The sequence below is a fragment of the Hevea brasiliensis genome, chromosome 12, assembly GCF_030052815.1.
Source record: "Hevea brasiliensis isolate MT/VB/25A 57/8 chromosome 12, ASM3005281v1, whole genome shotgun sequence".
NCBI lineage: Eukaryota > Viridiplantae > Streptophyta > Magnoliopsida > Malpighiales > Euphorbiaceae > Hevea > Hevea brasiliensis.
Genome location: NC_079504.1, coordinates 23,513,769 through 23,575,977, shown reverse-complemented (window position 1 = coordinate 23,575,977; position 62,209 = coordinate 23,513,769). Strand labels below are relative to the sequence as shown.

The 62,209-nt window shown below is 31.7% G+C and overlaps 8 protein-coding genes and 1 non-coding gene across 14 annotated transcripts; 5 read left to right on the top strand and 4 right to left on the bottom strand.

Moving 5' to 3' along the window:
- The first annotated feature begins 1,829 nt into the window (after window positions 1-1,829).
- LOC110633781 (uncharacterized) lies at window positions 1,830-4,214 on the top strand. Its single transcript, XM_021782538.2, has one exon. The coding sequence runs from the start codon at window positions 2,555-2,557 to the stop codon at window positions 3,872-3,874; it is 1,320 nt and encodes a 439-aa protein (XP_021638230.2). The 5' UTR covers window positions 1,830-2,554; the 3' UTR covers window positions 3,875-4,214.
- A 6,180-nt stretch (window positions 4,215-10,394) lies between these two features.
- Window positions 10,395-14,086, top strand: LOC110633772 (uncharacterized). Of its 2 annotated transcripts, none has more exons than XM_021782520.2 (3): window positions 10,395-10,855; window positions 12,138-12,889; window positions 13,286-13,456. In XM_021782520.2, exons 1-3 carry the CDS (start codon window positions 10,568-10,570, stop codon window positions 13,296-13,298), a joined length of 1,053 nt encoding a protein of 350 aa, XP_021638212.2. In that variant the 5' UTR covers window positions 10,395-10,567; the 3' UTR covers window positions 13,299-13,456. The 2 variants fall into 2 exon arrangements, with proteins under 2 accessions (XP_021638212.2, XP_021638211.2); XM_021782519.2 differs by having other exon boundaries at window positions 10,398-10,855; window positions 13,272-14,086.
- A 70-nt stretch (window positions 14,087-14,156) lies between these two features.
- On the bottom strand, window positions 14,157-18,941 carry LOC110633777 (uncharacterized methyltransferase At1g78140, chloroplastic). Of its 2 annotated transcripts, none has more exons than XM_021782531.2 (8): window positions 18,702-18,941; window positions 18,499-18,602; window positions 18,204-18,341; window positions 17,427-17,508; window positions 16,762-16,928; window positions 16,470-16,581; window positions 15,293-15,400; window positions 14,157-14,452 (listed from the first exon to the last, which is right to left on the bottom strand). In XM_021782531.2, the coding sequence occupies exons 1-8, from the start codon at window positions 18,873-18,875 to the stop codon at window positions 14,315-14,317; spliced, it is 1,023 nt and encodes a 340-aa protein (XP_021638223.2). In that variant the 5' UTR covers window positions 18,876-18,941; the 3' UTR covers window positions 14,157-14,314. The 2 variants fall into 2 exon arrangements, with proteins under 2 accessions (XP_021638223.2, XP_021638222.2); XM_021782530.2 differs by having other exon boundaries at window positions 16,762-16,955; window positions 18,702-18,940.
- A 970-nt stretch (window positions 18,942-19,911) lies between these two features.
- Window positions 19,912-19,984, top strand: TRNAK-CUU (transfer RNA lysine (anticodon CUU)). The gene has a single exon. It is a non-coding gene; the product is annotated as a tRNA-Lys (tRNA).
- Window positions 19,985-22,203: 2,219 nt separating this feature from the next.
- On the top strand, window positions 22,204-26,151 carry LOC110633774 (uncharacterized). Of its 3 annotated transcripts, XM_058131297.1 has the most exons (6): window positions 22,204-22,601; window positions 22,705-22,863; window positions 22,957-23,030; window positions 24,432-24,564; window positions 24,675-24,992; window positions 25,626-26,151. In XM_058131297.1, the coding sequence occupies exons 2-6, from the start codon at window positions 22,735-22,737 to the stop codon at window positions 25,887-25,889; spliced, it is 918 nt and encodes a 305-aa protein (XP_057987280.1). In that variant the 5' UTR covers window positions 22,204-22,601; window positions 22,705-22,734; the 3' UTR covers window positions 25,890-26,151. The 3 variants fall into 3 exon arrangements, with proteins under 3 accessions (XP_057987280.1, XP_021638219.2, XP_057987281.1); XM_021782527.2 differs by having other exon boundaries at window positions 22,204-22,863; XM_058131298.1 differs by lacking the exons at window positions 22,204-22,601; window positions 22,705-22,863; window positions 22,957-23,030 and adding an exon at window positions 23,795-23,832.
- Window positions 26,152-28,270: 2,119 nt separating this feature from the next.
- Window positions 28,271-34,911, top strand: LOC110633767 (uncharacterized). The gene is made up of 6 exons (XM_058131295.1): window positions 28,271-30,993; window positions 31,098-31,260; window positions 32,725-32,888; window positions 33,941-34,196; window positions 34,427-34,543; window positions 34,611-34,911. The coding sequence occupies exons 1-5, from the start codon at window positions 29,219-29,221 to the stop codon at window positions 34,529-34,531; spliced, it is 2,463 nt and encodes an 820-aa protein (XP_057987278.1). The 5' UTR covers window positions 28,271-29,218; the 3' UTR covers window positions 34,532-34,543; window positions 34,611-34,911.
- A 467-nt stretch (window positions 34,912-35,378) lies between these two features.
- Window positions 35,379-37,714, bottom strand: LOC110633779 (annexin Gh1). Its single transcript, XM_058131296.1, has 5 exons — window positions 37,540-37,714; window positions 36,822-36,967; window positions 36,433-36,651; window positions 36,081-36,293; window positions 35,379-35,884 (listed from the first exon to the last, which is right to left on the bottom strand). Exons 1-5 carry the CDS (start codon window positions 37,613-37,615, stop codon window positions 35,588-35,590), a joined length of 951 nt encoding a protein of 316 aa, XP_057987279.1. The 5' UTR covers window positions 37,616-37,714; the 3' UTR covers window positions 35,379-35,587.
- A 1,954-nt stretch (window positions 37,715-39,668) lies between these two features.
- Window positions 39,669-43,230, bottom strand: LOC131171366 (MDIS1-interacting receptor like kinase 2-like). The gene is made up of 2 exons (XM_058131294.1): window positions 40,397-43,230; window positions 39,669-40,140 (listed from the first exon to the last, which is right to left on the bottom strand). The coding sequence occupies exons 1-2, from the start codon at window positions 43,200-43,202 to the stop codon at window positions 39,839-39,841; spliced, it is 3,108 nt and encodes a 1,035-aa protein (XP_057987277.1). The 5' UTR covers window positions 43,203-43,230; the 3' UTR covers window positions 39,669-39,838.
- An 8,053-nt stretch (window positions 43,231-51,283) lies between these two features.
- Window positions 51,284-55,390, bottom strand: LOC110633758 (MDIS1-interacting receptor like kinase 2-like). 2 transcript variants are annotated; one of them, XM_058131293.1, is made up of 3 exons: window positions 54,313-55,390; window positions 52,375-53,736; window positions 51,284-51,709 (listed from the first exon to the last, which is right to left on the bottom strand). In XM_058131293.1, exons 1-3 carry the CDS (start codon window positions 55,373-55,375, stop codon window positions 51,408-51,410), a joined length of 2,727 nt encoding a protein of 908 aa, XP_057987276.1. In that variant the 5' UTR covers window positions 55,376-55,390; the 3' UTR covers window positions 51,284-51,407. The 2 variants fall into 2 exon arrangements, with proteins under 2 accessions (XP_057987276.1, XP_021638188.2); XM_021782496.2 differs by having other exon boundaries at window positions 52,375-55,390.
- Window positions 55,391-62,209: the final 6,819 nt, after the last annotated feature.

Sequence of the window (62,209 nt, the reverse complement as noted above, 5' to 3'; positions counted from 1 at the left end):
TAAGAAAGACCCCTTACCTAGATAGCACACTTTTGGGTCTCCAATTAGGGATCTAAAGAACAAATTAGTGAAGTTAGGTGGAAAAATGAGAGAGAATATTTGAGAACATAAAGGAAAAAATTGATTTAATTCGAGCACTTAGAATCGCCACACAGATCACATTTGACTTATTCACTTGTTTTGATTTTTGTGTTGTCGTTCTCTTCGATTTCTTGTCTTTTTTAATAAATCTCTCTACTTATAAAAAATAGCTTTTTATGCTAATTGTATTAATTTAGGTTTAATTTATATAAATTTCATGAGTTTTTTTTTTTCTCTTGGTAGGATAAATCCAAACATTTGCATTAGTTAATAATTTTATCCAAACATTTTTGAATTTTAGAGAATTAAACCAAAGATTTCAAAATCAAAGAAATCTAACACCCAAATTAGAATTTGGTAAATTACGATTAAGTTCCAGAGGTTTGGCATTATAAATTAGTCCATATATTTTTAAAGCTAATCAATTTAATCTCTAAAATTTGACAAAACCTATAACTTAGTCTCTTACTTTAACCTTTTTATTCAAATAGTATAATAAATATATTATTCTTCTCAAAATTACTTCTTCTTCCTGTCGAGAATTTTTTAGAACTGTTTTGAAATTTTTCTTAAGCTTTCCAATATATTTTTTACATTTTAATCAGTAAATTTTTGATTTCTTGAAATAAAATAAAAAAAATTCTTGCATTGAAAAAATAAAGATTCGATCATGTTGGGTTTAAAGGTCATGACTTGACCCATGAGATCTTTTTTCTAAAGATTTGATCTTCACATTTTCAGTGACTATAGGTTTATTTAGGGACAGGCTAGTGGATAGAGATGAGTTCTGATTCAATCACAGTCCGTGACAACTAGATCGAGGCAGAGAAGCTTGTGGCTTCGCATTTTTTTCTCCCAAAAAATATATAAAGTTAGGTTATTTTGATCATTTTTGTTATAATTAATGATCAATTGGATAAATAAACTAAGTTGTAAGTTTTACTAAATTTCAAGAATTAAATTACTTGATTTTAAAATGTAAGAACTAAGTTATAGATTTTGTCTAATCTTAGGGACTAAATTATAATTTATTTATTAGAATATGGAGATAAATTTTGGATATCAAATAGAATTTTTTTAATTTTGAAAATTTTAATTTAATTATTTAAAATTAAAAAATTTAGATAAAATAATAATAAAAGTAAATTTTTTTCAGTCAATTGACTTTTTTTTAATAAAAAGTTTTAATATTTGTTAGGTCAAAAAATAAATTAAGTATTTAATAAATTAATTCTAAAAAATATGGGCATGCGAATATGCATTTGATCAATTTTACATAGTTAATTAAAGAAAAACAAAACCCACTAATCATAAAATTGTGAAAAAAAAAATTCTTTTTTTTGACAGAGAATACATACAAAAGATAAGGACAGTATACACATCTTAACAAAATCATATTTAAAAAAATTATGAAGAAAAAAGAATAAAAAATGAAAATGGAATACACCTCTTAATAAAACCATACACGTCAAAGTTGTATTCTTCCCTGCAAGAATCCATGAAATGTTTGTGTGCAAATGGTGGTTTTCTCTGAGAATGACAGTTAGTTCTCTCGGACAAAAGAATTATTCATTATATTTATAGTGTGAACCCAAAAGAGAATTTTGTGGCGGTGGAAATGAATTTGTTCATTTCTTTCTTGTATTTTTAGCCTGAGAGCACGCACACAACTTGCTAACTTTATACTCTTGCTTCTTTTTTTTTTTTTTAAAAAAAATTGCTGTATTTCTTGTTTTCTTTGGAATCTTTTTCCTGTATTTCCAAACTTTAGTTTTACATCATTTTCTTCCTTTCACATTCATAACCTATCATCCAACCCCCCTCATCTCTCTCTCTCTCTCATTCACTTTGAGTTTGACCCGTTGCCAGCCACCGCAAACTCTCTACTCCAATGGAGACCCCATCCTGCACTCTATCTAGAGGATCTTCTCAGTGGAAATATTTTTTCAGTCTTCTCTTTTGCAGCTAAAAGCTTAAATAACCTACCTTCTTCTTTCATTTCTCTTTTTCTTTCCTCAAAAACCCTAATCGAAGCCATACACTGGCTCTAAAGGAAGAAGAAGATAGACACAGAGAGAGAAGGGGCTCACATCTCACATATGCCCTTAGCCTTTTACGGTTCAACCTGCTTTTGTTTGGTTTTCTGTTTTTCTTTCTAGACATCATAATCAAGATCTGTGCGCAAATTTTCTTTTCTTTTCACAGAAACTTTTGTTGATAGTGCAAGGCAAGTAAGAGATTGTCTCACGTTCAGATCAGGCTTTAAAAGATATGGGAACTTTCTTTAAAGCTGATTTAGAAGACATATGCAAGACTAATTCTTCAGCCTTCATTTACTTATTGATGGGTTCTTCTGCAGCGTCCCCATAATTGCTCTTTCGAATTATCTTTTACGTCTGTGCAACTTGGCAACTATCACCATCTCCTTTTCAGGTTCCACCATCAAAAACTAATTTTCTTTTTCATGTAAGTTATGGATTCTGGTAGTAGTGGTAGTATGCAATCATCAAGTGGTGGTGAAGAGTATGATTCAAGGCCCGAGTCACTCCCAGCTTTCTTGAATCCTTCTAGCCACTTCGGTCCTTTATCTGCAAACCCCCAACACCAGCCTTCCCTTTTCAATCACCACCAACAACCCACTTTGTTTGATCCTTCACCAAATCTTTTCCATGCTTTCTCTCAGTCGCCAGCAAACCCAAATCCCAGTACTCCACTACTAAATCTCGACGTGGTCCGGCCACGGGGCCTAAGATCTGACCCGGATTGCACTGACCACAATAGCAACCTTCTAGGTTCCTCAGCATCATCAAGCCAATCAATCTTGGGGGCTCAAGGATCAAATCAAGCTCCGCTTCCATCTATGCAATTGCGAGCCGTACAAGACAATGGAGCTCGCTCTTCTTCTCCTTCTGATCCAACACATGTAGTTGCCCGAAATCCCAAGAAGCGAACAAGGGCATCCAGAAGGGCACCCACTACGGTTCTCACCACGGACACGTCCAATTTTCGAGCAATGGTGCAAGAGTTCACTGGGATCCCAGCACCACCATTTTCAGGCTCGCCGTACTCTCGCAGGCTCGATCTTTTTGGCATAGTTGGGTCGAGTATGAGGTCTGGCCATTTGGAAACAATGGGCTCATCACTTTACCCTTTACGTCCCTCGGCTCAGAAGGTTCATCAACAATCTCCATTTTTATTCACCTCCTCCTCATCATCATCATCTTCTTCTTCTTCCTCTTCATTGTTGAACAATACTATGGTTGATGCTACTAATGCTGCTACCACTACCAATAATAACAATACAATGACCTTATCCATTCCAGCCACAAATAGTACTTTCAATCCAGCTAGTTCTATTAACTATCAACTGCCTTCTGATCTAGGCCTCTCCAAACAACCTCAAAATATGTTAAACGTGCAAAACCAAATGCTCTCGTTTCAATCACTTTTACAGCCTCCTAATCTTCACCCCTCACTTAATATCCCTGGTTTGGGTGCAAAGTCTCAAGCGAGCATGCCCTTACTTTCGCTCGAGGAACTGGGTATGAGCCATGGACAAATTAATGTAAACCTGAGTGGACTGCCAAGTCACGAAACAGCAGAAGGGATGCGACTGAGAAATGATGGGGTACGATCAAACAACAGTGGGAATCAAGATCACTTGAGGTGTTTTGACAACTGTAAGTTGAACTACTCAACTCCTTCATCGGATTTTCACCATGACAAAGGTTTGGAGAATGTTCCTCCAAGAGGTGAAGGTACGGTGGATTCATGGATTTGCCCTTCAGAATAGGAAACTAAGTGGCTAGTTTCAGGGAGTCCAAAAAGAGGAAGTAGACTATTGATCAGGAAGGTTTTTGCTGCAACTAATTAACCATGATCAAAACAGTAGTGTGTTGCTGGCGATCATGGTCATCCTGATCATGATGAGGCTAAGATTGTGCTTTTTAACCTGAGGCTCACCACTCCTTTGGCTTAAATTACAGCACCATCATATATCATCTATTTCGTTCCTTCTTTCTTTCTTTCCTTCTTTCTTATAAAAATAAACAAGAATTTTAGTACCAAATTATGAGACATGTGTAGATATCTCCTTTCTTCTTTATAATTGGCATTACACATCATTATTATAATTTTTTTTTGTAACTGTTACTTTTCTTTGTTCAGTTTGAGAAACTTTAGTTGTTGGGTTTCAATGGCCTGTTCACTCACTGCTAGAACGCAGAAAGCTAATTAATATAACCTAACCTAAATATGCAAAGTTTTCTTTCTCGCACCATGCATATACCCAGAAGAAGAAGAAAAAAAAGAGAGAGGTCGGTGCTGTGTAAATAAATATCTTGTCAGCTTCTTGGAATGATTTGCTGCTAATTAATGGGTGGTCCAGTTCTTGTTTTTCTTGAACACTAAATCCATATATCCTAAAATTGACAACTGTGGGGTTAAAAGCCAAAAGAACATTATCTTTTTTTCACCTTGTCATGGTCTTCATTGCAAAATCTTTCTTATATATTATCTAATTTCATGGTTCTTGATCTTAATGGCAATGGCATGCCTATGTTTTTGCTTTTTCGTAAGAGATGATATATAATAAGACTAGAGTGATTGGTGGCTAAGATTAAGGGAATCCTCACCTGCCGCAATCATAAACTACATGTTAAAAATGTCCGTCCCCATTATTGTTTCCTAATCTTTGATTATATATGATTCTTTAATTCCAATTAATTTTATTTTTGTTGAGAGATGCCCACTAAGAAAGCAGGGTATATATATTAAATATAATTAAGAGTCAAAGGTGTTGTATTTCACTTGGAGAATTTAATATTTGAATATAAAAGTTTTAGGAAAACATGTGCATATGTTCTTCCTTGCTCACCTAGGTTCAGACCAATCTCATTATCATTCGAAGACAAAAACTCATTTTCCTAAGGTGATTCCACCATCCAGCTGAATCATGTTCCACGGCACTCTCAGTTGTTAAATAAATCAAATTAATAGTCCAAATTAAGTATGTTTACATATTAACAAATAGATACAATCCCAAGAGAAAATAATAATAATAATAATAATAATAATAATAATAATAATGTGCACTATGCTCATATATTCTAATGGAATCGTTAAAATATGATGAACTCGTGATCCACACAAGCCATTTTGGTTAGTTGAGATTAGATAAGGATGTATACTACGTGTCTGTCTCATGTGTGGTGGATTCAGCATATATATAGACTCAGAAAATTATTTTATAGTAAAATAATTATAAATAAACATAAGTGATGTGAAATGATTTAATTGATTTAGTTTATAAATGACGTATTGTGTTATCACTCTTTCAATATTCTTATTTTAAAAAATAAATATTTGTATAATATTTTTTTTTAATATTTGAATTCTGATGAAAAGTTTAAAATTAAAAATTTATAATTTAAAAAAAATTAATATTATTAAATAAAAATTCATTCAATTCATCTATCTTGAAGCAACTGGAAAATATGGAATGAATTAGGAAAATCACGTGGGAAGTGGGCTAAGCGTATCTTATAATAATGCCCGTGATCTAATTTTTAAGAGGGTTTTGAGGAGATATGCACTCATGTAAATGGGATTAATGTCTCTAATTGATGACAAAATAATAGGATAATTTAAGCAAAAAGTCAATGATGATTATTACATGAAAATTTGTGATTGGCAGTCATAGATTTCCTTCACATGGTAGATCTTGGAGCCCAGAAAAGAGATCTCATGGATTCGAATATACAGTTGAAATAATGAAAGTATGATCAAATAATTATGGACATGAATAGCAGAAGGGCGTTGGGGGAGGAGGGGAAAGGAAAGAGATAGAGATTGTGATGAGCATATATAATATAATCTTTTGTGAATCATTTTGATAGCAAGAGGAATGATTAAGCATGAGAATTAGGGATCAATGGTATGATCAAAAGGAAAGATAAATTTAAAAAAAAAAATTAAGAACACTATAATGATAGAATTTTGGGGAAACAAATTAAGTAGAGAAATGATGATTATTAGGCAAAGCAAATTGGAAGATAAGGACATATTTTTGAGAGGGGGGGTTGGGTTGTGGTGACATGTGACACATTCTCTTTTGGAATCATGGTGGCCCATGCCAGAGAATAACCTGGTTTTTTGCAATGATGATTGTTTCTCTCTACCTATACATCCATCCATCCATCCATCTGCCTATCTCTCACTCACTTCACTTCACTTGTCTCTGCTGCCTTCTTCAGTCCTTCAGGGTCATGTGAGAGAGACTGTACACACTCTATGTTCTGAAAAAGATAGTGCAAGTGCATCCTCTCTCTCTCTCTCTCTCCCCTATGATCCAAACCCAAAAGTTGTATACCTTTTCATTCTTTACTATTCATTATCTCCCCATTTGCTATATATGGGACAAATCAATGTTAGGCTCGGGCATATATCAATATTTAATCTCACCAATCTTTGATTGTAACTTTCTGAATTGGGAAGTTGGAAAGCCCTCTCTCCTCTCATGTCTTTATTTCATAATACTAATTTTCCTAACCAAGTTTGAAAGCAAACATAATTAGAGAGAGACACCTATGACAATGCCTATTTAACCTTATGGGTTCCAATTAATCATCATTCATTTATTATGATTAAATAGATAATCCATTTCAAGTCTATGCTAAGCTTTTGGTGGGAACCCATTTTAATTTATTTATTTATTTAAGGCTATTGTATACGTAAGCAATGATGAAAGTGTATTCCAATATGACGCATGCGAGTCTTTGAACACTCTACTACCCCTTTCAAGTCCTGCCTTAATTTAGACTTGTGCTGCAAAATTAGACCATTAATTTCGTGGCCTTCTCAAATAACGTGCTTTATAATTGTTTTTAATTTTTCATTAGTACATTGAAAATTCTTCACCTCTTTATTTGAAATTAGAATTTTCAAGAGTTTAATTCAATTAATTTTTTCTAATTAATTTTCATCTTTAAAATGAATTTTTTTTTTATTTTTTTTAACTTAAAAAATAAAAATCAAGAACGTTCATCTTATAAAAAGAAAAGAGGCTAATATCAATTCTATGTACAATGCTTGATTTGGAGAAGAGGTTTGGCAAATGGCAATTGGTATCCTATTCCTAGTCACTCATTTCTCTATACTCAGTGCAGTTAGGTAGCCCTATACCTGGCTATATGGTTTGATTTCGAATCATGATTGGAACATATTTGAATCGGACTGTTGAATCTCGATTTCCAATAATTTTGGTTTTAGTAGTTTTTGTTCGGTCTCATCTTATAACTCCGAACTAGAGCTGATTCAGGATTTGAATCAATTTGAATTTTGATTCAACTGTAAATTGCTCAAATTAAATTTAAAAAAAAATTGGTTTAACATTAATAAAAATTAAATTATATTATTTTAAACAAAATTTATTGTATATTTTCTAAAAGAAAGAGACTACAATTTAATACTTTCTCAATTGTGCATATTTTTAATTAAAATTTTCTTTTAAGAGATTGATAGAGTAAAAATTCACACTAAGATGAGTGATATGGCTTTAATATTAAACCAAACCATGCTAGGCTCCGTCATCAAACTATATCCGGTTAAAACCTTAAATTGTAGTTTGTACTGGTCTTTGCTTCCATATTCAACTCAACAAATTAAAAGTCTTGTTGGGATGTACGTAGTTCTTCCATTCCATGTACCACCTAAGCTACTTGACCCAACTGCTTCATCGAAACTTCAAATTTCTCCCCAATACACTCTAATACAAACAATTTTTCAAATACTCCATTATTCAATTATTTCTCCGATATATCTAAAATAAAATTTTTCTTGTACCTCATACACTACATGTAATTATATACAAGTAATAATTAGTATGCTCAGGGAGAGATAATTATCTTTGGCATTTTACATGCCAATTCAAAGACTATACATGCCCATTATCTCTCTGTTCTATATTTTTTGTTCTGTGTGTATACGTGTATTTTTAATTAATTTTAAAAAAATTAAAAAAAAAATTAGTGGAGACGTGAAATTTGTCTGCCTCAGCAGGTCTTAAGTTATTTTCGTGATCCCCACATGTTCCCCACTTACACATTTTTTTCATTTTAATTTCTTTTACCTTAGAATCAGAAGATAAATATGTGCGCAGCTGCCACTAACAATTCACAATTGTGATGCTACATGAGATTTTAATAATGAATGAATTTTAACTTAATAATATTAAAATTATTAAATTTTAAATTTATATTCTAATTAAAGCTAAATAAAAGAAAATTTTAATAATTTTAATAAATTTAACCCGCTGTGGCCTGTGGGGTTAAACTTCACCAATCACCACCTTCTTTTACCCTTCTCAGAATAAATATTATACGACAAGAATTAGAATCAAATCCCTTACCGTATCATTTCCTGTCACGACCTATATGCATTGCAAATATTTGAACCTTTCATTTACATTTATGTTTCACGTGGAATATAAATTTATGACATTGCACCTATATACATGTTAAAATAAATAAAATTATCTACGATAATATAATTCTAAATAAATTTATAATTTTTTTTAATCATTTTTATATTTATATAAATAAATATAAATTTAATTAATTAATTAAATAGATTTAGAAGTTTTAATTTTAAGAATATTTAATCACAATTTTTATTTTTTATTTTTTTTTAAAGGTGTTGAATGTTCCTTATTATTGAGAGCGAAAGATAAAAGGAAAAAGTGAGGGCCTGGAATTGGGCTGAATCCTAGGCAGTGGTGGGTGGCGGCAGTAGAAACTAGAGAAACAGGGTGTTTCCTCACGGCAATGTGACGCAAAAAACGACGTCAGTGCCAGTTCATGCTTTCAAAAGCGCCGAGACACGTGTTGAACCGTAGGGGGCGAGAATCAAGGACGAAGAAGAGACGTTTGTGGCTGACAAAGCCATATTCATGTGGTAAAGGTCTTCGACGGAAAAAAAAAATGTGGTAAAGGTGGGGTCCAAATTGCCAAGTCGGGTGTCCAGGTTAACGGTGGAAATCACCCGATTTAATTAATATTTTTAGTATTTAAATTTATTTTAAATTATTTAAAATTATTCAAAAGTTAACTACAATTATTTAAATAACAATCAATTCATTTAATTTTATATATTTTAATTAATAATTTAATAATATATTTTTACTAATAATTTATAATTTAAAATTTTAATTTATTTTAAATAATTTTTAGAATTTATTAATTTAAATAACGTATATAAAAGAATTTATAAATTATAATATATTTAATTAATTATCTATATTAATAAATTTAAATTATAATTAAATCTTTATGGTGTTGTCTCTAAAAGTATTTAAATTAAACAAACACAACACCACCAAACACAAAATTCAAACATAATAAAGAGATTATTTTTTACATTTAAATTCATGTTAAATTTAATTATATATCACCAAAATTCATTTTAATAGGATCAAAGAGGATAAGTATAAAATTGGTTGATATGTCGGAGAAGAATTGTTGAAATTAAATATTAAACATTTTTCCGTAACGCCCAATTGATGTGGGACATTAACATAATCTAGGATGTTGCAGAGAGCGTGTAGAGCTGAATTCTCGAGGCGGAGCACGAGAGGGAACTTGAGTGGAAAGCAATTTAATTTGTAATATTAAAAAATTAAATTATTTAATATATTAAAAGTAATACTTCAAATCAATCAGCTTTAATTTGTAATATTAAAATCGTCTTCATAAGGGTCTCTGTATACAAAAAAAATAATATTACTTTAATATTTATAAATTTAATATTAAATTAATTTCTAATATTGTCGAATTAATATAATAAAAAAATTAATAATAGTTTCAATTATAATGACAGAGCTTTGAAAACGCTTATTTCACTTACATGAGCGTAGTAGCATGGGCATGTGGCCCATACATGTAAGCGATCTTGGGTTCTTGACCCAACCAAGTTCATGGGCTTCGTTCATCAAATGGGTTGCAAAAAGTAGCCCTCTGTGTTTGTTGTTTGATCCACTTTTCCAAGAAGATACAATACAAACCTCACAAAATAATTTAATGAAAATAATTTTAAATTAATTATATTTATTTTAAATTTAATTATTATTGTTTTTATCATTTAAGTTCATTTAATTTTATATATTTAAATATTAAATATATTATTTTATATAATTATATTTTAAATTTTAATAAATATTATAAAATTTTTATAATTTATATTCAATTAATTATTTAAATAAAAAAAATCAGATATTAATAAATATTCAATGTATAAAATTGAACTCCACACAAATAGTTTTTCCATGCTGACAAACTCAACTGCATACTATTCAAAGTCCCATCCCCCAAAACAAGCCCACTTGTCTGCTAATATTCTTCATCCACAAGACAAGAGAAGATCCATGCTAATTCATTCGCATCAACGATAAGGACCTTCAAGAACAAGAAAAGGAAAAGCGTAGACAGAGAAAATGAAGCGAGAGGCTGTGACTTTGGTGCTGGTGAATCTAGCTGGGATCATGGAGAGAGCAGACGAGTCTTTGCTTCCTGGAGTGTATAAAGAAGTTGGTGCTGCCCTTCACACGGATCCTACTGGACTTGGGTCCTTGACTTTGTTTAGGTCTATAGTGCAGTCCTCTTGCTATCCCATAGCTGCATATTTAGCCGTCAGGCATAATCGAGCCCATGTTATAGCTCTTGGTGCCTTTCTCTGGGCTGCTGCTACTTTCCTCGTTGCCTTCTCTTCCACTTTCTTTCAGGTATAAAACTCATATCCTTCTTTCTTTCTTGTGTGTGTGGGTCTTTGTGAAAATTGAACAAAAAAGAAGGAAATTGGATGTTTAGGCGATGTAATTTTGTGTTTCTTTAATTGATTGTCTAACATAAATGAGAGAGTCAAACCAAGTCTAATAGTTGGGATTAGTCGAATTGGGTTTGGTTTAGTCGAATTGGGTTTGGTTGAGCACCTAATTACTATTATATACATCTGATTACAACAAATTTAATTCATTATCATCTTTAAACATGAAATTGAATAATGATCTGTGGAGTTGTTAATTGGCCTTTGGATTGCTGATTGTGGTAATTACTGATTCTTGAATCGTAATTACGGAAGGCTGTTCTTGATTTTACAGTAGAATGCTGGGAAAGAAAATTATAAAGGGTTATCTGTCATCAATTGTATTGCACAGAATAGAATAATGCGAGGATATTCCTTCTAAGTTTGGTTTCATTCTTTATTCGTGACTGAGATTCATATGACAAAGACTTAACAGCTTTATTGTCTTGACATTGGGGGAAGTGTGGATTTTTAATATGGAAATTTAATCACTAGTAATGCTGTGAATGAATTGCTGAAATATATAGAATTCAAATTTATCTTTGGCTTCTGATTCAATGCTGAATCTGATTGATTTATAATACCTAACGAGGGAATGAGAGAAACTTGAGCAAACCTCAAATTTAACAGGGATTTGGAGCGTGGCTTAAATGCCTGGACTCAGAGGAAGTGTTTTATATAAATTTATAAGCAATGAAAAACTTTTCGTTTGTCACTTGAAAATGATAGCCTGCTAAGATGAGAAGAATGAGATCTGTGTAATTTAATGAGAGGCCTTGATTTTATGAATGGTGAAGTTCTCTGAGGATTTGAACAGGTTAAAAAATGGAATGATTCTATTTAGATGCCACTGAAGTTGATAAGTGAGCTTCTCTGTATGGAGTGGGTTCATCCATCATATGTTACAGAAGATTAAATTGTTGCATGCTCACTTCAAATTTAGTTTAACTCAAATAATTCACTTTCATCTGGTTCCAAGTGCTCCTTGTCAATTTAAATTGTGCATAAAGTTTCAACTGCCTCATATCGAACATAAAGAAAATAGTTAAAAATAAGTACGTTTCACTTTACGCGTGAGATTTTATTATGTGATTTTTGGTAACAATCATAAGACATTCTATGATGTGCAACCTAAGAACCATAATCCGTAGCATAGCAACTGATATTATTGCTTTTCAAGTCATTCAGCTTTTCTCAAACAGGTGGCTGTATCGAGAGCTTTGAATGGCATTGGGCTTGCTATAGTTGCACCTGCTATCCAGTCCCTTGTAGCTGATTCAACCAATGATAGCAACCGTGGCACAGCCTTTGGATGGCTACAACTAACAGCCAACCTTGGTTCGGTTATTGGGGGACTCTGTTCACTATTGATAGCTCCAATAACATTTATGGGAATCCCTGGATGGAGGCTTTCATTCCATCTTGTTGGAATAATTAGTATTGTAGTAGGAGTATTAGTCTACCTTTTTGCCCGTGATCCACACTTTTCAGATGATAATGTGAAAGCTAGGAATCAAGATGCAAGTAAATCCTTTTGGTCAGAAGTGAAGGATCTGTTTCAAGAAGCCAAATCAGTTATAAAAATTTCATCTTTCCAGATAATTGTGGCTCAGGGAATTACTGGTTCATTCCCTTGGTCAGCTATGACGTTTTCAGCAATGTGGTTAGAGCTTATTGGCTTCTCCCATGAGAAAACTGCATTTCTCTTAGCATCGTTTGTAATTGCTGGTTCCTTTGGGGGCCTTTTTGGAGGCAAAATGGGAGATATCCTTTCCACACGTTTCCCAAACTCTGGAAGAATAATTCTAGCACAGATAAGCTCTGCATCAGCAATCCCTCTAGCAGCATTGCTTCTGTTGGCTTTACCTGATGATCCATCAACAGCAATCGCACACGGATTTGTTTTGGTCATTATGGGGTTGTGCATCACTTGGAATGCTCCAGCTACAAACAAGTACAGACTCTTGTCTTATTTCTTCCCTTCTTTCTTCCTTAATTTCGATGTCTTTTTTCATTTTGTTTTGTTATAATCTCATTTAGGTATACAAAACATCAATATATGTATATCCAGTAAACTCATAAGGCTTCTGTTATTTTTTTTTTTTTCCTTAAAAAAAAGCACCATAGAGCTTTTGGATACCTCATAGCCATAGGAATGAAAGCACTCAATTGAAAGCAAAAGCATTTGATACACAAGCAAGTTCATTGTGTAAAATAGAGCATAGAAGATGTGGGAACTAGGTCACTTGTAGAGCCAAAACTCTGTAGTTTCATATGCATGAATATAGCACCGAACATTATTGAGATTGCTTAATGGTAATTATTATGGTCTGCAGTCCAATTTTTGCAGAAATAGTTCCTGAGAGATCCCGGACAAGCGTCTATGCTTTGGATCGATCATTCGAGTCCATACTGTCATCATTTGCTCCTCCAATAGTTGGAATACTAGCTCAACATGTTTATGGTTATAAACCCATTCCTAATGGATCTACTGAATATGAAGAGATTGCTACAGATAGAAGAAATGCTGCATCATTAGCCAAAGCTTTGTATACAGCAATAGGAATACCAATGGCCCTGTGTTGTTTCATTTATTCTTTCCTCTATTGTACCTACCCAAGAGACAGAGAGCGGGCTCAGATGCAAGCATTGATAGAGTCAGAGATGGAACAGTTGATGTTAGATGATTCACCTAGAAGTGGAGAATACTCCCAAGTTCAGTTATTTGAAGCTGAAGAACCATCTGTTAAAGACAGAAGTGTTATCGAAATGAATTACGAGGGGGAGGATGGTCTTGATCTAGATGCCGATGATGAGAAGATGGTGCTTTACCGCCAGCTAACATTCTCTAACTTAGGTGAATAGCACAATTTGAGTTTGATAAAGATGACGAAGACAAGCAATTAATTAATAGTCTCCATGGCTGGTGAAAGTTAAAAGAAGATGAAGCTGGCTTAACCTACAATGGCTACTTCCTAATAAAGCATTTCGGCTTATGAAACAACAAATTTCTTGGTTGGATATTGTTGGGAATTTTTCTTAGTTATGGTTCATTAGAGTAGCCATCTACGACTCTCTTGTTTTGGCCATAAATTATTCATTGGTGTGTGATCAATGAGAATTACCGTAGGGATCGGCTTATTGCATACCATATAGGTCTTCAGTTCTTTTTAAATTTTTTTTTTTTTTTGTAAAATGTTAAAGATTCTTTTACACTGATATATTTGAAAAAGCATACTTCATTCTCCTTCCCTATACACAATAAATATAACCTACTTTTACAGGAGATGCAAACTATAACAGATATCAAATGTACATATGTCTCTGCAGACCGATGCAATTTGAGAGATGGGGCAGATAACACCAAGGAATTGAATGCTCAGCTGGGTTTTCTAGCAGAAAACATCACAAATCGACCATTCCTTATAGCTGTAAATCCAACTAGCCCGCAGGCTCTGCAGATATCTTCCAGTTCACGTTCATGTAAAAAGATATGATTGCCCGCTAGTGCCATATTCTAGAATGATACGCAATTATTCATTGTTACTCGTACAATCAGTAAAAGCTTGATGGTTGGATCAAATTCTTTCAAGCAAAGCTTGTTGAATAAACTTGATGTTATAGCAGACACGCAAATTTAAGCATACATACAATCGCATAGTATAAGAAAAAAGAAGAATAATAGCACAAGATTTAGAATTTACGTGGTTCGACTGTAAGATCTACGTCTATGGGCAAAATAAGAGAAAAAGTTTCACTATAATGAAAAAAGCAATATACAATCACTCGGAACTCTCAAACCCAACTCCAGTGTGTTTCTCGAATATCTCACAATTCTAACCCATGCCCAAAACCCACTAGTGATCTCATTTTTTATCCCAATTGGATCGCAGCACGAAGCTTTCAAATCGGATTACAATTCGAGTCCATGAAGAAATATCCAAAATTCAAGTTACATAAAAATAACACTTGAAAACCTTGGGAAAGAACATATTGAAAAGAAGTCTTCTGAATAGCAACATCAAAAATTGAACCAAGTCCTAATTAAAACAGCCACATAGTAGCTCTCTTTTTCTTTTCATCATCATCTCCTCCTATTTTTTGGTTTTACCATGCTAGGACATAAAAGTCCTATCACAAGAGAAAATTAGCAAATTCCATGATGATCTCAATACAAGAGATGCTGATGGAAAAGGTTTGATCTGTTTCAATGTCATTAACTGAAACTCTAATTATTTTACTAGACCTTTTTTTTTTTCCCAAACGTGAATGCTAAATGGAAATATTTGAAGTGCAGCCATTCAAGTTCCGAACAAAACAAAAACAAAAAACCAAAAGAAAAAAAGAAAAAAAATACCTGGCGCAGAGGCCCCAAGAGTGGGAAGAAACTGAAAGGCCCATCAAGTATGAAAGTCGTAGCAACGAAAACGCCTTCAGGTTTCAGAACTCGACTAATTTCAGCTACCTATAAAACAGCAGATAACAAATCAAGAGATCTTATACTGGCTAAGCAAGGGCTTGGGATCTTGGAAAGCACAGTTGCATACAGGAGGCTGCTGTTAGACATCCTTCATCTCAAAATCTAGAAACTGAATTCATATCTTGCATGTGTTTAAGGGTTTATCAGTTTTCTGAGTCATATCCTTTCTTCTCTTTTTTCCAGAGTACTTTATGATATCCCTTAACATATGAAATCCAATATTGCAAGCGAACCAGAGAGTGTAATGAATTTCAATTCTATTAGGTTTATGTTTCTGATATACTGACAGAAAAACACTCCACAAAAAAATTAGGAGGAAGCCTCCATTTAATCCAGGGGAGAAATGCATATGTGCAACATGAAGAGGATTTAGAAAGAATTTGCTGGCTGCAATTATCTATCAACTTTTGAAGAGAATATCGAGTCAAAGAATCAAGCTTTCCAAGCTTGCATGGCAACTAGACAAAAGTGAACTCTAACGAAATAAAGGGAAAATAAAAGTATGCTGGAAGAAAGAGAAAATATTGTAAAGAAGTCAAATATATAAAGTATAACCAAGATTATTCATCACACCAGAATTTTTAAAATGTAAACCATAAACTCATAAAGCAAATAATACCAACAACAGAGAGAAAACAAGAAAGCTCAAATGAGATTTGTCTATCAAAGCTTTCAATGGAGTTCAAAAAGCTGTTTTCATGCAATAAGGCTAAGCTAAGAGAATTTATGGAATAAATACTTTGAGTTTTCATAATTAAGGGAAAAAATATAACAATATCGGAAGGGTGAAGTATGAATCTATGGAATAGGTACTCCAAGTTTTCATAATTAAGGAAATAAAATAATGATCTAGAACATCAAATTTGTGAAGCACAAACATAATAAATGCCTGATGCTTTTTGAGGTGTAAACCTCTTGCTTTCCTTACCTGCCTCGCTCTCCTTAAGGTGTGAACCTTATACGCCTTTCAAAACAACAGCTACCGATGTGCCAGTAATGAACTCAAGTGAGTAGAACAACTATCTTAAAATATCCAAGTAAAAGAAAAGCTTACAGCTGCTGATGGGGAAGGCCAACAGTGTATAGCAGCACCAGCATGGACAGCATCAACAGAGCCAGAAAGAAAAGGAAGTCTAGAGATATCTGCTCTGACCAATATTAGGTTCCTAGATACTCAATCAGAAACAAAGCCTTAAATTATAAATTAAAAAAAATAATAAAAAAAAAGTCAAGATTTTTTTACATGTTGTAACTAATAAAATTTATAAGTTTCATCCACCCATTGAGATTGGTTAAATATCATCCAATAAACAAAATGCCTTTAAATTAAAAGAATTGATTCGTACTCTCTGGGAAAGTTTTCCTCCTGCATGATGAATTCATAGCACTGCCGTAGCATGTTTTCTGAGTAGTCCAGGGCAACAACATGAGAAAACAAACCACTCTTGGCAAAAAGTCTTGAAAATAATCCACTACCACAACTAGCATCAATAATATTTCCACCTAAACCTGGCTGCAGGTAATCCTTCATCAATTCAAACTGCATTACAAATCCCTGTATCTTTAGCAGCAATAACATAAAATAATGGAAAAAAAAAAAACTAGCAGAACCTAATTAATATCACTTCAATTTACCAAACAGCATCAATTATTATCAAGATATATCTTACATATGTTAGCATTTTACAAGGCTAATTGTGTAAGCAAAATGAGTCTGTTTTGCATTTCTGTGCACTCAGTTAGGCCATTTAACCAATCCACAAAATGGAACTTGAGATGAATGATGATAACTCCATTGCGTATTATGATGCTTAAACAAACTATTGTTTCTAGAGAATATTCATATAAATATATACATTATTATATTTATAAGGTTGAGACAGCATGCTTTTCACTGCCAGAAAGAATTGCGCAGGGTGAAGGTTGTAGAAGACAATCATTAAAAGAACTCTATGACTGGGAAAAAAAATTGCCCAAGTAACTTCAAATAAAGAAACTGTCCTATCATCACCTCTTTCTCTGGGCCAGGGAAACCACCCCATATGAAATTTTGACGCCAACCCCTCTCATAGAGAAATGATATCAGTGGAAGCCTGCTTCAAGAAATTATTAAGATACGTATAAGGGAGATGTTAGAAAGAAGAGGGAAAAAACTTTGATGGTGTATTCAGTAGTTTTATATTGATTGAGCACAATAGCACAAACAAAAAAAATTAGCAGTGACATAAAGAAAGCAGGAGCTTAAGGATGGTCTTGCATAGCACCAAATACCTTAGTAGATACTATTTGTTCATATGCCAAGAGAAAGCATAATATTCCAAGTTTCATGCTCTACCTATGCTGCATGCAGCACCGAAGCTAATTTTCTCACATAAGATCAAACAAGCAAGACATGGCACCACAGAAATAGGTCCCTAGTTCTCTTGTCACACACGTGGTTGCACAAACTACATTTGCATTCATCCAAGAAAACTAGTCTGGAGTTGCAACTAAAATTTCCTACAGTCACTTGTGTAGTTCAGATTGACTAACTATACACACCCAACACAGGATTCTTCAGGTTCCCACATCTCAAAATCACAGTTCTAATCACACTATTGGGCTTCTGCATTAAGCTCAGAAATCAGATTACTTAATTAATTCAACCGTTTCTTTTACTTGACAAGTTACACAGTTCCAAAAACAGTGGATATGCCAATTCCAATCTATGCACACCCAAGTCTGAATGTGTAGGTGTATGAACGCTATCTCATCAAAAACAGAATCCCAATGGATAGTATTTCCACACCTGAAAAGTTCAGTAGCCAATGGCATAGAATCGTCAAATTTACTGGACCCACTAGCCACAGTCAATTCAAGATGTGTTTCCTTGCCAGAATAAGTCTTCTTACAACAGCCACAATGCAAACTAGACCCAGCACAATCTCTGCAAAATAAAATAATCCATATATCAAAACCAGATAATTCTCAACAAAAAATCAGTATTCTTTTTATTTTATTTGGCACCAACCGACACTCAAATTCAATAACTCACAACCTCGGCTACACTAAAATCAGTATTTAATTAACGTGATATAACTTACACAGACAAGACGCGATCCCCTATCCAAGACAAGGGCTCGTAGCATACGGGACAAGCTAAAATGTTCTTACTGATACTGACCTCTTTTTCAACCACAACAGGATCCTAAACAAAAACATATACAAAAAGCGATTAATTATTTCAGCTTCGCTGCAATTAGCAACCAAACAGACGAACCGATAAGCGAAAAAGAAAAAAGCAAACCAGCGGCTTGGTTTCGACGAAGGCAGTAGATGAGGCACGAATTTTTGACGCGAAGCTCGAGCTCCTTTGTTTGATAAGCGGTGTATAATAGGCGTTGAAGAAGCAGCGCCTAGAATTGGTGAATTGAGTCGGAAGAAACACGGAGGCGAGAGCGGTCATAATTGCGGTGGCCATGGCTTCTCACTCTGAGCAGAAAATGTTGGTTTATTTCGGACACCAACGTGTTCTATTATATGCCTAAAAAATGCATTGCTTTTGTCCCGGTGTTCGCCGGGTAATTGGAATCTGAGCTAGTATTGGGCCTGTTTATTCTGGGCCTTTCTGGCCCAATTTGGTAGGCAATTACCTTTTTTTTTTCTTGTAAAGCATTTATTTTTGGAGTGTGTATAAAAATTTAAAAAAGTAATAAAGTACATATTTAATTTTTTTTTATTTTAAAAATACTTAAAATCAAAATGTATGATTATTTTTCTTCTTCGTTTTTTATTTTTCATTATATTTAATTTAATTATATTTTTATGTTTCTTTCTTCTTTCATATTTTATAATTGTATTACAATTTTATATTATACTTTAATAACCATATTAATTATATTTCTATTTAAATTTATATCAATCCTATTTTAATTTAGATTAAATTATTAATATAATAATATTTTAATTTGTACTCAAATAATATATTTATAAAAATAGCAATTTCATTAAATTTTGTTACTAATTTTCATTATTATCTTTAAGTAATTATAGTATTAAAAATCAAATTTTATCTGTAATTTATTAGGCAAATTATATTTTAATTTTTAACTTTTTTAATTTTTACTTATTATTTTAATTGCATAATAATTTATATTTTTTTCTCTTCATCATTTTTGTTGGGATGATTCCAGTTGTATTCTATATAATCAAAGAATTTTTTTGTGCTTTCTTTTATATATTTTTATTGGTCACTTCTCTTTATTTCGACGGTGCCTAGTTCACCTATATTTTTTTGTTTTTCTATTTATTTTTCAATACATTAATTTTATTTATGATATATATAAAAATATAAATAAAAGAGAGAATTTGTGAACGAATAAAATAAATTAATTTTTATATATTTAAATTGACTGGTAAATATTCTAATTATCAATATTAGTTAAAAAATAAATTTGGATTGCACAAACATTTATATATTAATATATCTAAAAGACAAAAAAAAAATTAAATAACAAGCCCGTCTAGCTCAGTCGGTAGAGCGCAAGGCTCTTAACCTTGTGGTCGTGGGTTCGAGCCCCACGGTGGGCGTTCTTGTTTTGTTTTTCATAATTGAATTGGGTACATTAAAATAATATTAATTTGGATTCAAGCAACCAATTTATTTAAATATTATCATCCCATTGCCGACACATCTTATTGGCTAGGCACATGACAAATGTTGAAGTTTCATTACAAGTCCATAAAATTAAATTGATAGTTGGTTGATGATATTGATGTTAAGTAAAATGACACTATTTCCTTAACTTGTAATTAGTACCGTTGATGTCATCTAAATTATGAAAAATAAACATGAACTTCTCTAAAAATGGGATATATTTTGTACCAAACTATACTAGAAAAAAATAAATTCCTAATTCCATAATAAATTATTAATTAAATGCCATAATTTTATTTTGTTTCTTATAATAATAATAATAATTTGAATTCAATAATCAAATATTTGAATTGTAATATATGAAGTTAAAATTTAATGTTTATAAAATAAAATATTTCAAAAAAAATGCATAAAAGTAAAATTAAAAAGTGAAATAATTAATAATAAATAAATCAATAAAAATATAATAATACCTTAAGAAAGTCGAGGCTATGGGTTGTTTGAGGAATGAGGAATCCACATTTTTGTTTGTTGGGTGTTTTTTTCCAAAGATTTGCTTGTTGGGTGTGTTGGATAGAAATGTGGGACATATAATTATCCCCAAACTCGGTTTTTGGGTCCATTCTTCCTTTATAATTTAAACTCTGGTCTCTTTGCTTTTTTTTTTTTTTAATATTTAAATTCAAAATCTCACAATATTAACGATTATTTTAATATCATTTAATGATATATTTTCATTAAATAAATACGTATTCTTATTCCTATTGCATTTAAAATGTTTTTTTTCAATTAATAAACTTCTCATAAATCTAAAAATGGGTATAAATTATTACGCCAAACATATCATTATTTTTAATAAAAATAAATAAATTTTATTCATAGAATCATATAATAAATACAATAAATTTAACTCTTAAATTTAAAATATTATAAGTAAATTATTCTCTTATATATATCACTTGTAACTTAACTCCAAGATCATGGCACTATTTTCATTGTGAAAAATTGTTTGATGATGTTGTTTTGTTTTTTTTTTTTTTATTGATTATAATTTCACACCATAATTGGTGTTATAACATTTAAGAGTTCAAAAAAAATCTGATAATGTTATATCAATCTTAAAAATTATACGGAATTGTAAAATGTGAATAAATAACACATCGACTAATCCCTCAAGATTAAAACTCTTATAATCAAGAGAATAAAAAAAAAAAATTCTCATATAAAAACTCTCAGTAAAATGGGTACTGGATGAACACATTTCTCCTTTACAGCAACGATGAAATATTGAAAATAAGGGATTGATTGGGCGCCCTTAAGTAGTTTGTCTCATTTCTAAGGAGCTTTTCAGTAATTAGATGCAAATACAAATTTACTGTAATACTATTGATCACAAAATCATCCAGTAATAAAGAGCATACGAAGCTAATTCAAAAGGCAATTAACAATAAAATCTTGTTTAGCCACCAAGTAAGTGATAATGAGAATCCTTTCATATGTATATGATTGTAAAAGAAACAACGAAATCATATGTATATTTGTTATAGGAAAGTAAGAGAAATTCATCTCTCGTTCTCGTAATTATGAGACTAATGTGATGAATTACCATTGATTCACGCAATAGTGTTGAGTAGGTTTGTCTAGTTTACCACCACACCACACGTGAAACTTGGCATGTGTCCCACGAAATGATTCAATATGAAGTGGCCAAGTGAATGGGGCATCTAAGTTCACAATTTCTTTTTGATTGCTCACATGGGGGTGTGGCGTTGAGAAAGTGAAAATGATGCATTTCTTCTTTCAATTAAAGGGAAAAAAAAAAAAAAAGTCATCAATCAATTGGCAGTTGGGTTCAAATTCAATCCTCTCAAATTTTAACAAATAAAATTTAATTTTTTTTAAAAATTAATACCACTGCTTTATGCTATGTTAACGGAATTGGAAAGAAATGAAAACCCTATCTACTACTTTTTCTGTTTTTGCATTTAAATTGAGGGCAATATGGGCAACTTGATACTCAAGGGGTATTTTAGTAAATTAAAAGCTAATGAAGCACCGGCTAAGCAAGTAAATGGTTAGAAAAACCGCCACCTGGCAGTAAACAAGCGCACATGGTAGGCATAAAAGAGCTCACGTTGGCAGAGAAAAGAGTGGGCGGTATGAGATTCAAATTCAGTGGTGGAGTTGAAGGGGAGAGAGAGAGCTGTGTCTCCCTGACGGGGTATAAATATATCCCCTCATTTTCATTTGTTTTCTTTGCTTTTAAAACAGAGCAAGAGAAGTAGCTACTACTCATAACGTTTCCATTACCATACTTCTCTCTCAAAATCCCCTCTCCCAAAAGCAAACCCAGAGCTATAATTAAGAGAAACTTCCAGATCAGGACACTGCCCCAAGCAAAGGACACCCTTGTCATTTCCCTCAGATCCCTCCGCCCTTCCCCTCTCTCTCTCTTTCTCTCCCTGCAACTAGAGAGAGAGAAGCAGAGGGAAGCATAGCTAACTTATTACTGTGCTTTTTAAGACACTTGTGGAGGAAGAGAAAGAGAAGGCAAACACCTTTCTCTCTCTAATCTTTATCTCTATTTTAGCCCTTTATTTATCTTTACTGTTCAAATCAACTTGCAATTTCCTTGCTTGCTTGCTAAAATTAGAAAAAGGAAAGGCCATTCATTAAAGCAATAATGGAGAGAAGCACTCCGGTCAGGAAACCACACACTTCTACTGCAGATCTGCTCACTTGGTCTGAGAATCCGCCTGCTGACTCCGCCTCCGTCGGCTCCGCCCCTCGCTCCGCTCCCCGCTCACACCAGGTAACTTCATTTTCAGCTTTTTCTTTTTAATAATTTTTGGCGATTGATAGCTGAATCTTAGTTGATTAATTGTTTGATTGATGAATTTTTTAGCCGTCCGATGGGATCAGTAAGGTAGTTTTTGGAGGTCAAGTTACAGATGAGGAGTTTGAGAGCTTAAACAAAAGGTAAGATCTCCAATTTGCTTCTTCTTTTTGTTTGTTTTTTTTTTGGATATATTTTGTTGTGGTAATTAATGCGAAAACTAGCAGACATGTAACTGATTTTGTTTTCTTGTGGCCGTTTGTCTGTATCTTTTCTTCACGGTTTTCACTGCTTGTTTGTGCCACCTTTCTCTGTCTTTCATTTATTACGGCTTCGAGATTTTTTTTCCCTTTACTTGCATTTCGCTTGAAATCTACGTGTGTGTATAATATTTTGCACCCAATTTCTAGCTTCGTCTTTCTTTCTAGTTTGATCTCCTTCTACACTTTAGTGGATCTCTTCATTTCATTTGTAGATTTGGGCGATTAGTCATTCCCTTTCTCTCAATTATGCACCTTCCTAAATTTGTCTTGACTAAAGATTTTTCTGATATTCTAAAATAGTATGATCTGTTTGGCTGGTGTTTGGATCTTGTGTCGCCAGTTACACTTTTGGTTTTCAGCATTTTCTTTGAAAATTTGAATATAGATTCCCCAAATCTCTCTAATTCCAATGATTATAACTCCAGATTTCATATGTTGCCCCAACAGTAGAAATTCTTAATTCCTAGTTGGTGACATAAACTCAGAAAGAATAATTCTGTACAGGCAATATATTCATTGAAAATTGAATTCTGTGGTTTAGAACTTCTATTATTTAGACCAGCTTTTTATTCACACTTAAAACAATTTGATGTTGGCTATCTGGAGATAGTAATCTTCGTTTCTCGGGGATAACGAAATTCAAAAATTGTGTATTCTCGATGTTTGTGTTCTCATTTTTGCAGTAAGTGGCTTTAGGATGGAAGATTTTGGGCCTTCCATTCACAGCACTGACAACTTTGGCTGCTGAATGGAAGTCCATATTTCTCATTTTCATACATCTTTGCTTTTATATTATTTGTGCCTATATCCTAATTAAGGTGCAATAATTTATATGCTGTCTCTCAACCTCAGATATCAATTTGTTAATATATTTAACAGTGGTTAAAGCATTTGGCTTGATTTAGAACAGGATATCCTAGAGTTGCTAGCTATTATTGTTGCCCAGGGAGTAGGACAGAATGCTGATTCTTATTTTTATTTTCATTGTATCTTTTGGAAACCATGAGATATCAATTTTCAACTTGTCTTTCCCTCCTTTTTCTTTCTCCCCTATAAGGATTGATGGAGACAAAAATATATCTTTTCCGTACTAATGCTGGAATAATCTCAAATAAATTAATATGTTGATAAAAAAAATCTTAAATGTTTGTGTATATTCTAATTAAATTTTCCCATTTTGTACCTTGATGATTTTCTAGGTGTTGTATTAGCTTTCCACTTTATTTTAAAAATATGTTTTTAGTATGATGTTTCTGAGTATGTTATCTTCACAATTTTCAGGAAACCTTGTTCTGGGTACAAAATGAAGGAGATGACTGGCAGTAGAATTTTTGCAGCCAATGGAGATGATACATCTGAATCTGGTGGTGCCAATCCCACACCAAACAACAGAACAGGACTACGCATGTACCAGGTAACTGTTACTTTGTTTCAGATTTGAATTTCATGGATAGTAGGCCAAATTCATGAATTGTCATGACAAACTGATTTTTCTGTATTTTTTTTTTTAATTGCATTTGCCAGCAAGCACTTGCTGGAATCAGTCATATTTCATTTGGAGAAGAAGAGGGTGTTTCACCCAAAAAACCTACTACTTTACCTGAGGTGGCAAAGCAACGAGAACTAAGTGGGACCTTAGAAAGTGAGGCTGAGAAAGAGGCCAGGTTGAAGAAGCAGCTTTCTGAAGCCAAGTGCAAGGAGCTCAGTGGACATGACATCTTTGCACCTCCTCCAGAAATTTTACCACGGCCAATGACAGTGCGTGCTTTGGCATTGAAAGAAAGCATTGAATTGGGAGAACCTGCTCCACGTGATATACACACTTCCATCAAAGTTTCTAACGTGAGTTTGTTTGTATGTATAGACAAACTCAAACTGTTTTGCACAATGCATATGCACATGCACACACAGAAAAAAAAGGAGGAAAAACTGTCCAAGGGAAGGGATTTATCCTTAGTATCCACTGGTGGTCAAAAGATGCAGTGATTTTCATTCTCGTAAAAAAAAAGATCATTCACAGATTGATGCTTCATGAGTTGCCCATAGTTTGTGTTTCTAAATGGTTTACACATAATGAGATAGTAACTTGTTAGGATACAGCTAGCAATGGGGTTTGTTTTCCAAAGATCGTAGTTAACTTATGGGGATAGAAATAGGATGATGCCATAATGGAATCTTAAGGATAGCCAATCAATAGGACGACTCCCAAACAAATACCTTATTTATTTATTTATTTAGAATAAAGTTATAGATAGGCTCATCATCCAAACAAACTATGTTAAGTTTTATTTTTTTATTTAAGTACTAATTGAACTGCACAATAGTAGGTATCTTATAATTCTCTGCACGGTAGAACCACCTGACCTATGGTATTTTTTTTTTTTTTTTGTTCTAAATATTATGCCTTCTATTGTTCTGTTTGCCACTCTTAATCGAAAATGGTCTCACTGGTTTTATAATTTGCCAAAATTTTAGCCTGCTGGAGGTCAGATGTCTAGCGAGGAACCCGTGATGAAGACAGCAAAGAAAATTTATAACCAGAAATTCAATGAGCTTTCAGGAAATGACATATTCAAGGGTGATGTTGCTGCATCATCTGCTGACAAAACTCTAAGTGTGGCAAAATTGCAGGAGATGAGCGGTAATGACATATTTGCTGATGGGAAGGCAGAGCATCGAGACTACCTAGGTGGTGTACGCAAGCCCCCAGGTGGCGAGAGCAGCATTGCCTTGGTTTAACTTGTTAGGTCTAACCTTGTCTTCTTATCAGTCATCACTGTTTCTGGCTTTGTTTTATTGCTAGTTGGGATGTGTTATTATATTATTTGACCTTGGATTGCGGCTTTTGGGATTATGTTTAGGCCTTAACATGTCATCCATTACTGTGGATTGTTCTAATTGGATTTTTTATGTCCATATTCTTGTGTTTTTCAGTGCTTGTTTTAGCCAACTACATTGGGCATTATATTGTTATTAAATTGTTTGAATGCATTTCTGGCTACCATGCTTTCATAGTTTAGCACGGTATTGGCCTATTGGGTCAACTTTTAGTTTATAAGCATTTGTGTTAGTCAGGTTGGTTTATTGGTATTTTGTTATCCCAAATTTCAGATGTGCCTGGGATGCTATGCTTCTCAGCTGTTATTGCATTTAAGAGATTCTGGTTCAGCATTTAGGAAATACCATGGCGATCTTTTTGTTCATTTCTTGTACAATTTAAAGAATTGGAGATGGAGTTGTTGGTGCGTAAACAGTGACCCTTTAAATGTGATTGCACCTTTGATATAGCAACTGCAACCCTTTCACTTTTTCAGTACTACTCGTCCCAAATTCAAAATGCATGTAATCATTAGTTGATTCCTTCTATGCGAATTTGGTTTTGTTAAGACGACTATGAAAATTTTCATATAGTTTCTCTCTCTACTTGATTAGAGAGAGAAACTCTACCCTTTTTCGTTTCCGATTTCTCGAGAGCCAGTCTCTGTCGTTTGCCTTCTAGAGGCTATCTCCTACTCGGAAGTGTAAACAGGTTTCGGGCTGTTTTTTGTGTAGTTGCTGTAGAATTAGGCTAAATGGAGAGGGATCATAGTGTTTCCTGTGTGGTTGATGTTTTGACAGAGGTAGGAGGATGGTTGCTGCCGTTTGAAGGTAGGGTGCAATGGGGTGCCGACAATCCAGATCATCGTTACCCTCTGTTATTTGTGAGTGTGGTGGCTGCTCCTCTTGATCTCATGGCTTTTATTTGCTTTTGGCCCATGGCTCTAGCCTTGCTTTAGGGTGCACCCTTCTCTATTTGCATTTTTAGTGGTCTGAGGAAAAGTTTTCTCATAACCATGCATGCTACTGGTTATAGAAGCCTGAGGTGCGTGTGTAATGGTTCGGAAGTTCTCCACTACTATTCTAGGCAGTTGGCAAGGCCGTCACAAGCTGTCTCTTGCTCTATGGAGCTAACTAGTGTGAATCTGTACAGGTAACGTGCCAGAAACTTCGAAAATGCTTATTATTTGGGCTTATGCGAGCTTGCCAGATAGGGGGAGGCTGACCTGGGGGCCCTTACCAAGGGGGACCTAGGTGCCACACGGGGCTAGAACTCCCGTCCCGTGACACGTGCTTGAAGTAGTGAAGATGAAACTAATTGCCAGATACTGTCGAGTTGATAAACGAGCCTTCGTTTAGGGTTTTGCTGGCTTTGCAGCTTTGAACCTTGATTTTAGTCGGCTTTGTTTGACAGGTTATAGTTAGAGTTTATCATGTGTGTACCATGGGCCTTATAAGGTTAGATTCTAAGCCTCTGTATTTAGGCTGTAACTCTTTTAATGCAATGGACTTTCGATTAAAAAAAACAAAAAAGGATTTGTTAAGCAACCCTGGATTATGAATTCTCCAACAAAAACAAAAACAAAAACGTGCAGGTGACAAGTTAATGACTGAGGACTGAGGAGAGAGTAAAATAACTGAAATTTCATCTGACTAAGGTAGACTGACAAAACAAGAAGTTATCTTGGCGTCTAGCTTGGGCAACAAGAAACATCAGGCATTGGTCAGTGGTCACTAATTTATTGCTTCATCTTTATTGTCTTATAATTTTAAAAACGTTGATGAATTAGAGCCATCAGCAGCAAGATATTCCATTCCATAGGTTGTGCGCATCGGATGAGTTCGAAAGATCAGATGGAGTACAAAATAAAAAAAGAGAGAAGCGCAATTCAAAATATTCAGATTTATCGAAGATTTTAAATAAAAATTAATATTTTTTCTCGCTCCTTTCCCCCAAACAAAAATAATAAACTTCCAAAGGAAGGATATTGTAAATCAAGTCAACATCCACTGAGAAAGTCAAGCTAATTCTGTTTTAACTAAAATTCTAATAATTAACAAATAAAAAAGATTTTTAAATAAAAATAAATTATCATTTTATTTATAATAAGAAAAAAAGGTTATTATTATTATTATTATTATTATTTTTTAAAATGGGAAAATACTAGCATCATTTCAGTTCATGTCCCACACATATAGAAGGTTGCCACATCAAACATCAATAAAGTTGCAAATAATCATTTTTAAAATATTTTAACCCACTACTAATTCATGGCCAAGCACCGCCGCTCAAGCTGAACAGAACCTTCATATTTCTGCTTTTATATTGCTGTTAAACTCAGAATTAATGTAGAAACAAGGTACAGATAATGGCAAAAATTTGTAAATTAATGGTGGCGGTGCTAATCGAGAAGGGCAAAGGTAAAAAGAGAGTGGACGACATTGTTGGGAGCATGGCTAAAGAGAGTTTAGGGAGGGAGACCGACAGTGGAAGGGGAAGCCAGGGTTGCATTCCATTTGAAATTGTGTGTTCTATTTTTTTTTTTTTTTTTAAATGTGCGTTCTATCCACTAATCAAACAAAACTGTTTCAAATGAAAAGATAAATATAAATTAATCAGAAAATCATAAGAGAATCTGAGATTTCAGTTTTAGCGTATCTGTTGCGGCTCTAAGCCTTTTAACCCTTGGCTAAAGCAGTCGTTTACAAAATAAAATATATACTTGTTCATCAAAGCAAACAAGGTGGCAACTTGCAATTGGTTTGGTCCTTTAATAGATCTCACTGGAACGGATTCACCAAGTAATTTCTGTGGAAGGTATTTTCTGATTGTGTTATATGTGTAGTGCCGACTCAGCTTCATTGTTATGGTGTGAGGTGAACAGTCAGTAACAGACAGTACGGCGTCCACCGCCTTTCTCAAAAACAGTCCGCGAAAAAGAACAACGAACCCCCACCATCTATTCATATTTCATTTTCAATTTTCTCTCTTCCCATTCACATTTATCTCACAAAACCCAAATTCCATTAGTGATTCAGAACAATGCAACCTCAAATTCCTTTTACCAGCCCAAATGACATCATCATGGAATAGGGCAATTTTTTACGTCCTTTCTACCTCCTCCCAATCGATTTCTTACGTGGGTTTTGGGTTTTCGAAAAGGGTTTTCATTGTTTTCTTCAATATCTCTTTACACTGATATATTCTATATATATAATATTTATATGTTTGTATATTTTACGTTTCTTTGATGATGCGGAAACTGGCTGACAGAGATAAAAGGATTGTAGAGAACATGATGAGAGATGGAGACTTGTTGAGTGATGCCCCTTATGTGCCTTATTTTAGTCTTCATCCTCAACAAAAGTCTCCTTTTGGTGGTCCTCTTGTGAGTAGAGTCTCTCTGCGATCACCAGACCACTCATCCTCTTCCAGTTCATTCTCAAATGGGTTTTGTTCACCCCAGTGCGTTTCGCCATATGCTGAAAGAGAAAACAGGGATGCAGAGAACATAAAGAAAGATGGAGAGTTGTTTAATGATGCCCCTAATGTGTCATATCTTGGTCTTCTCCGTCAACAAAAGCTTTCTTCCAGTGGTACTCCCGCCGGTAGAGCTTCTCTGCAATCGCCAGAGCCTTCCCCTTCTTCGAGTTTATTCCCAAATGAGTTTTGCTCACCTGAGCATGGTTCACTGTATGCTATTCCTTTATCTGAGGAGGCTAAGTATCGCACACTAGGTTCCCAGTACTGGAATGAAACGTGTTTGGATTCTAAGTCACCTAATCATGATTCTTATAAGATCAATAGGAGGTTGGTGGATGAAATGGGTTTGTCTCAAAGTTTCTGTGGAATGAGTGTTAGGGAGGACCAAAATGGTGGTGCTAAAATGAAGGGATTTGAGATAGACTCGGATGGATTTGGGTTTGGCTCCGACGAAGGTTCTATGGATGGGAGCGTACAATACAATGTAAAAAAATATGGCTCATATAGGGGCTTCAACAATGGGGCTTTTGGTAATGAAGGTTTTCAATCCTCTCCCCAGGGAGTTTCTTGCAGTACTTATGATGATTTGAACTATGCATTCAATGGATTGCAAAGTGGATTCGGAAAGGATGCTCATGATTCAATGAGCTCTTCTTTTGCTCATAATCAGTCCAATGATTTCTGTTTTGGCTCTGCTTGGTATGATAATCAAAGTGATTATCTATTGGGGAGGAGAAAGGAACAGGGAAGAAGTAGGAGCGATTGGGGGATTCAATCGAAGAACCAATTTATTACTGGGCCTTGCCTTGATGATCCTCCTAGTTTACCCCCGCATCCCAAAATGGCTTCTAATGGAGGCAGGGGTTTCATGGAGTCAATGGGTGCTCCTCAGTCGACGAATCCCGTGTTGGATTTGGATGTTTATCACCCACTGTATAGAAGAAGTTTGATGTTAAAAGAAAGGATCAGAGCAATCACAAACAATGGGCTTTCTCATTCTCTAATGCCTGTGAATGGTGCGGGAGATGCGAAAACCTTTAGCTGTGAGGACAGTTTCATAATACAAGGAAAGGGTAATCATGCTTGCTACAAAGGACGTGAACCTTTAAGCAGTGACAAAAAGAATTCCTTCAATGAGACTTCTGTGCAAAACCTTCGTGGGAAATGCATTAAACTAGATAGTGCCATCCTCCATGGAGGAAGTTGCGAAAATGATCAGAGGCTAAACAATGATAACCTGTTGCGACTGGTTCCAAGTATTAATTTCTTGAGTGAGGTACAGGGTAATATATACTTAATGGCACAGGATCAGAATGGTTGCCGGTGGTTACAAAAGATTTTTGATGAGGGAACAAGCCAAGATGTTGAAATAATATTTAACGGAATAATTTATCATGTTGTTGAACTTATGTTGAAACCATTCGCTAATTATGTCATCCAGAAGTTCTTGGATGTATGCAATGAAGAACAAAGGTTGCAGATTGTGTTCAGGGTGACTGAAGAACAAGGACAGCTTGTTGAGATTTGCTTGAACACATATGGGTAATACCTTTATGCCTGATTGTTGTTCTCCAACTCTTGCATTTTGACAGTAAATTGCAAATCTTTAATGTCTTCTAATGTATTTCTGGGTACTGTGCTACCAGCACACGAGCAGCGCAGAAGTTGATTGAGACTCTCAAAACCAGGCAGCAGATTTCACTTGTGGTATCATCCCTGAAACCTGGTTTTCTTGATCTTGTCAAGGATCAAAATGGAAATCATGTAATACAGCGTTGCTTGCAATGCCTTAGCAATGAAGATAACAAGGTAGCACTTTGCCCCTCTTTTTATTAAACTGATCTCTCTTGAACTTACATGTTGACTTTATGTTGTCATGAAGGTAAGATAACTTCTTATTCCATCTTATCTAATCCTCAAGTTACCCGTAGATGCTAGTGGCAACTTCTTCATGTAGATATTTCTAACTTAGAGAACTTCTTATGTATAAATCTTATAAATAACATCATTTACCAGGTATTGCATCTGTTTTTCTTCATGTATGTTCATATGAACCTAAGAACTCCTATATGTCTTAAAGCTTGAGGGAATTCCTTCCTATGTTTCCTTACAATTGTCATGCTCTTGAACCAACTTGAATCAGCAAAGCTGAATTCTAGTGATTAATCCTAACAGGCTAGCAACTGTAATCCTGCTTCGATGACTTAGGCATTTGGGCTTTGGTCAAGTGATTGAAATCAATAACTTTCCTGTAGAGTATCCATTTTTTGCTTCAAGTCATGCATACCAATTCGCTGTTGGTGTTTGTACATTTAAAAACTAATGCAATTTAATTAGTGAATTTTGGGAGGATGCTTCAGATAGTTAAATTGCACGAACCTTGTTGGCTGACAAACGAGACATGCTCAGGCAAAAAGGGAGGGAATGAATTTTAATCCTTGATTCTTTGGCATGGAGTGTTGGCGTGGCCACAATTAGGCTGTTTGCAGAAACATAATGAACTGGTAAAAGCAAGGTCTACAATATAACCATCTAGATGTAACTAGCCTTTGCGTCACAACTAACAGCAAACCAAGGAAATCATTATGAATACAGGGTAGAAAATGGTTTTCAGAAAAAAATATACTTTTTGCTTAATAAGCCAACATGTATTTTAGGCCCTAAGATTATTCTAATTAGATCCTCAAGGTAGATGTCTACAGATGCTTGGTGCAATTGGAAAGTATAATTTCCTGAAACTTCAACAGGGTTTGGAGTTGGCAGATCAGAAATTTTGTAACATTCAAACTTAGGATTAGGCATCTCCCATCAGAAGCATTATAAAGTAACCTAACCTTTATCACAACTTCAGGCCAATAAGGACAGGATAAATTGCATATCCAATCTGATGATGGGTCAATTTGTTAATAACATATTTGTAGAGGCATAAATTAATGAAAACCTGTAAAGAAGGATGGGATAGTATCACTGAGATGTATAATATATTCACCAGAAAAATTTATAAATTGACAAATTAATATCATACATCACTAAAGTGGGTGAAATTTTACAGAACTTGTGGAAACTTTTAATATGTAACATGTTTACGTGCTAATTGTATAACAGGGGTGGAAATTATGTGGAGATATGTCTTCTTTCAAGTTATCCTTCTAGGATCCATAAAGAAGTCCAAAATCTTATGTGTAGTTTAATTGTATGCTCTACATAGGATCTGTATGACATGTCTGTCTTGAAATATTCTGAGTCTTTGTTGCTATTGTTCATGTTTTGCAGTTTATTCTTGATGCTGCTGCAAAGTTCTGTGTTGAAATCGCAACTCATCGACATGGATGCTGTGTTATGCAACGTTGTATTACACACTCCACTGGGAAACATCGAGACAAATTAATAACTGAAATTTCAAAAAATTCACTTTTCCTTGCTCAAGATCCTTTTGGGTATGGAATTATTTTACTATTATCTGCATATCCAATAAAATCTGGTGGTTCTAAATAATGTATTGAGATGCTTTTTTTCCTTTTTTTAATTGTAAAGATGCTATCAACATTAATATGTTTAATAGTCTAACTTTAAAAAGGTGATCCATTTTGAAACAAAAATATTTATGCTATCAGGTCAATGCCACATCGGAGAAGCAATTGTTTAATATCATAGGATATTCTAGACTTAGTGTTTGAAGTTCATTTCTGCTGATCTGCTCATTGTATTGACCCTACTCTTCATCATCACTAGTCTTTCTGTTAAAAGGCTATTATTTATCAACTTTTATGCTATAAATGAGAACGTTTTTCACTGTTTGCTAGCGTGCGTACTAATTGTTATGTTTATGTCTAGATTGTTCTGTCTGAACATTTGTTAACATGTGATAGGGAAGAGATTAATTTGATATATGGCGATATTCTGAAGCTTTTGAATATTATTTTCTAATTCTATAAATAATTTAATGTAAGGAATAGGGTCAAGTTTTGCAGAGTTTGAAACAACTTTGATGATTCTGGTTAATGGAATTTTTCTGTTTGAGAACTCTTCTCTTGCTCTCTTATTCCCCCTTCTTGTAGTTCTAGGACTATTATGTTCTGTGTGTCTAAATAAACCTTTTTTCTCACATACTACTATGTTCCTGTCTGCCAGCTTCTCTCCCAAAACATTTTGTATTCTTAGGTTGATTGTTTTTCTAAACATTTAATTTCTGTATTGTCCATCCATGATTCTAGAAAGACAAACTTCTCTTTGCCATAATCACGAGACAATAGAGGCCTTGCACCTAATTACATTACTGACGAATAGAAGTGTTTCATTTTGTTTTTTTTGGCTAATGCTTTTATTATCTACTTATTTACATTTTGCATTACATATTACCTAACACTTCTACCTGAACAATAATTTAGTGATATATTAATGGTTTATGTTGGTCATTATCAGGGATTTGTTCATTATGCAACACGGCTTTGTTTACCTATCTTAATCTTTTTTCATTTTTATGTAACAGAAATTATGTTGTGCAATATATTATAGAGCAAAAGAGCCCGTCTGCCATTGTCAATTTGCTTTCTCAATTTAAAGGGCACTACGTACACCTCTCCATGCAGAAATTTAGCAGTCATGTGGTTGAAAAGTGCCTTAATCATTTGGACGAGAGCCAGGAACAAATTATTCGTGAATTGATCTCAGTGTCACGCTTTGAACAGCTATTGCAAGATCCATTTGCCAACTATGTCATTCAATCTGCCCTGGCAGTCACTAAGGTTTGGAATCTGAGAGCCTTAGCTCTTAATAATATATTAGGCTCCACTTGGATAAGTGTAAATTTGTGTTTCAAGTTAAACATTATAAAACTTCATCATAATGTCAAATTTAAATACCTAATTATTTGAATTCACATTTGTCTAAATGGAGTCTTGGGGTATTTTGATACTATTATAAAATGATCTTTTTGCCTCTCCTTCCCCCTTTCTGATTTCCTTCTTGAAAGCAGGGTTCTCTTCATTCTATACTGGCTGATGCAGTCCGACCCCATGTGATTTTACGTACCAATCCATACAGTAAGAGGATTTTCTCAAGGAATCTCCTGAAGAAATAATGTAATACTGTGGTAAGTGTTGTTCTTCTGTCAGTATTACAACCTTGTTCACTACTAATAAATAGCCTCTGAAGTGCAGGCAACTAAATGTAGAATGTCATCAGAATTTGCTGCTGATATCCTGGTTCGAAATTTCAAAACTCTCTGCATGAGTCTGAAGAATAGAAATTGAAGTTTAGTTCTGTTTATGATGCAGGTATGAACTTGTATTATTCTGTTAGTCCTGTTGTTGTCTTGTGTATCAAACTTCAAATGTAATTTTGCACGGTCAGAAACTTGATTATCTGTTTCCAAGTTTTGTAATACGTGATACCAGGATATTTTTCTCCATCATGTTCCATTGTTTCTCAAGTTGAAAATGCACAGAAATTTGTCTTTCATTTTAGCATCACACAGCTTGGTAGCATTTGGCAGAAAGTTGTTTTAGACTGTTGACGTTTCTAAACGGAAATTGGGGGGTTTGGAACCTTATGGGTGGATTCCCCCTTTTTTTTTTTTTTATTTAATTTGAGCTTGTCTAGTTTAAAATTGAGTTGGTCTAGCACCGTCAGATGAGAGAATTTTGTGAATACTGTTGTCTAATGTTCTTTAATAGCAGACTAGACCAGGTGAGTCCATTCTCCTGGAAATCAATAGGAATGGAGATGTTTTCCAGGATAACATTATCCTATTCTAGAGGTAAAGGCTACAAAAACATATTCAGGCATTGCCTAACCCTCAGCATGTATGTGGCTAGATACCTTGATTTTGGATTCTACTTTCAATGTTTGCATTATATGAACTTTTCAAATGATGCAAAGGCTACAGCTTTTAACCCCTTCCAATTGATGCAGCAGCAACCTGGAAATTCTTTAAACAGGGCAAACATAGTTATATAATTTTATTGATGTGATGATAGGTGAAGTTTTCATAGACCAGCTTCACATAGCCATCCGACTGAAAATAAAACACATCAAATTACAAGGATTTATTCTGTCTTGAAACCACATCCAGCAAGGTGAAACCGCAACCACCACAACCTTCATGATATAGTGCCCCTCGAAACAGATTCACAGCTCAATCCTCCTTATGCCCGATCAGTGCCAGGAGCATCTTTTCATAATCCCCATGGGTGTCCTTGACTATGGCACGGTCCAAAGGAACACTGTTCCTTTGCTGATACTCATCTTTTATAATCTTCAAGTCAACCTCTGCCCTTGTAGTGACAACTCTAGTCAGAGCTCCTTCATCTGTTCCTCGTCTGTTGATAGAGAGACGAAGAACCTTCTCAAAGTATTTCTCTGGGCGTGTCAAGCACTTCACTGTGGCCCTCAATAGTGCGAGGAATTCATCCTTGGGGTCAGTCTTCAAGTCCTTCAAACACAAGGGCCAATTCAAACAAATCAATTAATCAAATAAAAAAAATGTACAATAGCAAGAATGGGGCTGCCAATAAGTTGAAATTCCCTGTTACCAATGAAAATGGAGTGGATAGGGTAGTGATGATATGAAAATACCTATAAAGTCATCTTATGGGATAGGCAAATTGTAAAGCTTACTTCTTCCATACCTTGTTGAGATCATTGCCAAACTCATTTTTGTATTGGTTCAGAGTAGCATTAATCTGTGCTTTGCTCCTGGTAGCCAAAACCCTGATGAAATCCTCATCACCATAAGCCTTCTTGGAAATCTTCTCGTGGAGCAACTTAGCCTCTGTTTTTGCGAGGGTCATGCTCACCTCATCCCCCTCGTATCGGTATGAGCACACAAGAGGAAACAAAAGCTGGACAACACAGAATCACAGATATGATATATTCACCACAGCAAACAGACAGAAAGGATGATATTAAGCACAAAAAGAAGACAAGATCTAATTAAAAGTAATGAAATTCACCATAGGACTAGAAATCTAGAAGCTCTACCTTGCGGAAGTCCCCAGTTGTGTGATGTGCAACATCCTCTTCAAGGGACTTCTTAAAGCGAGCATGATACGCCTGTCTTGCCTGAAGCAATTCATTTGAAGACCTTGTGCAGGCGATTTCCATAAGAACCTGATTGCTTGATGTCCATCTCTTAGTTGCCTCATTAGCTAAAAATGCATCGCGTTCAGCAGGACCAAGCGTCCAGAGCAGCACCACTCTCTAAAGAAAATAAAAAAAATTAAAAAAAAAAAAAAGGAAAAGGAGAAGCATACATGCACTAGTTATCAAATCATCCGCTTGATTAATCATTTACTAATAAGAAATGGTCTATTGGAAGGATTTTCATAACTAAAGCGAATAGAAACAAGCATAAGCATTCCAAATCTGACCTCAAAATCATTTGAAAGTTCCTTGTCCAATGCCTTGAGGAGATCTTCTCCGTAGGTCTCAGCATAAGTCTCCCTGATCAGCTTGCGTTGAGCAGCATTTCTGTGACCCAATATGGATATGATCAAGCCCTCGTTTGTCCCCCATCCTGTAATAATATTACTCAACATTATTTTTCACAAAACTAAAATATCCAAACACACAACACACGCAATAACACATGCAAATCCGGAAAACCAATGCCCTTCCATGACATATCTCCACCACTGTATGGAGTGCTAACTGCTGATCTAATTAATGTTTTGTTATTTATGCAACATCTTCCAAACTCCGATTTGATTGTTCAAGAGGACTTTCTTCTTTGGACAACAACCACCCCACCCCCCCAACAAAAAGAAAATCTCATTCATAACAAATCAAACATATCGAACACCGTCCCTCCAATGAAATCAATCACACAGAACAAAAGGCTAATATTCCAAAGAAATACAGATCAGATGATCCTAACACTATCCAAGAAGATCAATCTCTGCATAACACGGAGATCAATATCATTTGAACAAAAGATCATCGTCAGATCTAAAAGAACAAAACAGTAAAACAAAAAGTCCGATCAGTAAAAAGGGATCATAACAAAAAAGAATTAAACCGCAAAAACAGGGGACGATGAAAACAAGAAGAAGAAAGTAAAGAAAGAAAATAGAGAGAGAAGAAAGAAACCTGAAAAGGCCTTTCTAAGCTGCTCACAGTCATCGGCCACGGGTGGAGGTGGTTGAGGAACTATAAGGGTAGACATTGTCGAGTTCTTTCGATCTTTCAACGATCTGCGAAGCTCACTCTCTGGCTCTCTGCTCTGTTTAGACTCGAAAACGTCAATGACGGAACTGATTATATTAGGAAAGCGGGGCCGCCAAAAAGCTAATAATGGGAAATGGGGATGGGCCTTTTCGTCTTTCGCCACCTGGTATGCTACGTTACGCTACATACGGTTTTCTCTTTATTGCTTAGACAGAGCGATACATTTCCATGCATAGAGCGCCATTCTTGGGACATCACATTTCACGGAGCACGTGTTCCTTTATGCGCTCTGCATAAATTTTCAATGTATTTATTTTTTAATTATATTTTAAAGACATTTAATTAATTATTAATATTTTTTATAAAAATAAAATTACCTAATCATTTTCCTAATTTTTATAAGAACTATTAAATACTATCAAATAAGAGAATCTACATATTAATTATTGGGTGGAGATTCTTGATAAAGTTGTGTGTGTACAAGCGCAGTACATTCTGGAATCTTCTAAGATCAGTATATATGGTGTTTTTCTTGTATATGGTGTTATTTTAAGGAATAAATCAGTTTTGCTCCTTGGAAAATTACTAAAATAGGAGCTGGGTGGTGAAGTTAATGGGAAAGCAGACAGCCACTACCCATCCCCGCTTTAAATCATTAAAGGGCTGTGGATGGCAGGAACTATGCATGGATATTTTTTTAACATTTTTTCATTGACAATGTTAAACTTTCTTTCTTTATTTAAAGTTTCCTTTTATAACAATTAAAAGTTTCTAATTTAGTTTTAGGCTTAATTATTATTTGCTTTCAATTATTTTAATAAAATTTTATTGCCTGTTTATTTATAAAAAAAATAATTTTTTGTTTTTCATTTTTTATTTTTTTTAAAAAAATTCAAATTTCATTTTCTGAAAAATAAAAAAATATGAAAAATATATTCACTTATAAATAATACAAAATGATTTTCTAATTAAAGAATAAAATATTTTTCATGTCTTTTATAATTAAAAATATAAATTATTATAAAATATATTGTAAAAATTATTTTATTTTTACCTTTCTTTAATGTGTGTTATTCATTATTTAACTTTTATTAAAAAAAAATTATTATTTTTCATTTGAAAAAAGTTGAAAAATAAAATTTTTTATTATAAAATAAAATAATGAAAAAATTGTTTTCTAAAATTTCGTTAAACTTTTAAAAATTAAAAAAATTGATTTTCTTATTCTCTGTTTATAAAACTTATACAAATGTAAACTTGAAACTTTGTCTTTTAATTTTCTTAAAAAAAAATTTTCAAAAAATTACTCAAGATTTTTTGCGAGTGGAATTTAATATACATTATTAATGATTGATTTTCAGCCAGTTAATTATCCGGATTAGAGTAAAATCCATTTTCTCCTGCTACTAGTAGTTCTCTTTCGATCTTCCTATTAAGCAAAAACAGATTAACCCACTAATACACTTAAAACAACTAATATTAAAGACTTAATTTGCATCCAATAACCAATACAAATAGCTCCACGAAGCTTATTCATCGGAAACATAAGGCAGTTTATAATAAAAAATTACAGGCAATTCCTTAGTATTTATAATAAAAAAAATTAGATTGGACACACTCTTCATTTCAATTTCAAATTTAAATAAAATTTTTCTCAATTTAAATAATTTATTAAATTAAAAACCAAAATATGAAAAAGGTTTGAATTTTTTAAATCATTAGACCTATAATATAATTCTATTGTATTAGTTTAAAATCGTATTAATTTTATACATTGGTTGTGTCATTATTTTTTATATATGACTTTTTGTTGATTGTCTTGCTTCTAATTAATAGTGCTTAGTTTCATATTGATACTTGCAGCAGCACAACTATTATTATTCATAATAAAAATTAATTTATTAGATAAATATTCAACTTAGTAAAATAAATAAAAATATCATGCATGATTTTTATTTAAAATTAATTATTTTTTACCCATATGTACTACTCAATAGCTCTATAGTTTCTTTTTTTTTTTTTTTTTATAATCCTGAGAATTTCTACAAAGATAAAAGAGAAATCCGAATTTGACACTATTTATATAACATATAAATGTATTCGAATGCACAATATGAATACAGCTTTATTATCATTGACTTAAAGTTTATTAATCAGCACTCGACCATTGAATTGTCAATTCAACATTTTATATTTCTATAGCAAGCATGTATGGATGGATTTAAAGTGGAGTCTGAGCTGATAAAATATGAGAAATCATGTGCATCGTCGGTCGAGATTGTGGATTATTGTATAAACATGCAGTTGCAACCTTCATGATTGTCATCAATTCATCTTGAACTTGAGGGGAAGGAGTTGAAAGGCGTTCGTCTAAAATATCTTCCAGGAGTGGCTTCTGAGCTGAAGGGAAGGACATAGAGAATATGATTTCACCTAGATGTTTTCCATTGATCACTTCTAGTGCTACCACTCCAAAACTATACACATCACATTTTTCAGTCACCTTCATTGTATAAGCAAGTTCTGCCACACAAAATTAGATGAATAAATCAAAATTTATTAAATAAAAGTTTGTAAATTCTATCCTTATTCCTTTCCTTTCTTTATCATTTGTTAATTAGCTGTAAAATCTCTATCATAGTTGTATTGTCTTGTTTATTGTGTGTGAGAAAGTTTAAACTAAATTAATTACATTGTTTATTAACTCAGCCCAATTTAACAAAATTTTATAAATTTTCAAGCTAACTTCAAATCTATTAAGCCAAAGTTAGTGTATTACCTGGTGCAACATATCCGTATGTTCCTGCTAATGTTGTCCAATTGGATGAATCAGGATTTAGAAGCTTGGAAGTGCCAAAATCTGACACGTGAGCCTCGAATTCGGAATCAAGCAATATGTTTTTGCTTGTTATGTCCCGATGAACAATTGGCGGTGAGCAATTGTGGTGCATGTAAGACAGAGCATTGGCAACACCTTTAATGATATTTACTCGCTTACTCCAATCCAATTCTTTAGCTTCTTTATCATTGCCCAGGATTGTGGCCAAGTTACCGCCTTCAAGGTACTCATAAACCAGAAATGAGTGTCGAGCATACGAACAAAAACCATGAAGTTTTACTATGTTTCGATGCCTTATCTCAGTTAATGCTCTTATCTCGTTCAAGAACTCTTTTCTACATGTCCTCTCACTGTCACGAAATGAGTGGAGCTTCTTCACGGCTGCTATTCTTCCACATGGCAAATTTGCTTTATAGACGCTGCCATATCCTCCCTTCCCAATGCAATATACAACATCGAAACTATCTGTAGCTTTTATGATATCGTCATGCATGATTCTTCCATCAGAACTTGATATCGAAAATTCTTCATCCTCTTGATCGACTTGTTCTGCTTCTGAAACTTCCCTTCTTTTTTGTAAAAAGAAGAAAACTCCCAAGAAAGTAATAAGTGAAAAAGCTCCGCAAAGAGGCAAGAAAATGATTAGAAACAACATTTTATGGCTCCTTTTGGAGGTTCCTTTGTTGATTGGAAAATTGCATGGTGACAGTACTGGGACATCCCCACACAATCCTTTGTTCCCTCGAAATGCTTCTGTGGAGGCATTTTGAAATGCTTTATTGGAAGGAATGGGACCTTCCAATTCGTTGTAGGATATATCGATGGACGACAAACCATGCATATCTTTGAAACTATCTGGAATAGAACCAGACAGATTATTGTGGGATAGATTCAGCATCTCCAAGCTCTCTAAACTACTCAATTGCGATGGTATCTTTTCTATCAGAAAGTTGCGGCTTAAATCCAACCTCGATAAGTGAGTTAACTTCCCTATCTGAATTGGAATTTCTTGGCTAAACTCATTATTACTCAAATTCAAGTAGATGAGTTTAGCTAAGTTTCCAATGTTTTCTGGAATTGATTGGTTGAATCTGTTTGCCGACAAGTCGAGATACTCAAGATCAGTTAACGATCCAAATTCTGATGGTAGACGATCAGAGAGTTGGTTGTCGTTTAAAATCACCTTCAACAAAGAAGTCAATTTCCCAAATTCCTTGGGAATGCTCCCAGATATTTTATTCGAAGAAAGATCAAGCCATTTTAGCTGAGCTGCATTTCCAATTTCAGGTGGAATGGTACCGGTTATTTTGTTGCCTGCAGCCAGTAGAGTTGCCAAATTTGGGCACTTCCCCAAATTGGAAGATATTTCCCCAATGAATTTGTTGTAGCTTAGATCTATAAATTGAAGGTTTGGATAGATGCCAAAGTCTTCGGACATATTTCCAGTGAAGTGGTTTCCCTCCAGCCGAACTCTAACAAAGCTTTTGCAATCTCTAAAGCCTTTTGGAATTGGGCCATCTAGATTGTTATCGTTGATAGTGAAGTTCTGAAGCTTTTTATTTTGGCAAATGTTTTGGGGCAAATGACCAATCAACTGGTTTGTGTCTAGCTGAAGTATAATCAGATTTGGTAGACTCGCTATTTGTTCAGGAATTGGCCCGGAGAGTTGGTTATCACGAAGGTACAATAATTTTAATTCTCTCAAATTACCCAGGGAAGCGGGGATAGTACCATTAAGTTGATTTTGACTCAACTCTAAATCAACAATAGACTTCAAGTTTCCCAGCTCATTAGGAATTGGGCCAGAGAGTTTATTTTCATAGAGATGAAGAAGGGTGAGATTTGTCATACCACGTAGTGTCGTCGGAATTGGACCAGAAAGATTGTTTCCCCAAAGGCTTAGGTTGTTCAGAGACTTCAAGTTTCCGATTTGCTGGGGAATTGGACCAGAAAGTCTATTTTTGAACATAAACAACACAGCTAGGTTTTTCAAGTTCCCAAAAGTAGAAGGGATGGGACCTGATAGACTGTTGGTATCCATGTAAAGTTCAACCAAATTGGTAAGGTTTCCCAATTCTGATGGAACAGAACCAGAAAGTTGATTGTCATACAGAAACAACCAACGCATCTTGGTCAAGCTACCCACAGAAGCAGGAATATGACCATCAAGATTGTTGGCATACAGGGCAAGCTCAGTAAGGGAACTTAAATTTTCTATTTCTGAAGGAATTGAACCATTTAACTGATTTGCAGCAAGGTGCAGGGTATCGAGATTTGTTAGGAGGCCAATCTCTGGAGGGATGCTTCCAGACAAGTGATTATTTGACAAATCAAGATAAATGAGTTTGGAAAGTTGAGTGATTCCAAGTGGAATGGTGCCAAAGAGTAGATTCATGCTAAGATCAATATAAGCAAGATCAGGAACGGAAGAGAAGGAAAACTCATGGAGCGTACCATTTAAACCTGCGTTTGTAAGGTTTAATCTCTCGACCCTTCCCTGTACGTTGCAAGAAATTCCAAGCCAATTGCAGGGACTTGTTCCTGGACTGGAATTGGTGGCATTTTCAGGATGGAGAGGCCATGTTGAAATGTTAGAATCTTTAAAGTTGTGAAGGGTGGCTGCCCACTTGAGAAGAGCATTATCTTCTTGAGTGGAGTCAGAAGCAACGCTAAGCGAGGAATATAATAGAATGAATAGAACAAGGGAAATTTGCAAGGCTAGATTTTCCAAGATGAGTCTTGCCATGGCCGCTGTTTTGCTTTGGTTCGGAAATTATACTTCATTGCTCTATTTATATACAGCCGGCACCTCCCTCTCCCTACAAGAGCAAGACCTGATATGGTCCAAGTCTTCATCGTCTTGAGCCCACACCCCATTTAGTCCAGAAAATAATGTTTACTTATTTAACAATTTTGTATCGAGACTTTGACAAACTTCAAATTTTGTCAAATAAAAAATAACATTTATCATCAAATTAATTGATTTTTTTTAATTAATTGGAACTTTAATTAACATTCAAGACGCCATAATAACTCATTTTTAAAACTTGAATATATGTCTCTTATTTAATAAAACCATAACATTTATGTTGTAAAAAAAATGATAGTTAAAAAACTTTTTTGGGTGTCCTGATTCATAATTCCAGCTCTATTAATAGGATGTTGAGTGGTTTTTATTCGATAATTTTATTATGTATATTTTATATTATTATCTAATTCTAAAAAATAACTGAATCAATTTAATTCATTTTTTAAAAAGATTGATTTGATTTGCTTTTTGATTTTATAAATTAGATTAATTTAATTTAATTTATTTTTTGGGAAAAAAATTTAATAGAACAAAATTAATATTTTTTTAATTAATTATTTTTAAGTCTTAAATTACAATTTAAAAAAAAAGTTTTGAAATACGTCTAAAATAAATTCAAAATGAAACCCAAACTGAAAAATCATATTAAATCTTTAATTCAACTTTTTCCTAATTTGATTAATTCAGTATAAATTTTTAATTTATTCAATTTTTTAATTTTAAATTAAACTAATCGATGCTCAATTCCATTTCCCTTATTAACAAAGAAAATAAAGCTTAGGAATAATTTTTCCCTAATTAATCGTTATTTAAAAAAAAAAGTAGAAATTGTTAATATGATTACGAGATTAAGTTTGGACTACAACGGCTTTCAGCCTTAAAAATCATGGTCATGAATATTATTAATGTTGTTGGTAAGTACAACAAAGAACCTTTTTCTTTTAAACTAATTCAATTTTCATCCTTTCAATATTAGAACTTATTTTAATCAATAAGTCACTTATCAACTAAATTAATATTTAAAATTAGTTACTCTCACCCATTAATGACGTTTGGAATGAAGTTCAAATATATTGACATGCATTAAAATTTCAAAGTCTATAGTCATCGTTTGTTTTTGTTGATATTATTTGTCATTGGTTGATAATTTTCATATCGTAGAGAAGCGTTACAAATTAATTAGTTTTAATTTTTTGAAAAAAAAAATTATTAAATCTCCGACTTATACCTCATATTGTCCAAGTCTTCATCGCATGGACCAACGGCAATACACTAACCAATCTCCAGAGTAAGGCCTCATGGTCCAAGTCTTCATCGTATTGAGCCCACACTCCATAAAACAACCCTCGCATTAGTATATAATCAACAATATTAGTATAAAGCTGTAGTTAAAAAAATATATTAAAGCTGTAGTTGAAAATATATTTATTTTATTAAAAAATTTAAAAATTAATTTAAAATTAAATTTAATATATTTTAATAATATTAATATTATTATCATTATTATTTTTAAATATTGAAAATGGTAATTTTTTACAGAATTCTTTATCAACTATGAATCTGAATGTGAAATGAAACTTAAATTTCTACAAATAAAAAAAAAAAAAACTTTCTAAGTCATCTGTGACGATACTGTGAAATAGACTCAAAATTGATTGACTAATTAATTTTGATGAGCTTTTTGATTAAGCATATTTTTTATATCAGATATTTAATTATAATAATTAATAAATTTATGTATTTTAAATTTAAATTATAATATTATTATATTTTAATTTTACTTATTTATAATATTTTTATTAAAAGTTGCAATATTTTTCTGCTGATCCACTTATAAAATGATAGTCAAACACTCAAACTATATTAAGTAAAATATCTAAAATAATTCTCCTTTGCTTTTTTTTTTTCTCTTACTTTCTCTATATACCTCTTATGTGCTCTTTTTTCTTCTTATCTTCCTTTTTTTAAAGTATTCTCATTTTACTTTTAATTTCTTGATGTAATTATTGGCTTTTTTCTTTTTCTTTTTCATCTTTTACAATTATTTCCTTTGATTATTTGATTTAGCTATAAAATATTTTTTTAAGGTTATATTTATTTCATAAAAAATAATTTGTATATGAAAAAATAATTTTTTATAAAAATTATCTTTTAAAAAATAAAATTATCGTCTATTATTTGATTGTAATATTAAACTTATATTATGTATTTACATTTTAATAAAATTATCAAAATTTAGAAAATAACTTTATTTTTCTTCCTTTGAAAAAGTCATTATTTTCTTTAAAATTGAAATAGTTATTCTTTTTACTATGAAAATATTTTTTACTAAAAAAATATAACAAATATTTTGCAAGAATTTTTTTTTCCAAAACAAACTAAACTTTAAGAAAATTATTATAATATGTTTTATATAAAAATTTTAATATTATTTCGTGTCAAGGCTAATTTTTCAGAATCTCATATCGAATGTGAATTATGCATATGTGCGAATTATATAAAAATCAAAATCCTATTAAAATTACTATAATTTCAGTAGCGATTTATTTTTATCACTAATTCATTGGTGTATTTGTTCTATCTATTGATAAAAAGGCTTATTAATTAGTAATTATGGTGATAATCAAACCTCAAGGTAATAAAACAATTAATTGAAAAAATAACTTTAATTAATAAAATTTTGTTTGTTTTACTAATAATTTATATGTAGAAAAAATATTATATGAAAATATAAATGATTTTCTATCATTAATAAAAATAGAAGAAAAGCTGAAGTTTGGAACATGAATAATTAAAAAAAAAAAATTCGATTCCATTTATTTTGCGAAACATAACTATCTATATATACATATGGAATTTATTAAAAATTAATCAAATCGTTAGAATTAGTAATATTTTAATTAAATATAACATTATTTAGTAATTTATGAAATAAATTAACTAATGGTGATTATTTTTTATACTAATTATTTTATAATTATTGATATAGTATAATTCTATTGTATTATGTTAAACTCGTATTAGTAAAAATGTATTTATTATATATATAAAAATGTATTTATTATATATATATATATATTAGTAATAATTTTTCCCCAATTAATCGTTATTTTCAAAGAAAAAGTAGAAATTGTGAATATGATTACAAGATTAAAGGCTTGTTTTTTTATTATAGTTAAAATTGTTGTTAAGAAAATTATTATTTTTTAAATATATTAGTTAAAAAATATTAAAAATTAATTAAAAATTAAATTTAATAAATTTTAATAATAAATATATTAAAATAATAATTTTTTTTAATAATATCTAAAATAATATTTTTATTTAAAAAAATAAGTTTAACGTTATAAACTTAATACTTAATAGGCTGTAAATATGGACTATAACAGTTTTCACCCTAAAAAATCATGGTCATAGATATTTTTAATGTTACACGAAGATTTTTTTTCCTTTTAAACAAACTCAATTTTCATCCTTTTAATATTAGAACCTATCTTAATCAATAAGTCACTTATCAACTAAATTAATATTTAAAATTAGTTACTCTCACCCGTTAGTGACGCTTGGAATGAAGTTCAAATATATTGACATGTATTAAATTTTCAAAGTCTATAGCCGTTTGTTTTTGTTGATATTATTTTTCATTGGTTGATAATTTCCATATCGAAGATAAGCGTTCAAATTAATTAGTTTTAATTTTTCTTTAGAAAAAAAAAATTAAATCTCAGACTTACACCTCATATGGTCCAAGTCTTCATACAGTGACTAATCTCAAGAGCAAGGCCTCAATGGTCCTCGTCTTCATCGTATTGAACCCACACTCCATAAAATAACTCTCGCATTAGTCTATAACCAACAATATTAATGTAAAGCTGTAGTTTAAAAAAATATATTAAAGTTGTAGTTAAAAATATATTTATTTTATTAAAAAATTTAAAAATTAATTGAAAATTAAATTTAATATATTTTAATATTATTATTATTTTTTTAAAATATTGAAAATGATAATTTCTTAGAGAGTCCTTTTTTAACCATGAATCTGAATGTGAAATGAAACTTAAATTTCTACAAATGAAAAAAAAAAATTTCTAAGTAATCCATGAAGGTATTGTGAAATAGACTTAAATTGATTGACTAATTGATTTTGATGAGCTTTTTGATTAAGCATATTTTTTTATATAATATATTTAATTATAATAATTAATAAATTTATGTATTTTAAAATTAAATTATAATATTATTATATTTTAATTTTACTTATTTATAATATTTTTATTAAAATTTGCAATATTTTTCTGTTGATCAACTTATAAAATGATAGTCAAACGCTCAAACTATACTTAAGTTAATTCTCTTAAATAATTCTCCGTTACTTTTTTTTTTTTCTTACTTTCTCTATATTCCACTTATGTGCTCTTTTTTCTTCTTCTCTCCCTTTTTTAAAGTATTTTCATTTTATTTTTAATTTTTGACTAAATTATTTGCTTTTTTTCTTTTTCATTTTCAACATTTACAATTATTTCCTTTGATTATTTATTTCATCAAAAATAATTTGCGCATAAAAAATATTTTTTTTATAAAAATTATCTTTAAAGAAAATCAAATTATTTTATATGATTTGGTTGTAATATTAAATTAATATTATGTGTTTATATTATATATATGTAAGTATTTTCACATTTTAATAAGATTGTCAAAATTTAAAAAATGATTTCATTAAGAAGTTATTTTCTTTAAAATTGAAATAAATTTTCTTTTTACTATGAAAATATTTTTTATTAAAAAAATATAACAAATATTTTACAAGAACTTTTTTTTTCAAAACAAACAGAACTTTAAGAAAATTATTATAATATGTTTTATATAAAAATTGTAATTTTATTTCGTGTCAGGACTGGTTTTACAAGATCCCACATCGAATGTGAGTGTATGTATATGTGAATTATATGAAAATAAAAATTTTATTAAAATTATTATAATTTTACTAGCGATCTATTTCTATCATTAATTCATTGGTGTATTTATTTTATCTATTGATAAAAAGGCTTATTAATTAGTAATTATGGTGATAATCAAACCTCAAGGTAATAAAATAATTAATTGAAAAAATAACTTTAATTAATAAAATTTTGTTTGTTTTACTAATAATTTATATGTAGAAAAAATATTATTTGAAAAAATAAATGATTTTCTATCATTAATAAAAATAGAAGAAAAGCTGACGTTGGAACATGAATAAAAAAAAAAAAATCGATTCCATTTATTTTGCGAAATATAACTATCTATATATACGTGTGAAATTTATTAAAAATTAATCAAATCGTTAGAATTTGTAATATTTTAATTAAATATAATATTATTTAGTAATTTATTAAATAAATTAACTAATGGTGATTATTTTTTATACTAATTATTTTATAATTATTGAATTATTGATAAAGCATAATTCTATTGTATTAGGTTAAACTCGTATCAGTAAAAATGTATTTATTATAATATATATATATATAGTAGGAATAGTTTTTTTTCCTATTCATCATTTTTTTCAAAGAAAAAGTAGAAATTGTGAATATGATTACGAGATTAAGTATGGACTATAACAGTTTTTAACTTGAAAAATCTTTTTCCTTTTAAACTAACTCAATTTTCATCGTTTCTATATTAGAACCTATCTTAATCAATAAATCACTTATCAACTAAATTAATATTTAAAATTAATTACTCTTACCCGTTAACGACGCTTGGAATGAAGTTCAAATATATTAACATGCATTAAAATTTCAAAGTCTGTAGTCGTTTGTTTTTGTTGATATTATTTTTCATTGGTTGATAATTTCCATATCGTAGATAAGCGTTCAAATTAATTAGTTTTAATTTAAAAAAAAATAATAAATCTCTGACTTATGCCTCGTATGGTCCAAGTCTTCATCGCATGGACCAAGAGCAGTACAGTGACTAATCTCAAGAGCTAGGCCTCATGGTCCAAGTCTTCATCGTATTGAACCGTGCCATAAAGTAACTCTCGCATTAGTCTATAACCAACAATATTAATGTGAAGCTGCTGTTAAAAAAATATATTAAATTTGTAGTTAAAAATATATTTATTTTATTAAAAAATTTAAAAATTAATTGAAAATTAAATTTAGTATATTTTAATTTTAATAATAATAGCAATAATATTATTATTTTTAAATATTAAAAATGATAATTGCTTAGAGAGTCCTTTTTTAACCATGAATCTGAATGTGAAATGAAACTTAAATTTCTACAAATAAAAAAAATATTTTCTACGTAATCCGTGACGGTATTGTGAAATAGACTTAAATTTCTCTATATTCCTCTTGTGCGCTCTTTTTTCTTCTTCTCTCCCTTTTTTTAAAGTATTTTCATTTTATTTTTAATTTTTTAACTTAATTATTTGCTCTTTTTTTTTCATTTTCAACATTTACAATTATTTCCTCTGATTATTTGATTTAATTATAAAATAATTTTTTTAAGCCTTCATTTATTTCAAAAAGTTAATTTATATATGAAAAATATTTTTTTATAAAAACTGTTTTTAAAGAAAATGAAATTATTTTCTATTATTTGATTGTATTATTAAATTAATAGTATATATTTATATTATGCATATGTAAGTGCTTTCAATTTTAATAAGGTTGTCAAAATTTAGAAAATAAATTAATTTTTCTCTTTTGAAAAGAAGTTATTTTCATTAAAATTTAAATAGTTTTTCTTTTTACTATGAAAATATTTTTTATTAACATATTTTTTTAGCGTTCAAACGCTTAAAAAAATAAAACAAATACTTTACAAGATTTTTTTTTTCAAAACAAACAAAACCTTAAAAAAATTATTATAATATGTTTTATATAAGAATTGTAATGTTATTTTGTACTAGGGGCTAATTTTCAAAATTTTATATCGAAGGTGAAGTGTATGTGTTTATGAGTTATATAAAAATAAAAATTCTATTAAAATTGTCATAATTTTAATAGCTATCCATTTGAATCATTAACTCGTTGGTACATCTATTCTATGTATCGATAAAATGGCCTATTAATTAGTAATTATGGTAATAATCAAATCTCAAGGTAATAAAATAATTAATTGAAAAAATAACTTTAATTAATAAAATTTTGTTTGTTTCACTAATAATTTATATATAGAAAAAATATCATTTGAAAAAATAAATGATTTTCTATCATTAATAAAAATAGAAGAAAAGCTGATGTTGGAACATGAATAATAAAACAAAAAATCCGACTCCATTTATTTTGCGAAATATAACTATGTATATATACATATGAAATTTATTAAAAATTAATCAAATCGTTAGAATTAGTAATATTTTAATTAAATATAATATTATTTAGTAATTTATTAAATAAATTAACTAATGGTAATTATTTTTATACTAATTATTTTATAATTATTGGTATAGTATAATTCTATTGTATTCTGTTAAACTCATATTAGTAAAAATGTATTTATTATATAACATATATATATATATATATATATATATATATATATATTAAAATAGATAAATATATTATTTATTATATATAATAAATATAAAATATATTTACTATTTAAATATAAAATTTTATTCATAAAACTATTTTATTAAATAAAATAAAATCTCTTGAATTTAATTGTTTTATATTGAAAATAAAGTTAAAGGCATTAATTTTTAATTATTTATGCTATAATTAATAACTTGGACAGAAATTGAATGAAGATATATATATGTATAAAATAAAAAGTGATGGATCAAATTATTTTATTTTAAAAATACATGAATTAAATTTAGGCTTTATATCAAACCTCAAAACTATATTATAATTTACACAAAGTAAAATATATAACATGTACTTTTTTATTGATTCCTATAGCTAAGAAGAACGAAAAATAAATAAAAATATCGTACATGAAATTTATTTAACATTTTTTCGCATATAACTCAAAAGGTATGTGGTCTTAATTTTTTTTAATTTTGAGAATTTCTAAAAGGATAAAAGAGAACTCTAATTTTTATTCTAGACTATTTATATAACAAGATAAACATTTAATTATAGCACTTGACCACTGAATTATTAACTCAGCAACTATGTATTTTTATAGCATGTATAGATGGATCTAGAATGGAATTTGAGATGATAAAATCTGAGAAATCATATGCATAGTTGGTCGAGATTGTGGATTGCTGTACAAACATGCAGTTGCAATCTTCATGATTGTCATCAGTTCGTCTTGAACTTCAGAGGAAGGAGGTGGAAGGCGTTGATCTAAAATATCTTTTAAGAGTGGCTTCTGAACTAAAGGGGACGACATAGAAAAGATTATTTCATTCGGACATTTTCCATTGATCACTTCTAGTACTACCACTCCAAAATTATACACGTCAAATTTTTCAGTCACCTTCATTGTGTAAGCAAGCTCTGCACACAAAATTAGATAATAACAATGAATTTATTAAATAAGAGTTTGCAATATTCTTAATTTTTTTTTATTAATTTAAGTCCAATTGATATTTAATTTCGAGATTTCAAATAATCAATTATCATTAAATTAAAACTCATTTATAATATTGCTAACTATTAATTTTATAAAAGATAATTAACTTTTTTTTTATCTACTATAACAAAATACTGACTAATTTTCAAATGTCAGAAATTTTTTACTTTTGAAGACAAAGCTAGTTCAAAAAAAATCCTAATAAATTTTTTTTTTTATAAAATTGCAATTTAATTCATGGATTTCAATTTTAATAATTTTAAGTCAAATTGCACAAATTAATTAAAATTTTATTCAATTAATCAAAATTGAGCTTCTATTTTATCTAATTGAGTAAAATTAGGCTTATAATTATCAATCTCTCTCAACTCTATAGTTTTGTTGATGCAATTAATGAAAATGATTAAAATTAGAATTTAAATTTTAATCATTTGAATGAAATTACAATAAATATATTAAAATTGATAAAAATTGAAATTTTGTGAAAAAAATTTGTCTTTTCAATAATTAGACGTTTTAAAAAAGGAAATTAATAGGAATAAATTTTGAAGCTAAATTCAACACAACAGAGCAAAAGTTAGTGTTTTACCTGGTGCAACATAACTGTATGTCCCTGCCAGCGCAGTCCAATGGGATGAATCAGAATTTAGAAGCTTGACAATGCCAAAATCTGATACATGAGCATCGAATTCGGAATCAAGCAAAATGTTTTTGCTTGTTATGTCTCGATGAACAATTGGAGGTGAGCAATTGTGGTGCATGTAAGACAGGGCATTGGCAACACCTTTAACAATGTTTACCCTCTTACTCCAATCCAAATCTTCAGCTTTTTTATCATTGCCTAGGATTGTGGCCAAGTTACCGCCTTCAAGGTACTCGTAAACCAGAAATGAGTGTCGTGCATACGAACAAAAACCATAAAGTTTTACTATGTTCCGATGCCTTATCTGGGTTAATGCCCTTATCTCGTTCAAGAACTCCTTCTCATATGTCCTCTCGCCATCATGAAATGAGTGAAGCTTCTTCACGGCTACTATACTTCCTGATGGCAAATTTGCTTTGTAGACGCTGCCACATCCTCCCTTCCTGATGCAATATGCAGTGTCGAAACTATCGGTAGCTTTTATGATTTCGTCATGCATGATTCTTCCAACGGAACTTGATATCGAAAATTCATCATCTTCTTGATCTTTTTGTTTTGCTTCTAGATCTTGTTTTCTTTTTTGTAAACAGAAAAAAACTCCCAAGAAAGTAATAAGTGAAAAAGCACCGCAAAGAGGCAAGAAAATGATTAGAAACAACATTTTATGGCTCCTTTTGGAGGTTCCTTTGTTGATTGGAAAATTGCATGGTGACAGTACTGGGACATCCCCACACAATCCTTTGTTCCCTCGAAATGCTTCTGTGGAGGCATTTTGAAATGCTTTATTGGAAGGAATGGGACCTTCCAATTCGTTGTAGGATATATCGATGGACGACAAACCATGCATGTCTTTGAAACTATCTGGAATAGAACCAGACAGATTATTGTGGGACAGATTCAGCATCTCCAAGCTCTCTAAACTACTCAATTGTGATGGTACCTTTCCTATGAGAAAGTTGCGGCTTAAATCCAACCTCGATAAGTGAATTAACTTCCCCATCTGAATTGGAATTTCTTGGCTAAACTCATTATTACTCAAATTCAAGTAGAAGAGTTTAGCTAAGTTTCCAATGTTTTCTGGAATTGATTGGTTGAATCTGTTTGCCGACAAGTCGAGATACTCAAGATCAGTTAACCATCCAAATTCTGAAGGTAGACGATCAGAGAGTTGATTGTCGTTTAAATCCACCTTAAGCAAAGAAGTCAATTTCCCCAATTCCTTGGGGATGCTCCCAGCTATTTTATTCGAGGAAAGATCAAGTCCTTTTAGCTGAGCCGCATTTCCAATTTCAGGTGGAATCGTACCAGTTATTTGGTTGCCGGCGATCATTAGAGATACCAATTTTTGACACTTTCCCCACTTGGATGTTAATTCCCCGTGGAATTTATTGTAGCTTAGGTCTATGAATTGAAGGTTTGGATAGATGCCAAAGTCTTCGGACGTATTTCCAGTGAATTGGTTTCCCTCCAGCCAAACTCTTACAAAGCTTTTGCAATCTCTAAAGCCCTTTGGAATTGGGCCGTCGAGATTGTTGTCATTAACAGTGAAGTTCTGAAGCCTTTTATTTTGGCAAATGGTCTTGGGCAAATGACCAATCAACTGGTTTTTGCCTAGTTGAAGTACAATCAGTTTTGGTAGACTTGCTATCTGTTCAGGAATTTGCCCAGAGAGTTGGTTGCCACTAAGATACAAATATTGTAACTCACTCAACTTACCCAAGGAAGCTGGGATAGGACCACTAAGTTGATTTTCACTCAACTCTAGATCAACAATAGACTTCAAGTTTCCCAACTCTTTAGGAATTGGGCCAGAGAGTTTATTTTCATAGAGATGAAGAATGGTGAGATTTGTTAGACTAGATAGTGTTATGGGAATTGGACCAGAAAGACTGTTTCCATAAAGGCTCAGCTTGTTTAGAGACTTCAAGTTTCCGATTTGCTGGGGAATTGGACCAGAAAGTCTATTTTTGAACATAAACAACACAGCTAGGTTTTTCAAGTTCCCAAAAGTGGAAGGGATGGGACCTGATAGACTGTTGGTATCCATGTAAAGTTCAACCAAATTGGTAAGGTTTCCCAATTCTGACGGAACAGAACCAGAAAGTTGATTGTCATACAGAAACAACCAACGCATCTTGGTCAAGCTACCCACAGAAGCAGGAATATGACCATCTAGATTGTTGGTATACAGGGCAAGCTCAGTAAGGGAACTTAAATTTTCTATTTCTGAAGGAATCGAACCATTTAACTGATTTGCAGCAAGGTGCAGGGTATCGAGATTTGTTAGGAGGCCAATCTCTGGAGGGATGCTTCCAGACAAGAGATTATATGATAAATCAAGATAAATGAGTTTGGAAAGTTGAGTGATTCCAAGTGGGATGGTGCCAAAGAGTAGATTCACACTAAGATCAATATATGCAAGATCAGGAAAGGAAGAGAAGGAAAGCTCATGGAGCGTACCATTTAAAACTGCGTTTGTCAGGTTTAGTCTCTCGACCCTTCCTTCTACGTTGCAGGAAATTCCAAGCCAATTGCAGAGATTTATTCTTGGTTGGGAATTGTTGGCATTTTCAGGATGGCGATGCCATTTTAAAGATATGTTAGAATATTTAAAGTCGTAAAGGGTGGCTGCCCACCTGAAGAGAGCATTAGCTTCTTGAGTGGAGTCAGAAGCAACGCTCAGTGAAGAATTTAATAGAATGAATAGAACAAGGGAAATACGCAAGGCTAGATTCTCCAAGATGAATCTTGCCATGGCTGTTGTTTTACTCTGTTTCGCAGATAATACTTCATTGCCCCATTTATGTACAGCCAGCACCTTCTTCTCCGAACAAGAGCAAGACTTGATATGGTCGAAGTCTTCATTGTATTGACCCCACACGGAAAATTCTAAAACACGTGCTAAAATGGTGCCCCGCACCAATAATTCCTGGAGCCCACACTCCATTTAGTCCACAAAATAATATTTACGTGAGCCACTTGCAATTTGGTCTGTGTGTGGAAGACTTTGACTCGGCAAAATATTCATACTTAAAATTTTATCAAATTACATGAGTTGGTTGATTTATTTTTTTTATTAATCAATCCCCAATTAGAAATCAAAATGCGATTAAAACTCATTTAAAATTTTAGTATCTAAAGTTGAAAACTATACTTTTAATGTCTATTATTTGATAAAAACACAACATTTTTGTTGGAAAAAATGATAATAAAAAATTTTTTTTTGAGCGGGCTGATTTGTAATTATTTTAAATTATATAAAAATATTACTATATAATGTTTTAGGGGATATTTAATTTATTTTAAATTTGCCCCTAGAACTATTGTGCCACGCCAAAAATACAATGGCCTCAATATTGATTAAAGAGGTAAATTTTGAGTTCAAATTTTCTTTTACCTATAGAGGCATATAATTAATTAAGTCACTTTAATTTTCAAATTTTAAAAGGTAAAATTAACGCATTATATATATATATATATATATATATATATATATATATATATATATTATTTAATCTCATCTTTTTTGCTTTATTGTTAGCTCTTTTGGAGTAGTCAACGGTGCGTATTCTCACCGGGGATTGTCTCTCTTTTTTTTTTTGTCAATAATCTCCATATTTATATTTTTTTGAAATAGATCTACCTTAATCCTAAATTTATCTGAATTTTGCTTCCTGTTTTATGAGATTTAATATTTTCTCCTTTTCAAAAATTTATTGTTTCCTCTAATAAGATATATTTTTATATGTGTTTTGTTTTGTTATTTGAGAAGCAGTTTGATGAGAAGTATAACTTTTTTATTAATAAGTATATTAAAATTTGATGATTTTTAGATCAAGCTCGTACAAGTGGAGTTGAATAATAGTAAATTACTATCGAGTGGAGCATGTCTTTCATCAAAAAGCCAATCTAAATGATCTGACAATACGATTAGGTCTTCAAATCAACATAATTATTATTATATTTCGTATAAGTAATTTCTCTTTAATTTTTATATATAAAATAAAAATGAGATTAACTTTGATATTTCATATTTATATTTTGCCTCCGTTTAATCATCTTTTATTATTAAAAAAAATTGAAGTCTTTTTCCATAATTTTTTAATTCAGAAAATTATCAGATTCATTGAGTGAAAAAACTAATTTAAAAAAATAGTACCCTACAGCTACGGTGATTGAATTTCTGCAAACGATTAAACTGCTTGGCCATCTCTTCTCTATCCTCTTCACATCACTAATTACTTGCTGGGATTCAGGACAACAACAAGCATAATTACCCGCGCCGAACCTCGGGTAACAAAAATTGTCGATAACTTTCATTTTTTCACATCCCAACCATTTTATATATTGGATGCGTTTGGCTCTGCAATGTGAAATGTATGATATCAATCAATTAAGAGGGAAAAAAGAAGAAGACAAAAACTAAGAAATGTGATTAAGGATATCATCCAAAACATGTTATATTATATTACATTTTTATTCAATTTAATATAATATAATAAAAGAAAAGATAAATTAAAAAAGAAAAAGCAAAATGGTACTTCCACTATTTTTTAGTAACAACGAAATAATTCCTCTTTTTAGTATATTAGTGTAATGCATGATAATGGTAAAAGTAATTAAGTTATTAATTTTTTATTTTTATTACATGTGTTACGAAATATCAAAAACTATTGGTTGTTTTAATTGATTTCTTCATAATTGAATACATTTTAATAAGTTATATGTTTCTTTAAAGAAAAATAAAATAAAATAAAAAATAAAATTTTTAAATTTACTATAAATATTTATAATTTTTAAATATTTTTTGTACGCAATATATTTAATATCGATCTTGAAATTAGAATTTAAACTTGTTCATCTATCTGTTGATTCAAATTTAATCTTTTTAATGTGCAATTCAAAATACATGATGTCTGAATATTAATTTCATTATTTAATCCGATTCTATAAATTAAAGTGATCTTATAAAGATGAATTAACTTATTTTAATAATGTTTCATAATTGATGTATTTTATAAAATGTTTTAATTTAAAGATATTCACTTTAAATCAAATACATAATATTAAATAAATTACAATATATAAAGAATATAAAATAAAAGTTTTTTTGATTTTATTTATAGATGCATTTGTATTTATTGAAATCATAATTGCAATTGGTAAATTTAAATAATAATAATAATAATAATAATAATAATAATAATAATAATAATTTTGTGTAATCGGTGCATACATGGAGATGATAAGAGTAGAGAATACCATTCGATTGGTGAACTTGGTTCGTGGGCCCCTGTATATGGGATCAAAAGTCTTTAACTGTGGTAATCTGCAATTGGGCTCTCAATAGAAGAATCACAGCACACCAAAACTCACGTAGAAGAAAGAAACAGAGAGCAAACGCACTTCTTATTGATCTTAAGTCCTAGGAACAACAGAAGGTAGCTCTCTCTTTGTAATATATAATAATATTCTGAACACTCCTTTTCATTTGCCTCTAAAAGTTTTCAGAGAACATGGCATATGAAAGTTTTGATTTTTTTTTTCTTAAGAAATATATATTTTAAGATTGTCTTTATAGTTAAAAATATTCAACGGTTCTGCATACAATTCTATTAGCACATAATATAAATGATCTAAATCAACTCAACCATTGCTAATAATATATTTTATGGTATTATTTAAGTTGGATTACCTTCTCCTTAGAAACTCCTTTTCTCATCTTTTTTTATTATTTTTTCATTTTCTCTTTTAGATATTCTCTTTGCATAAGCGCTAGTAAATTTCTCATGAATAATCACCTACATATCAGTTTTTTTTCTTATTTTTTAATTTTTTTTAATAAACTCTCATATCTATATCATTTTGCAACCAATTTGAGTTTATCTATTTACATATATGTTTATTAGAAACACATCTAAGGTTTTCTTTCCAAAATTAGATTCTGCTCTTCCATTATTGGGGTCCTATGGTTTTTTTGTTTTGTTTTGTTTCATATCGTAAGTAATTAGCTTTTTGATAATTCAAAATACAATATAAATTATTGACTCTTTTTTAATCGATGTTCAAGTATGAGTAATGAATTAACGAGTTCTTTGACAGTTTAAAATATAATATAAATTATTGACTTCTTTTGATTCCAAATTTTGGATGTTCAAGTATAGGTAATCCCAATGGAGCCTAATAATGCACTCGTGCATTAATATTTGTTGGTTTACATTTTGCAAAACACATAGATAGCAAGTTCCCAACAAGATAGTGTTATAAAAGATTTATTTGGTTGTCCAAACTGAATTCTCCTTTGTCCAAATCCTCTCTCAACATCAATTTTTAATTTTTTTAATAAATTGCCAATTTTCTAAAAAAAAAAAAAAGTAAGATTATGAAAACACAAAAATCACTAATCCAAACCACCAACTTACTTCTAGCTACCAATATTCCAAATTCCCACCAACAAAGCACAAAGAGTGAAGCAATAACTCTCAACAATTACAGAATAGCTAAGAATTAACCAATCAACCTAAGCAACAAATACTAACCAGCTACAAGAGTCAATAGTGTCTAAACGAACTTAAATGAAATAGGTAGCCAATGTGTCTCAAATAGATGGTGAGAAATGTATGGAGGATTGTATTGCCAAACCCATATGTAAGCATAAAAGATCTAACTCCATTAATGTAACAAGCATTTTTCAAAGAATCATTAGGTCTTTTAAGGATTGTAATGGGGTCAAACAAGGTAAAATTGTGGTTAACAAAGAAAGGGAATAAGAAAAATAAAATATGAGAATAATACTAATCATAAAACTCAAAGTGCATCCAATATTCTCTTTTTTTTTTTTAATTTCCATTTTTAAAATTTTTTTAATAATAATATTTTATTATTTTTTTTAACTTAAGAGGAAAGAAATTCACAATGAATCTCAAGTGCTATCACAATGATTATATAAAGGGACTACTTTTTATACTCTTTTGATTTTGTATTTGTCCCTATTTCATGTCACACCCAAAATTACCTTTGGGATATTTTGGTGACCTCTTTTTTTTTTTATACACTTAATTGCTAAAATATTATTCTCATAAATGGGTGGTAGTGTTTAGGTTTATGGCTAGGTAAATGATTTGGGTTCCAAAGAAATTAGGGAATTAAGGTTCAAGGGGGCTTGCAAGGGTTGAAATGAAATTAAGGTAGGTTAAGGCTAAATATGAGGTTTAAAATATGAAGGAATGCCTAAATCACATTCTTATCAAATGCAAGTTAAAATTTTTGCTTTGAAAGATCTAAGATGCTTGTTCTAGGAATGGTGAGACAACAATGACCATTTTCTTCCTTAAAGGCTTATTCACACACTCAAAAACTCAAAATAACTAATCAGAATCTGCATACCTAGATGAATATATTAATTTTTATCTATTAAATAAGAGAAAGAATAATGCTTAAGACTTTGTATCCAGCTGGAAACTTTCATTCCACTAACCATCTAGAGGCAAGTTAGATTACTTGAATAAGCAACTTCTGAAATTCAAAGACTGGTTTAAAATCCAAAATTTTTTTTATGAATAAATGAAATGCATGAATGTATGATGTTATAATAAATCTATATGCACTACGTATGTATAACTAAGTGTATGAGACTATATGCAGTGTATATGTATGAATATGTACCAATATGAATTAATGAATGAGTATGTCACTATATGCAAATGAAAAGGAAAAATAATTTTTGCAAAAAAATTTACCCTCTCCCCATACTTAGAATGGACATTGTCCTCAATGTTAAAGAATGCAAGGAATGGGATAATTTGGCGAAAAATTCAATGGGCTCACTCAAATACTATGCAGGAAATATGTGGCTAATATATGCAAAAAAAAAATGGATAAATAAGCCTAATGAACTTAAAGAAAGTGGATAGATGTTACCCTATTGCATAAGTAGTGGCAAATTGTTACCTCACTGAAGATGCAGCCAATTTAATTAAACAAAATTTTTTTGAGCTGCTACTATACTTTGCAAAAAGAAAAACAGGGTCCATGAAATCAATTAAGCACAAAATGAAATATGGAAGTAAGATTGTAATCAAGATATAGCCATTCAACAAGAAAAATTCCAAATGAGCATATTAAAAACAAGTAAAGCATTAAAGAGTCAAAATAAAAAGAAAAATGTACTGGCAAATAGCTAAAAATACTAAATAAGCAACTATCTCAAATAAAAACACAAACAAAATATTAACTAAACAAGCTAACAAGCTATGAGAGGATAAAGCTAACTAAACAAGTGACTAAAAGAACTAACTAAATAAACACCTAAATAAAAACTTGAAATATAAATGCTGCAAGTAAATTGTCTAGCTAAGAATAACAACTCCTTTGCCCTTGCCATCTGGAGGAGGAGGTGGTGGTGGTTTTGGCTCAAGGAAAATCTTATGCATACAAAGTGTTGGGCTAATTCCCTTTATATCATCAATTGTAAATCCCAAAACTCTCCTATATTCTCTCAAAACTTTCAATAATTTGTCAATCTCAATATCAGTTAAAGATGCATTAATTATAATAGGATATATTCCATTGGGTCCAAGAAAAGCATACCTGAGGTTGGAAGGAAGAGGTTTAAGATCTACCTTTGGAGCATCCTCTACCTTTAATGATGGTGGTTTAATCTTCAAAGTTTGCACTTCTTCAAGCTAAATATTTGTAGCTTTAGGATGTGGTGGAGAGCTCTCCAAGTGTTGTGCAAAAGCAGCTATATGAGGATTGTCATCATCAATGCTCCACCAGGGACTAAGCAATTTTCAAGAGGGTCTTGTGGATAGCTTTTTCTGAAATGCTCTTGAACAATCTCATCAATAATGTCTACCCGCAAATAAGACTCAACTTTTTCATATTTCCTTTTCATGGCTGGATTGATGTTGAATATCGTTTGACCATCCCCCACTCTAAGTGTCAATTTCTCACCCTTTACATCAATTAATGCACCAGTTGTTGCCAAAAAGGGTCTTCCCAACAAATTAGGAATTTTTGTGTCTTCTTCCATATCTAAAATGACAAAGTCCATTAGAATGTAGAATTTCCCAACCTTGATAGGCACATTTTCTAGAATTCTGATAAGTGCATAATTTATTAATTTTACTTTCATCACATTTAGTGTTTCTAGGGTATCTTTATGCCTAATTTAGTTGATTAAAGTATAATTATCTATTAGGCATATGTTTAGAGAGTTGTTGGAATAATTGTGTTAAATGGAGAAATTTTTAGCATTATCATTAATTTGACTCTTTCTGTATTTTTCAGGGTTTTGGTGAAGTTCCAGAGCATAGAAGTGTGGAAGGAAGCTTGGAAAGGTCAAAGGATTGAGAAGTCAAAGGATTGAGAAACGTTGTTGATACAAAGTACACGGGTCGTGTAAACACAACCATGGACCTGTGTAACATTCTGCCAGAAGAAATCCAGAGAACCGAGGAAGAAACAAAGTACACGGGTCGTGTAACTTGACCCGTGTAAATCCTGGAGACCCATGTAACCTTCTGTGCCAATGCAAGACATACCCATTCAGCTCCAGTAAGTTACACGGCCCTGGGCCATGTAGTGATACACGGCCAGTGTATTTGTCGACAATCAGTTTCCTGATTTTGCTCCAGTTGTAGTTTTTGACAAAGAGAAAGACTCTTAACACCTCAGGGACTCTAAAAACCTAACCCTAGGCCATTTATTATAAATAGAAGAGGTAGCAGTCATCACAAGGAGATTAGATCTTCATTCTCCATTCACATTCTAGATTTCT

Coding starts and splice junctions, on each gene's coding strand:
- LOC131171366 (XM_058131294.1), bottom strand. CDS start 43,202: ATGGCAAGACTCATCTTGGAAAATCTAGCCTTGCAAATTTCCCTTGTT. Junction 40,141..40,396: donor ATACGGATATGTTGCACCAG/GTAATACACTAA, acceptor TTTGTGTGGCAG/AACTTGCTTATACAATGAAG.
- LOC110633777 (XM_021782530.2), bottom strand. CDS start 18,875: ATGGCCACCGCAATTATGACCGCTCTCGCCTCCGTGTTTCTTCCGACT. Junction 17,509..18,203: donor TTGGCTACTGAACTTTTCAG/GTGTGGAAATAC, acceptor TTCTTGAAGCAG/GCTTCCACTGATATCATTTC. Junction 16,582..16,761: donor GAGGAAAACTTTCCCAGAGA/GTACGAATCAAT, acceptor TTGAGTATCTAG/GAACCTAATATTGGTCAGAG.
- LOC110633772 (XM_021782519.2), top strand. CDS start 10,568: ATGAAGCGAGAGGCTGTGACTTTGGTGCTGGTGAATCTAGCTGGGATC. Junction 10,856..12,137: donor TCTCTTCCACTTTCTTTCAG/GTATAAAACTCA, acceptor TTTCTCAAACAG/GTGGCTGTATCGAGAGCTTT. Junction 12,890..13,271: donor AATGCTCCAGCTACAAACAA/GTACAGACTCTT, acceptor TATGGTCTGCAG/TCCAATTTTTGCAGAAATAG.
- LOC110633781 (XM_021782538.2), top strand. CDS start 2,555: ATGGATTCTGGTAGTAGTGGTAGTATGCAATCATCAAGTGGTGGTGAA.
- LOC110633774 (XM_058131297.1), top strand. CDS start 22,735: ATGGAGAGAAGCACTCCGGTCAGGAAACCACACACTTCTACTGCAGAT. Junction 23,031..24,431: donor TTTGAGAGCTTAAACAAAAG/GTAAGATCTCCA, acceptor CACAATTTTCAG/GAAACCTTGTTCTGGGTACA. Junction 24,993..25,625: donor CTTCCATCAAAGTTTCTAAC/GTGAGTTTGTTT, acceptor CCAAAATTTTAG/CCTGCTGGAGGTCAGATGTC.
- LOC110633767 (XM_058131295.1), top strand. CDS start 29,219: ATGATGCGGAAACTGGCTGACAGAGATAAAAGGATTGTAGAGAACATG. Junction 30,994..31,097: donor ATTTGCTTGAACACATATGG/GTAATACCTTTA, acceptor CTGTGCTACCAG/CACACGAGCAGCGCAGAAGT. Junction 31,261..32,724: donor TTAGCAATGAAGATAACAAG/GTAGCACTTTGC, acceptor CATGTTTTGCAG/TTTATTCTTGATGCTGCTGC.
- LOC110633758 (XM_021782496.2), bottom strand. CDS start 55,375: ATGGAGTGTGGGCTCCAGGAATTATTGGTGCGGGGCACCATTTTAGCA. Junction 51,710..52,374: donor ATACAGTTATGTTGCACCAG/GTAAAACACTAA, acceptor TTTTGTGTGCAG/AGCTTGCTTACACAATGAAG.
- LOC110633779 (XM_058131296.1), bottom strand. CDS start 37,615: ATGTCTACCCTTATAGTTCCTCAACCACCTCCACCCGTGGCCGATGAC. Junction 36,968..37,539: donor GCTTAGAAAGGCCTTTTCAG/GTTTCTTTCTTC, acceptor ATATTATTACAG/GATGGGGGACAAACGAGGGC. Junction 35,885..36,080: donor TTGGCAATGATCTCAACAAG/GTATGGAAGAAG, acceptor TTGTGTTTGAAG/GACTTGAAGACTGACCCCAA.